This window comes from Genypterus blacodes, unplaced genomic scaffold, assembly GCF_046128005.1.
Source record: "Genypterus blacodes isolate CSIRO-AG114 ecotype Tasmania unplaced genomic scaffold, CSIRO-AGI_Gbla_v1 ptg000044l_1, whole genome shotgun sequence".
NCBI lineage: Eukaryota > Metazoa > Chordata > Actinopteri > Ophidiiformes > Ophidiidae > Genypterus > Genypterus blacodes.
In genome coordinates, this window is record NW_027466857.1 from 1,876,637 (window position 1) to 1,948,725 (window position 72,089).

Sequence of the window (72,089 nt, forward strand, 5' to 3'; positions counted from 1 at the left end):
AACGGAACGCAGTCAGTTTTCAGAAATTGCTATGGAATATTTCTATAACGTTCCTAAATATAGTATGTGAACTAAACTGTGTTTGGCACACTGAGTGTGTATTGACATTAATCTACTAAGGGGTGTTTTACTCCATGGCCACCAAAATAATGCTGTGGTGTAATGTACATGGTCAAACTTTGTGTATCCTGCTAAATTTCATGATAAAGAAGTGATACAGGAGTTCCTTCTCATAATTTTTGTGTCATTGTCCTTCCAGGTCTACGAGGGCCATCTACTGTTCTGCAACAATTGAATGTAAGATTGTTCCGATAAGGAAGGCAAGGAATTAAAAGCCATCATCATGAATTTCGTTATGAAGCAAGCTTTGGGCGGTAAGTTTGTCCCGTTGCATAGCGGCTTGTGAGTGTGTATGTGTGAGGGTAAAGAAAGACAGACAGGGAATTTGCATTCTTTGTGTTACACTGATAAGCTCATTGTCATTATTTCAGCTATTCTCAAAAAATTCTACACCATGGCTCGTTTCAGACCTAGCTGCAGTGGAGAGAAGCCAAATGTATCTACCTTTTGTCTCGTGTCTTTTTCCTTGCCGTGTGTGCTTTGGCAGGTTTTGTACCCTATGCTGGTTTGCTGCAACCCCTGGGGCATTCAGTGTACATCTTACCATAACAGGCTACTGATTTAAAACATAGAGTGAGACCTTATGGCCAGAGGGGCCATACTTTACCACTGACTGCAGCCTGTTCACCAAGAAGTGTTCCAAACAGGTTTTTGTCTTATCATTAATCATGCTGTGGTACATCTTGACTGGACGATTCAGTCCCTCTTATCTTGACATGCTGAGTTCACATATTCCACCTGAAAGGAAAAACAATCAAGGAAAAATCTTATCTTCCATAATTTCATTCCTGTATGCAGGCATGTGCCTGATTTTCTAATTGCCTGTGCTGCAAAGCCTGGCAGAACATGAGATTATCCTAACAGAGTAATGGATTTTGAAGGAATATTAACTTGTTATCATGTATGAATAAATAGATGGGTGCAGTGGAAGGTGAAGGACCAAAGTGGTTTTCACAGGGAGAGATACGGTTTGGTTATTTGTCTTGGGTACGCCCGTATAGGGAATGTTTGCATAATACAAATCTGATCCTGGTTAGACAGAACACTATGACTGGTGCACAGCCTGGTTTGTGCTGTAGTGAGCAACACTCAGCCCCTAAAATGGCTGAACCAAAACGCCTTTCATAGCCGGCAAGCATAGTGTATTTATAAATATTTAATACTTAGGTTCTGATATAGGTTTTGAAGAAATGTACACACTGTTGATTATCGTTGCCACAGTGAAATTCATTTTTCCTGTATACTCAAAAGGACAATTTAGTATCACCTTTGAAGGAAAATATCAAATCTAATAATCCTTGAGGTGTGCTTTGCATACACATAACCATCTGCAAGATTTTGAAATCACTAGGTTGATACTGTATTGATTCATGTTTGGCCATTAGGGGGCAGAAAGACTTGAATAGTAAGCTGACATACACATGGCCCTGACATAACCTTACCTTTCCTTGTTATTATGCCTTAGGGCTCAGACTAATAATCCCACTGTGGCACCTTTCACAGCTCGTGGAGTCTTCCTGCTCGCTATGGCAGGTTGGTCGGTTGCTGATACACATTTGTGGCTTCTACTCCATTCCTCTTATTCACTTTTGTGTGTTTTAGGGTAAAATGAAATTGTTAGATGGACGTCCCAGAGGCTCAAGCAGTCCTGTTCTGGATCAAAATTGCTGCATTCCTCACAACTGTTTTTTTTTTAGAGATTCTCAACTGTTTCCCACACATGTTGCACATAAGGCGACATAGCTTTCCAAAACTCTTGCTTTAATAACAGGAAAAGCAACTCTTCATGCACATACACTCGACAAGATATGTCCAGATGGGAGTTACTTTTTGGGAGGAGCAATGACTGAGTGGGGGTGATGGGTTAATCACACACATAATGAGCTCCGGATGGGATTGAAATCAGTATAATCAGTGCATGAAATATTCAAACCTCCGCTAGGGAAATGGATCCCATTTGAGCGAGGCAGTATCCTGTGGTCGAAATCCCACATGAATCTACAATGTCTGTATACATGCAAAGTAAAAACGACAAATTGTATTTGAAATGTCATGTAGGAGTCAGTTGTTAATCTGGATATCTATAATTTGGTGTCTTTCTTACGATCAACACATGAATACTACTACCTGGGGATGTTGTGTGATGTAGGAATCCCTCCAGTGTCTGTGTTTCATGCTGGTGCATTCATCATCTTTTTATTCAAATATAGATAAAATCCTCAAGATCTTCAGAGGTTAATATACATGTAATATACATGACCCTAACTCTAACCCCCTAGTGCTTATTCTTGTTTAAGCACTAGTTTTTAAAACATACAGTGAGTTGTTCATCTTCTCTATGCATTCACACACACATAATGGAGGCCACATATTTCATGTGTTAATCCAAAGCATTGATTGGCTGTGCATGACTTCAGTAAATGACAACACACATTTGTAAGATGAAATACCTACAAAATTTGTGGGGGTTTGATACAATACAATATTACAACAACATTAGTTTCTTATATGATATGTATTGGGTTTTTTCCCCCGAGAATTGCAAATCTGTAGGTACAGCAATTCAATAAAACAATATTTTACTGATGTTTTTCTTAAAAAAGAAGAAGAAAAGGAACGGGTAGGCAAATTGTGATTAAGAAAAAATTGCTTGTTGATTAAAATGAAAAAATATTAAGTCTGCACCATCAGCTCAATTTGCATTGATAATAATAATAGACAATTTGATGGGTCTTGTGCAGCTGCCAAACCTTATCCCCCTGAAGTGAAAACATTATAAATAAGGGGGAAAAGCCTCACTTTAAATTTCTTTCCCCGCTTTAAGCGCAATGGCCACATCCAACCAGAAGTTGACGCACGTCAAAGAAAGAGCCGCAACACTGAAACAAATTCCTGAATACAATGTGCCTAAAATGTGTTATTTACATAGCAAAGATCATCAGAATATTATTCTGAGACTTACATGAATGATCTGGGATCTCAACGTATCATTAGGAAATCTGAGTAGAGAATTAAATGTTATTAGAAGTCTCCTAGCATAATGCTAATGCAAGCAACTACACGATTACATCCACAGTAGTCGAGATACTTCTGAAAACTCTGCTTAGGTGTGAAAATGATCTTCATATACACTCACATATTTTTATGTTTATAATTTCCCTGCTGCTCTTGCGCAGGCAACATCCATGTACAGACTGTTGCCGCTGTTTGTGTGACTGATCTTGATCCACTGAGCTTGTCAATCTTCGCACCCCAGAAGGTGTGATTGTAGATAATTTTGCCTTTTGTGAAAATAGAATGTAAACAGCCCAACCTGTAACTTATGATGTCACTGGTTATTCATTGTCACTTATTATCCAGGTAACAAATAGACATCATGCTGTGAATGATTACAGGTTATATGGGAGGAGGAAAGAAGATACAGAAATGACTTCTTTAGGACAGAGAAATGAGAGAGATGACTAAAACTGTATTGCAGTGCACTCTTGATCCACAGTGGAGCGACACATGGAATGTTCTAGAAAACGTGGCTTGGTTATCCTTGTGCTTTGTTGTACACTGCTGTTGGTCCATGGCTTTGGGTGTGCTGTGGTGTGTTTACGTCTCATGTACAGGAGGCCTGTGTACTGTATTATGAGTAGATGTGTGTGTGGTTGTGTTAGGGGTGTCCTGGGGAGTCGTTAATGCCTACCACTGGGCTTGCACAAAGCCCCCCATCAATAAAGACAACAAGTAAAACCCACTGAACTGTGCATAAGAGGAATTTCACACATGAGGAATACTTGTGCTAAGGTCTTCACCTTAACCAGAGTATTTCCTCCCTCTCAGAGACCGACTTTTTTGTTTCCCTCTTGGCAGTAATGAGTTTTCAGTATGCACTGGATTAGCTTTGGGCTATTATCTCACTGTCTCACTCTGTGCACTACAAGGAGAGACGCACACCAAAATCATCCAGCAAGGATTTCTGTTCTATTTTACATAGTGACACAATTCCTTATAGAGACAATTGGTGGCAGTAATGAACTGTTAAAATGTGACTGTAAAGGAAGAGAAGATGGTCGCCAGCTGATGTTTATGAAGCAGCACATGCATTGACCAAGTTTGAAGTTAGATTTTCATCCTTAACACATCATTTAATGTTGCATGTTTACGAAACAAACGACCAATGTAAAAGCTTGTTGTGTGCTTCAGTATGGGCATGGGCTTTGTGGACATAATAGTTTAGCACAGAATGATTCCTCAAATTTGTAGTGAATGAGGCCAAAGTGAAATTGAACTATTTTTCATTTTGATGGGGACCCACATGGGGCAATTTCAAAGACTGCTGGAGTCCATGAACCCTAGTTTGGGAAATATTAGCCATAGCTTAGCAGTGACATGTAGGCAGGTAAGTCCCGGACAAATGAAGAATTGACTCAGTCTGCTGGACATTATGTGTGTGTGGTGCCAGTGTAGCAAAGTAGTAATGGAGTTATTGTAGGTGACATCATAAAAAGTGCTAGTAAATAGAAGTAAGCTTTCACCTCTGTCACGATGAAGCAGCAACTGGAGCTCCTCCCTCTTCTTTCTTCCGCCTCCATGCTTCTCCTCCTGCTCAGGCATCTCTGCCTCTTGGCTTTGGAGAAAGAGGAGTAGAAAGAGGTGTAGGAGGAGATGAGAAGTGACAAATTGATCTTTAAAACTGTGTGTTATATCATCAACGTCTGCCAGATTCAGCTGTAGCGGAGGTTGCGAAGATACACTGCCCTGTGGACCGGCACAGACTATCTAATCTGCGTTTAATGGGAGATTCTCTCTCCTCCATTAGCTTTTTACCCCACTTCAATTCATCGTTCATTGTTTCAGCTACTCTTTATTCCCTCAATCATTTCCTGACTCCTGTTGTAAGTTGTGGAGGAAGTATTCAGAAACGTACTATGATCAGGCTGTAAAATCATGTATTAACAATATTTGAAGAACAAAAGAATTGAGGAAGGGATGAAGGAGAGAAGGGAAACGACAAGAAAGAAGGAAAAAGGAAGGACATACTTAAAATTACAAAATTGAAACAATGTCTTGGACTGTATGTTGTCACTCTGCCCTCACATTCCTTCTGTTTTGTCTTCCATTCCTGATTGGCTCCAACCCTTTACTCCCTCATTTACTTCCTCCCTCACACTCTCCCTGCACCTCCCGTTTGCCATTACAGTAAATCTCAAAGGGCAAGGCAGAAAATCTCAATCAGTCTGCCTCCAGGGAGCGGGAGGTTTATGTGTGTGCGCTCATGTGTATGTGCGCATGTGTCTGTGTGGGTACATGTGTGCATGCGTATAAAGAAAGAACAGCAAAGGACCCCAGTAGTTTACTTTGACTGGTATTAGATGATACATGTATTGCTCTCTCTCTCTCCCTCAAACCCACACTCTTGATCAGATGCAAGTGAAACACACACGCTCAGAGCTGTAATCAGTGGGCTGTGACACAGACCTCCTGCTCGGTTGAAATGACAGCGGGAGCAAACCATTAAACACATCCATTGGATACACACATAAACATGCTCTAAGACAAACTCAAAATAATACTGGACATTGTGCGCAGCGTTTACACAGGATGAGTTTGGACACACAAAGTGACTGTGGATTCTCCATATCAAGTTGCTGCACAAACCACAATGTTTCAAGCATTTTGGATGGGAAATGGGAAATTGATCTATGATTGATTGAAAATGAGCCAAAACTCTCTCCTTCCCATCTTTCTTTTCCTACAACTGTATGCACCATGTTATGTACAATGTTTGCTTCAATAAAAACAAATTGCAAAAAAAAAGAAAACGAGTCAAAACAAGAACCATATTCAATAAACAATAATGTCAAATGGTCGAAACATGCCTGAGTTGCAAAGTGCATTGTGTTAAGATTAACTGGTAAAATGAAATTGTGAAAAATGTTACATGCTCTAGATACACTGTATCCCTGTGCTCAGATATTCCAGTCACAAAGGAAATGAAACATAATTATCCTGGAGGATTAATTAGGATTAAATGAACAACCCTGGAGGATACGTGAATATGAGGATATATAAATTCTGTGTGATCTATCAAACCTCCACAGTTCTTTTGTTGTTTGTTTGATGATGGAAGAAGGTAGTTTGTATGTTTTTTGTAGTTTGGGGATTCACAGTAGGCAGACACAATCACCTTGAACCTATTGACTCCTTTGATGCGGAACCCCGGTGCACAGTCAGTGAACACATTTGAATTCACCCTAAATACACTGTAAATTTAGTAAAATAATTGAAAGATCACTCAAAAATGAAGCTTTCAGGTGAATTCAGGACCTATGGGTTTGTCTAATAGGATGCATTTCTGGAGGTATCAACTTTGAGATTAATGGCTGCAGCGTTGTACAACACAAACTCCTTTTATGATACACAATAAACAGGTAGTGGAAAGCATCAACACATTATAAGTATGACTCAATTCATTTCCAGAGGCTGTGTTTTTTCCAAAATGAACAAATTGCACTCATTCATTAATATGCAGAATGGAATCATTTATAATCATAAAATAATAATAGCTGGATTTACGAAAATGCCTCACTGAGATCAATGTTTTAATGTAAAACTATATAACATATTTTAAAGAAATGGTACAATACATGAAATCTTCTGCAAATAATGTAAAGGCGAAAAGTCAAAATTAGGACACCGTCAAAGAATGCTATAAAATAACACCTTTGTGAAACCAAAGTTTAGTGGTTAATGTAAGATATGCCACGAAAACACAGTTTTTGATAACATTTTCTTTGAAAATATTTTATGCTTATTCATGTCAGTCCACCAACACACAACTTCATTTCACAAGATTTAATCATTTAACCACGGTAGATTTTCGTGATTGTATCCATGATGTGTATTATTGCTCACTTCTTACTGGATTTCCTCCTAATTCCTTTGTGAATTGTTGACTCAGACCACGTACGATTCAGATTATTTTCTTCACGCTTAACTGGATTTATCTGACTTGGCATCTACAAAAAATGTCTTGAGCTGAGAAATGAGCTGAGATGCGAGGTATCATAATATCAGAATCTGCCTTCTTTCTACACCTCTCCTGTATAGCACTGCATTTCTTATGCTTATGGTGCAAGGGTACAGTTTGAACAAAACAATCAGGATTAAACCCAATTAGATGTTTTTGAAGGAGATTCTGCACCTCCATCAGCATTTAAAAGTTTGACTATGAAGTGATAACTTAATACATTGGCAAATATTCATTATACTTCTCAAAGTGCATAATAAACCAATCCAGGGGCATATTGCTATCAATTGGGTTGTTTAAATGGGAGTCTCTGTGCAGGGGTACATACATAACTTCTAACACAATTTGATGTATTATTGTTATTGCTCTAATTACACATCTGTGCTGGCTGTGAGGAACCTTGCTGTACTGAATAATTCAATCTTACCAAGTAATTATTTTCTTGAATACATTTCTTAAAACAATGTATGAAGAAAAACTGCCATTGTTGTAAGATTGCTCCAATTAGTTTTCATACAATAAACTTTCTTGACTCAAGAGTCCTTCTCTTCATCATTTGGCAGTGACCTGTTTCAGATGTTGACTCACACCTGTAGACATTTGCTGAAACAAATTGTATTTTTGGAAAGAGGACACCTCCAGTACAGAAGGTGGATGGATGTTTAACTGTCAGTGTGAAGATGAGTGATGGTCTTACATTTCACCCTGAAGCTGTTTGTGTCAAATTGTTTGTGTTGAATGTGTTGTAATCATGGTGGACTGACATCAACCAACCTGGGGGGAATTCTCTCAAATTCAAATAACAGACCAGTGTCCAAAAAATAGCTGTGGTTAGGTATGACATTCCCTGAAGGTTGAACATTTGTACAAAGGAAAATTGTGACAATTAAAAAGCACAGTTTTTTTTTATTTATTTTTTTACCTTTGCTCAGGGACAACTAAGCAAACTCAAAGCCACTGATTGCCCACATTTGTTCAACCTTTAGTTCCAACCTGGAAATAGACTAATCAAATAAGTGAAAACCCCTGTGTGGGCCCACAGGCCCCAAGCCAGTAGAATGCTTCCATCTCCTGCAAAGCAATAGTGAGTGGGAAAGCGGATGATATCCATAAAAATGAACCATTATATCCAGAAGGATAGGATAAAACAAAAACTAAACTAACTAAGAAGATAACAAGACAACAGCATAAGGGAAAAACTGAGCTCAGAAGAAAGTCTCCTTTTCTTTTTATCTGCTTTCACACCAGGTCGTGTGATAGGCTGGGCTGAGGCCCTATTTTAGAAACAGAATCAGGGGAGCTTTGTTGCCAAGTAGGTTTTCACCTACAAGGAATTTGTTTTAGTAGATGGTGCTGTGGGTACTTCATTTACAACGGGTTACGAAAGCTGAATGCTCAGATCGTGCATATGCAAAATTCACCATTCACCTACTGAAATGTTAAAAAACAATCAAATAATGGAAATAAATACAATTTCAAATAAACTCAACATTCCTATGAACAATTTCTTTGACTTTGCGATGTCTTAATTAATGATAGGTTCTATGTTAACCTACATTTACTAACTGGACTATTCTCGGTATAAAAAGGTTCAAACTTGAATAATTGACTATTGGATCACCTTCTATTAACATTTCATTGTAACTCAAACTAATGTATCAACGTAGGATTAAACAGACTTAATCAGTGAAGATGGCAATGGAGAGCACATGGTATGACATGAAACGGCTATAAACGGAGATAAATTCTTTCAAGAATATGCCACAATTTATGGTGCCTGAGCTGGTGCTCTCTGCAGTGTTGAAAAGTCACCAATTGTGTGCAAGTGTACTGACAAAAGCTAGGAAAAGCAATCATATTTCTTCCATTTTATCTTCACTCTAACTTTACTTCATCCAGGGTGTTCTGTCCTCTCTCACCTCACAGGTTCTTGTGGAAGCCTGTCATGTAGAGATGAAGACCCTGTCCTGATATTAGTATCAATATCATTGGTCATATTAACATTTGAATACTTGAAAAATTAAACTGAATGTCATGATTCACCAATTACATTAAGTATGATAGCGAAATGTATAATGAGGTACATTAATCAAGTCAGAGCAAGTTCATAGCCTCATTCCCATATGCAGTCTTTCAATGAAATGTCCAGGGACGCTTCCTGCATGGGGCCATGTGTGAATGGGAACAGAGATCAATATGCAGGGAAATCTGTACTTACAGTGCCCCATTTCAAGACCAGGTATCATTCCAGGGAAAATAAGGCTGTTTTGGGAATATAAGCAGTAACATTGTAGGAAATGTGGCAAGAGTGAAAAGGCGCAAGAGGCCAATGTTCCTGAATGTAGCTGCATGTATAAATACTAAAAATCCATAACGGAGATTATCCCAGTAATTTAGCAGGAAGTATGTTTGAAAAGGGCTTAAGACTGTCTTTGGTCTTGACATGGTCTCAATCCCAGTCAAACAGAATATCATTCTCAATGCTGTCCTTTTCAAAACTAAAATAAGCACCAAGGATCACAAGAAATGGCTCAAAATGATCTTCAGTCTAATTGTGTTGTATGCTGTTGCCTGCGTCTCAGATCTGTGTGTCAATCCAATTTTTGGATACTAGAATAAATGTAAGGAGACTCCCTGTCAGCTCTGATCACATTCCATGAGTAAATGTGGTCTAAGAGCAGAGACGTGAGAGCGCAAAATGTAGTGCAAGAAAAATTGAAGTGTTCTTTGCTGATGTGAGAAACAAGTTGAAAGAAAGGTAGCTCAATCTGGAGGAGTATCATGCTGTTGACAGTGTGTGTGTTCTCTCTCTCTTTGGGTTGCCTTCATTTGGATTAGGTCAAGTTATCCACGAGTCTATTTCAGATGCTGTCCAACTGCTCTGAGCTCCTTTACGGCTCCATTTCTTTTTTCAGCCTGGTTCTTGTGCGTTGGTTTATATTCGGTCACAACACTTGGGACCTGTGGACCTCTAATACTCATCTAATTTCTGTATGTATAAGTGAAGAAAAAGGTAAGAAGAGTCACATCCAGTAGTGTCCAACACAGAAACAAGTCTGGTGCCCTGGTCACAAACGAAATTTAGGATAGAGAAATTTAAAGCAAATTCTATTCACTTCAATGGAACTGCTGCAATAAGACAATTCTCTCATTAAGGTAAAGCTGAATATCTTTGAGGTCAGGTTTAGCTTTGGAATCCTGACAAAGGAATTCATCCTCAACAACCAAGCATGTCAACAGAATTGACTTCTGAGAGCAATTGAGTTACAAATTATGGATGAATGCTCGTCCATAAAAAATCTCAACCACAGGATATTTCTTGATTTTGTTGACCTTCTGAAATTCCAACCCAAAACTTTCCATCCATAAATCTGCTTTTGTAACTTGGTTTCCCCAGCGTCCAGAAGCTCTTTTTTGTACTGTTGCAAAATATTTCTCTCATGTATAATGATGATAATAGACTGACAGTGTTCAACCTGTAGGGATTTTCTGCCCTGCGACAGCCTGCCCGGGTGTGGGAAATCCAGCGACCATTGACGCAATCCCCATGTGGCCTGAGTTGCTGTCAATCAAAAAAGCTTTCATTCTGAACATGAAAAGGCCCTGAGGTGTATTCAGCGTGAAGAAACATTTTCAAGGATGGGAGAGAAATATGCATAATAGTCATCTTAAAGAGCTGAATGCAGATATGGACTGAATATGTAATATCAATCAATGCATAACTCCAAACTGCAAAATCTCCATCATATTAATGTAATGTACCATACCATCCTGGAACGAGAGACAATTTGGTCACCACCCGAATATTCTTTATGCAATGCACAGCAAAGATGTCCCGCTCCATATTAGACACAGTGATGATGATGTCATTGGGTAAATATTGAGGAAGTGAGTAAAGCTTTATTTAATAAATAACACAAATGCCTAGGCTGCTGTCGTGCACAGTTACAGTTACAAAACACAAGCTTTATCACACTGATTGTAAAAGCACACAGCATTCATGCTCATTCGTCTGCAAAGACAAATGAGCCTCACCGCATCCATTATTTTGCTTCTCAGTGCTAATTACCCTTCCAAATACGATTTTTCTCATGTGTGAGGAAAGTCAACACACACCACCTGCATTGCTGAGCGACACCATGCCGTGTGAGCCACTGATGCTTATTACCGATTCAAGCCTTGACCTAGAAAGCATTTAACAGCGTACACTCAGGCTGCATGACACTTAACCATACACTGCGACGAGAGGGATGACTGCATTAGCACCGTTTATGTTATGGAGCATTTCATGGCTCACCAGAGGCATGTATACATTGTACAGTATACCCACCATTATTCTGCCAGATTATTGGTGCTCTCATTCAGCCTTTTCGTGAAGTCAGTAGACTCAATGCTGCTCCAGATTAATTTTTGTATAGGCAAGTTTTCAGTTCTGTCATTGCTTTACAGGTCAACAGGGAAATCATAACTGAAACCATCTTCAATATGCAAATATGATTTGTTTACCTGAAAGTAATGTTATATATTTTTGTTTTGTATTATAAATATATATGTGTATTGTTTTGGTTATTGGGTTAAATGTAATACATATTTTACACATTACTCTGTAAACAATGATACAAAAATCAGATACTCACACAGGTACATATAAATAAACAAACACAAATAAAAAACTAAGATAAATGCTTACATGCAGACCATACATTAAAATGCAACCATTGCACGGACACATGCAGGTATATAGAGAATAACCAGAATAACCTAAAACAGCCCTACATGTAAACAAAGCAGAGACTCATTAACACGTATAGTATATGAAAAAACAAACATGGCGACACTCATGAGATAAACCGAACACGTAATAGGAACACGGTAGTTGCACATCACAGATGGGTTCTGCAGTGAGTGTTCTGTGAGGAAGTGATTCATCTGTGTTGAGTATTTGCACCTAAATTATGCAATAGTGTTGTACCGATCTCCACGATGTGTTCATAAGAATTTTATATCAAAATCACCATTTATTTTGAGTCACAAAAGTGTTGTCTTAAACAGATAAAACCCAGAAAGAACTTTACAGCAATTACCAGAGCAAATTAAAACAGAAAGGTATTACAATATGCAGTGCAACCAACCAAGGCAGCCAACTATAAAAAATATGAAAAATGCTTTATAGTCTCCTGAAGACTCTTGCCAGCCATCACTGTCTGGATGACAATGTGTTCTAGGTACAAAACACAGAAGACACATAGAGTTTCAGTGATGTTTTGGGGGTTACTTTGCTGCCTCTGGCTCTGGGAGCATTGATTCTGAAAGCAGGCACAATTAAATCAGAAGACCATCAGGGCATCTTGGAGTGAAAAGTAACATGTCAGGAAGCAATGGCAGAGTTGCAGGTCATGTTTCCTCAGCAGTATAATGAGCCAAACATACTGTACCCCAGAGCACGTAAGGTTGTGAAGTTGCCCTAGTTGGTCTCCTGAATTAATCGTTAGCAATGCTACATACTGTATATAATGTAACGTATTTCCACTTTCAAATATATTTAGTTGAATGTCTCATAGAGAAAAATGGCAAACACCCAAGTTGATAAAAGCCATCACATTATTTCTATATGATCCTCTGTAGCTCTGCCTCTAGTAAATTAAAACTCATTTTCTGGGCTGTAAAATCCCTGAATTAGCATCAGTCTTTACTGCAGTGCTGTAAATTCCTCATAAATTTCCGTTGTGTCCACTTTGCAGTGCTTTGTAGAGCTGGCTCTCCAGGACATTTGCATGATATATTGCATTCCCTCTCCCACACAACAGCTTTAATTCTGTCCCCCAACTTCATATCCACAACATCTTTCAGGGAGAAATCCTGCGTGCTGTGAATACTTTTCTGCCTTTATTCAAGCATAAATATCAGTTATTGGTTTTAAAATGTGTTTGTTAGCTGTCTTTAGGACAAATATTTGGTAGGTGTCAGATTTCTTCAAGTCAACTGAAGTGATGTGGTTGTTGAAAATAACATCAAACAGTAAAAGCAGTAAAGTAGCTCAGTAGCAAGTTGGAGGGTGTGGTTGAACCTGGCAGTGTGGTTGAACCTGGCAGGAATGACAGATTGTAACAGATTGCAGAAACCTATTTTCCAAAGATGAATAAAGGTCAGTAAACAAGCTTTTACGGTGCTAAGCAATCTGTGACCTCTACTGACCTCTATCAGCTGCCGGTATGAGCTGAGAAGGGTTGTGTTGTTAATGGATTGTGTCTTGGGTGGGGTTGTGAGATGTGTTGTAGTTGTGTTCAGGTGTTGTATTGTTTAAAGATGAGTGTGAAAACTCTCTGGAAAATATGTAAATGTATGAGTAATGGTGTCCCTTTAATGCCGTCAATTACAAGTAGGAACCACTGATGCCTAAAATAATCCCTGTGACGCCCTGCTCTGTGTTGTGTACCTGCTAATTTTCCTCTTGGCCCTCTGATATCATACATCATGCTGCACTGTACTCCCCAATGAGAACATTATGTGATTCTCTGGCATGGCGTAAAGGTCCGTCTGCCTGGGAACAGCTGACCTTCACAGCACCTTCTCTACCAGCAGCCAAAATAGCCACCTTCTTCAGAAAATATCTTTCCTTTACAGCTTTAGTTACGTTATTATTATCAAGCACAATGACACCCTGTAATTTTCATATCCTCTCATCACCTTGACACACACGTATACACACTTATGTACACACATATACTTGCTCTCCCTCTCTCTCAGCCAAAACCAAGCAAATGCACTCATCAATTATGTCTGCTGCTGGTTGAGCTGCTGTAGGTCCATTAAACTGTGTTGCTCCATTTGGTCTGCTGGGTCATTAATCAGGAATGCTTGTACTGTTCGCGGAAAATACTCTCTAGGTTTGTGCATGCATACTGTATGTGTTTGCTGCAACACCATCAAATGGCTCAGCCTTAGTTGTGGACCACAGACCTTTATATCCTAACCCTAACCCTAACACCAGACAGACATGAGGTCTAAGGTTCTTAGGGTTACACAAAATCAGGGCTAAATGGCTATCCAGGTCTGTTATATTATCAGCAGCAGTCACATTTGCCGAAGATGCTGTTATATGTACACATAATGACATTCTGTATGATCTAATGTGTATAACTTTGTAACCATAATTATCCTAGATATGCCACTGTACTGTAGTTTTGGTCATCCATTCTAATGTTGCATGAGTTTGTGTGTGAGAGAGAGGGCAATGTTATTCTCATGAAACCTTACTAACAATTAAACATCAGCCAAAGGCATAGACAAAATTCCATTAGATTTCTTAAAAATCGCATTAAAGTCAAGACAAAAAACAAAAATAGTATCCATCGGAACAGGTTAAAATTTTCTAAAGAATGGACTGAATAATTTAGTAACGTCAATCAAGACAAATTATTGAAAACAGAATCTGTCAAATATGAAAAAAGATAGACATTACTTTTTTCAGCATGGTTATCATTCATGTAATCAAGGGTATTCATCAAAATCTGTTTATAACGTCGTGTTTTGTTGGGTTTGAAAGGGGAGGGGGAGGGTGTGGAGACTGGGGATTGTGGTGAATTTGTCTGAACTACAGTACAAGGTCGGGCATTTGGATCAAAGACAAAGAGCTCCAAATGCTCACTGGGTTTTCACTCAAGGTTACACCAAGCATCATGTTTTCATCCACTCTGTCACAAAAAGCCTCGGAAGGTTTCAGAAAATGTAGCTAGAGCATTTGTGTTGTTGCTAGATATCTACTGATTTACATTTTCATTTTCTCACAAGCAAGAATCTAGTCAGGAGAGAACAACAAGTGTAAGTGCCATAACTCTAAAATGTGCTTGTCGGACTGTGGTTTCATTGTCTCTCATTGTGAAAGCCGTCGCTCTGATGCACAATAAAGCTCCCACAGAATTACATTTCAGAATGTTGCAGACGAAAGGATATAGTAGTGAGAAGTGCAAGAAGATCTTATAAATATTGGTAATAAATCACATTATAAGTCTGCTGACAGGTTGCCTTTGGTTGGATTTGCAATGACACTAAATGACTGATCTAAATTCTAACAGTGACAGAATATCACAATTTGACCGCCATGACCTTCTTTCACAGGCCAAATTGATGGCTCATTTCTGCCTGGTTTCTGCAAGATATTGTGCAATTTTATACAGGTTCAAAATTACTGTACATATCCATCTTGCAAAGTATGTCACACAGGGAACTATAAGGTTGCTTTTATCGCACACATTTCCAGGAGGCCAAAGAACAAAGAAAGATAAGGCTGATTTTTTTTGTCTTACTAGGTTGTTAATGACTGTTAATTGCTCTCACCTGGCATCATAGGCATAAATGCATTCCTGACAATCTCCCAGTAATGATACCCAGCATGACTCTGGATCCAATGAAGGTAGACAATTACTGTATTAAAGAAGGTCTGTTGTCGTCGTCATGTATATAAATGAAATGGCACCTTGTGTAAAACAAACAGTAGAACAGTTAATAGGCTGAAATATTTCTGTATGCCTTTATTAATTGTTAATAAGTCTCTATTACAAGTGGTTGTGTTCTTTATGTTTGTCCAAATGGGTCACTGTACGCATACACTTTTGCCAGCTGAGTACAGGCAGAGTGTCATGTCCTGCTGGTTGTTCATATGTTGAGTGTACTGAAGAACTAAGGTTTCTGTGGTTTGATTCCTACTGGGACAAGCCATGCAGAAAATGTATGTACTCACGATACTGGAGATTTTTTTTTTAGGATTAATAGAGGGACATGTGGCTGAAGGCAGGGTGGCCAGGGTGGGGGGTTGAGAGCAAACAGTATTGGCCTGACATTGCTGATAAAATCAAAGCAACATCACCCACCATCTGTCTCAGGGTGATTCCTTTCTTTCACGTCTCTGCACTGAGCAACAGGGTCAGGCCATACAATCTCCACAATGGTACACAAGGGGAGGTGAGGGTGAAAGCAGAAAACACAGCTGCAAGGAAAATATTTGAGGTGACCTGTGCTAAAAACTGTTTCCCAAGTCACATTTAAGTCAAACGTATATGAGTAGCATAAGTAGCATGCAGGTTTCCATCCACCTAAATTATGTACGTTCTGAATTTATTATTTATTATTAAGTAAATACAGTTTAGATTTTGCAACTCTTACACAAGGTTGAAAAATGAGTGTATAAATATAAAGGAACAGTCAGTTCATATAATGACTCAACTCATAAATGTGACTTAGAATCCACTTTCACTCACCAATACATCAAGTTGCAAACAATTGTGACAGGGAAACACACACAGCAACACTATAAACCCACAGGACTTGTTTGCCTTTTGACCAGAAGAATAGACGCTCAATATTCAGTCTCCTATTAGCTCAGTTTTGTCTCACCAAATTCCTGACAATATCTGAATCTTTTGCTGCTGGCTAATTAGCAACCCATTGTTTACTTTGTCTTTCAGTCATTTAGTGCTGGCCAGGATGCATACATTCATTTGCTATAATAGCCACCTAAGGATATTCTATCTAGATTGGGTAAAGACCATTAAAGGCAGCCATGCAGTGCGTTTGTAGACATGAAACCAACAAGCATACAGGGTAAAAGAGAAATCAGTTAGCATGTATTTGAAACTTTCAGTTATTTTTATTTGATTACACAATCTGTTGTTGTTTTTTTCGCACAGTGGAATATCCCCAGGAAATGTATTATTGATGTGAGATGATAGTGTTCCACCACTACTGAGTCATAGTTTGGTTAATCCACCAGCAAGCTTTTGGGCACAGGTGATGACTCTGGGGAATCAACTCACCAATCCTGACACTGATCCTATGCTTTAAACTGCTAGACTTGCTGTCCACAGTTGGCTCAACTCAATGCTTTCACACATGTCTGGGCAAAAATACTCACATACTAAAGAACACACACATACTGTGCTAAAACACGCTTGCACAACCCAAACCCACACAAGCACCACCACCAGCATTTGCCTCTGTATCTTAAATTCTTTGTTCTCTTGAAGATATAGAAAGAACGAGAAAGTTTAACCTCATGAAAATGAACCATTGTAGTGTCACCAGCCACTTTTCTACATCTAATACAGCAGTTATAATTGCGGATGATTCTTAAGAGCTAGGTTAATAAGCAGAATAGAAGGGTTTACACTATGTAGTCTGGTATTATCACTGAACTGCAGGAGATCCACACTTCATGGACTGAGCTGAACTGAGCTGAACTGAAAACACAGTGTTTTTTCCACAACATGCAATTTAGAGGGATGCGTGTCATGGATCACAGTTATTTGGCCTTTCCCTATAAGTCCTCAGAAACACTGACCTGTTCTCTAACAAACTGGAATGGAAGCGCTCAGCTCTAACCCCCAATGTCCCAAAGCTGCATTGGTTATTCTGCTCACTGGGAACCTTTATCAAGGTGCACACGCTTGGGAAATGTGGGTGTTGTGAAAAGCCTACCAGGCTGCAGTGGGCGGGAGTGTGAACTCCTGCCAACTGATAAAATGCTTTATGAAATCTCCCAGAGATTTCCATCGAAGGAGCAGCAATAAGCAGCTGAGAAACCACGGCACCATTATGAGAGATCACTGATTGAGATTCTCTTGACTCTGATTCCATTTCTTTCTCTCCAGCACTTCTCAATTTCTTGTGCTATTCTTATACATAAGAGAAATGTGAAAAATTATTTTACCGTATAAAGAATTGTACATTTTTGATGTGTGAGTTAGATTGCATGTTATCACAATTATATCTTGCAAAGAGCATTTCAAACTTTTAACAGTGTGCACATGCTTTGAACACAATTATAAACAAATAAGAACGCTCAATCACTGAAGGCCAATTTAAGGAACCGAGCAAATGTGTCTTCAACAAACCACTGAAATGGGAACAACTCACCAAAAAAAAAAGGAAAACAGAGCCAAATGACACAATAGAGCCCTAATGAGTTTGCAGATGTGAATTGAATGGCAAGTGCCTCACTTTAGGGGATGGTTAAATGTGTCGCTGGCAAAGGAGGAGAAAGGCATAAAATTACTTGTTACTTGCAACCCATGTTGGTGGTATAATGAAGGGACCAACCGAAATGCAGTTATGGCATGAATTAAGGTGTTGCTTCCACATTTGTAAACTTCTCAACAATATTACAACAAAATCAATCATGAGACCAAACGGATTAGAATTACAAATTCAAATCAATCTGTTTACACTGTTGACATACGTGAAGAAAAGCCTGAAAAGTTGCAGGGAAGATATTATTTCAGCAAAAGTGATACATCTCAGCTTTCAACTTTTTTCCGGTGTAGGGCCTACACTATTAACATGAAGCTGCTGTATGTAGGGGAGGGCCTCCTTTCACCAGCGCATTTCAGCTGGGCCTTTTGGTTATTTTTGATGATGAGGGTCAGGCTTGAGGGTGATGTAGTTGACCTCTCGTCAGAAATCTAATAGAACCTTTCTGCCCTCAAGGTCTGTCAGGCATCCTCAAAAGATCCAGAGAGGAATAGGTTTCATTTCATTAAAATGGGATGGGAGACACACCCTTGCCTTAAAGGTCGGCCCTCTGATGGGCTTTTAGAATACCGCTGACTCACATACAATAACACTTGTCTTTACCAATGCCTCACTAACTACATGTCACCTCATTGGCGTGCTTGAAGCAAAAACAATATATGATAGAATCAATAAGAGAGATTAAGAGAAGGGCTTTTTTCCTTTGTCAGAGCGATTTTGAGGGTGAAGTCACAGCCTAGTTATCAGAGCAGTGCACACTGCAGACATCAATGTCAGTTTTTGTCCTCAAAGACAATGGCAGGAGAAATCTTTTCAATCCATATCTACAATGTTACAAAGGGACAAAGCGGCAACATAAAAGCCCATAGTGGGATTTGCAGATGTTAAACCACGGACAAGTGGATAGAAGCAGTGTTAAGAAATGGCTGCAGTGCCATAGATGAAAATTAAGTAATCTTCATTCTGAGGTACGATGCAGAACTCATCTGAGGCTCATCAAAGATTTACACAGGATTTTGACTGTATGCACACTTGTGTGTGTAATACACACACAAGTGTGCATAATACTCACATGATGTAATACTCACATGATAGCCTGAATACTTTATGTCAGGTATATACACTAAGGGGCAATGTGAGGGTTGAAACATAAGTGATCCCTGTTCAGACGATGTGCACACCCAGGGTCTGAAACACATTTACTTAAGGTGTATTCACATGTTCAGTTAACATTAAGTGTAAACTAATCCCTAAGCGTCTCTCATATGGGGACAGAGCCTTAGGAGAGTTTACCCTAAAACAGAGGTTTTCGTAGTAATGAGGTATCAGCGATTCATACGGTTTAGCTGCATAGACCTTCACTACACGAGGTAGACTTCAGGTGGGGGGTTTGAAACAGGGTTTGTAATTATAAACAAAAAGATTTTAGATATGTAGGATACATACATACATTTCTGGCAGTTCCATTTATATAAAACATCACAATAATTCAACATTTAACTGGACCCATCAGTATGTAGGTTCAATATGTCTAAGACCCTTATGATTGTCAGTCTTTTTCTATATTTCAACAATGGACAGAGCATGATCAACCTGAGCATGAAGTATGGATGAAAACACATGAACACAACACATGAAAACACATGAATGCAAGATGGCATGAAATTGAAATATTGATTTCCAATACTGCGACTTTCACCACAGCTGTGGTCCAGCAATATTAGTTATACTATGTATTAAGGTAGTATTGGTTGATATCCGATGGCTGACCTCAGAGTCGGAACCTCTGTTACAATATTTAACACACAGCGCCAGCAACTTACACAGATAACATTGTGGGACTGCACATTATCCAACTAACACAATCCAATTAACTAATAACAATCTCATATGAGGTTGATGCCTGGACAGATACATGATCTATTATTCTATTCCATCTCTCAAATTGGATCTAAAAATGTCATCTTCCTATAGTCTGCGTTTTACTTTTGCTACCTATTAATATTATCATTACTGTTATTACCTTGGATTGTACATCTGTTTGTAAGGGGGTTTTATGGGCAAATGCGTTGCTGCTGCTTTAAAGACAGAAGAAACAATGCACAGCTAAGCCAAGCCCAGATATAAGGTTTAGAAACTCCTCAAAGTAGAAAATCTAATGAGTGTGAGAAGTGATGAGGAGAATGCAAATGAGAAAGAATCTAATTTGCGATGCATAAGTGATGATATGCACATGGAAAAACTACTAATTACTGATGATTTCAGCTGGGGTGATACAGAGTCATGTGACAGACTGAGATGTGTTGATTAATTAGTTTCTTCTTTGTTCCCCTCTGGCGAGGTGTAATAAACTCAGCTTCAGCATGGCATCACATCAAAGCAGATAACTTTTAGTCAACAGGTCCAGAGCGATGACTATCTATCTGCTTTGTGCCTATCAACTGAAATCCCATCAATGAGTACCAATGTACATCTGAGGTTAGAATAAAGAACTAAAATGTGTTTGGCAAGTTGCCATTTAGTGGAAATCCCCAGATCCAATGTAAACAGCTTGTAACTTTCTGGAAAATATCCAAGCACTGTGTGTGTGCTTGGAGCTTGGCTTTAATATTCAGCACAGTAGGGATCAAGCATGAGTCCAACTGTGGGTTGGAAATGGAAATGTTTTTTCTCTCATGATGAAGCTCAAATCAGTGAAATAGCAATGTACTTTGTAAATCAGACCCTCTTTCTCCATATACTGATTCAAGAACCACATTTTGTCTCTATAATCTTAGGTGATTGCTTTGCAGTTTCTGCATTTCACACTTCAGCTTTTTCTGTTGGCGATAGTCTTTATCTGTATTAAATTCTAAGACAACTGGGTTTCCTGATTGTGCTGAAACCCACCATGGCTGATAGATAAATTCAAAAAAGTAAAAAAAAAAAGAACTAGTAGTGTAACCAAAAATAATGAAATTTGGTCTTTAGGTAGCATTTAGGAAAAAGTTGTGGTATTTATTATTCAAAGAGGTTACATTTTGTGAAGAGAAGTCAGGATCTTTGAAATGATTCAACTGTTCATAGCTGCACATAGTTCATTTTCAAAACTATGCTTTCAAGCTGTAGAGAATATGCGAAAACCTGGCACACACAAGCAACTCGTCGCAGGCTTAACACAGCAGCATTGCCCCGCAACCCAAAGGAAAAAGGTTAATTTTCCAAATGAATGACTTCTGTCACACGCATTAATGTAATGATTCAGACCCAGTGCAACAGCTCTTATGTACACTGCACTGGGTGGTGAATGTAGCCAGAATGAGTCAGATATGGTGGCTGACTCTCATACAATGATCATGTAGGATTGCCTGTTCTAGCATGACTGATGCTGCTGACCAGCACAGACCCAGAAGGCAAAGAGAAATAAATCCAATCATGACCAGGTATGTTTGTTGGTGTGTGTGTGTGTGTGCATTTGGTTTGTTGTCCTTATATGAATTTAACAGTTTCAGACAGTAGTTGTTTTGGACCGTCCTCCCTTCCAATTGACATATGAAACTCTTCACATTAGTACTTTCCCTTGCATAGAGGAACTGCTCCCCTTTTAACATCAAACTGAACTCAATTTAAGACCATTTGGATTTTGGACATTTTATGGGTCTTGTCACAGCACGAACACAAAGTAACCATGCAAAAGGTTTTTAAGTTAGAGTAAGCGATTGGACCGAATACATTTTTTTACAATATATTATTATATTGTAAATTATAAGATTTACAATTAGGCTAAAATACTTTTTTCCTTTATTATCCCAAATAAAGGCTAAGTTGAGGCAGTGGTTCTCAATTGGCCCTCAAGTAACACAGCCCTGCATATTTTCTCTCTCTCCCTTCTCTCACTTATTAAGGTGTTTACAACATATCAAGATCCTGGCAGTTGCCTTGATCAAATAAACACACCGGATTTAGTTAATAAGGAGAGTTGGGAGTTATGCAGTAGGCATATAAAAAACAGTATTGAGCACCACTGATGAGGTACATATATATTAGAGAAAATGGAAAATTAGAGCATTCAGACAGACTATGTGGAAATAAATGATTCATTATATATATTTCCTTGCCCTCTAACCTGCTTTTGCCAAATAATTTTTTGCATATTGATTTAACAACATATCCACCTTTTTATCACAAGCTCGTGAGCAAGACTAAGGTGGTTGTTTAATACACAATATCTCTTTTTTGTGAACAACCATCTTTGCAATATGCTACAGTGATAACCGTCTGTCAGAATCAGCCGCAGGTGCAAAGAGAAGTAAATAAACAGCTTTGTCTCATCTAAATCTTGCTATTCTTTTTATATTTCTGTCTGTTCTATTTTCATGAAACCTGGAAAATTACAGGGCATCAAAATTAAAACATCTGTCTTTGTTCTCTGTCTAATAATACCTCACAGTGTCCTGGCTTACTTTCTAAGAGCAGTAGTAGAAGCACTAGTCTAAGAGCTTTGAAATGTACTTTGATACAGTTGTTTCTACTGGTCAGATGCACCAAGTCTATCAGGTTTTGACTAAATTTGGTGTAATGGAACCAACAGAACTAAAATAGAAGACACAATTATGATATGAATACCTGGCACTCCTACAGTGTAAGATAACACATCAGTAAAGCAGCAGGGCATATGCTGCAGGCGGGGATTAAGTGTCTTTGTTGAAGGACACAGCTAGTAGGATACACACAGTAAATTGTCCTTGAATTGGAATATTTTGTACAGCGACACCAACCTACTGGCAGTGTCTGGACTCAATACGATCAGGCCAATTCAGAAACAAGCTAGAGAGACACAAACACACACAACTTTTTCCTCCTCCTCAGCCAGCCAATCTCATATGGATAAATTTGCTTTTTAAACCCTCAGTCACACTCTGCTTACTTCTCTCCTCAATCACATCCAACCCCCCCCCCCCCCCCCCCTTTTTTTTTCTCTTATGGCGTCCCACAGAGGAAACAGGAAGCATCAAACACATATGTCCCTTATTATAAAACCCTATCCTCAGCAGTAGTTTAACTTAATTCTTCATTCAGAAATCTATGTTTTGTTTGATTTAGTTTATATACATATACATTGCTGTTATTTTTAGTTCCCATTATTTTATTTAGTTCTTATTGTTAATGTGTAGCTGATTAGCAAGAGGTATCTAATGCAACCTAAATTAGCAAACATCTTCCTTCTGAGTTTTCTCCTCCTCATATAGGAATTATATTGATCTACAATGGTATCCTGAGCAGAGATTACTTTGCTGCCAGGGCAAACTGATATCGAATCCAACACTGACCTAAATTTCCAGCTCACTTCTTCCACTTTTCTGTCGCTCTTTTTGCCTGTGAAGTGCTTCAAAGAGCTGAGGGGGAGGTGTGGGTCCTGCTGCCTGGTGAACATCAGAGGACATTGAGGAATACTCAACATCAACACGACTTGAAAGTAGATCATGTGGTGTGACTGAGAATCAGTGACAGCATGACAGGATTTTTCTTCTGCGTCCAGTCACAGTTGTCCACCTAACCTGCTGAATGAGACATAGCAGTAGTTCTCTGAGTGGAGAATATAAATTTTAGGGGGCAAATAAGGTGCATTTCATGTAATTCATAAAAAAATAGGACTCAAACTGTGATTTCTTTGGTGTGAGATCTAAAATCAATGGAAGAAACAAATATGACAATATATAATGTGCTAATATGCGGAGAGGTAAAAGACCAAACATCACTCAACAAGAAAGCAACATACCTCATACTTCTCTCATGAGATTGAGAATAAATGGGGCCACAAGCTATGAAAAGATGGAAAAGTTTTATTTCACAGGAGCAAATCATTACAATGGAGGGTTTGATAGAGCTGAGAGGCAGCAAGAAAATGAGAGCAGCCACTATTATTCAGCAGAGTGACTCGCTGCATAAATCACACCAACTATATTTTATTACCAACTGTCATGGCGCAGAGAAGTCACAAGTGGAACTTCATATTAAAGTTTGTCTCTCTGCTCCAAGACAACACTTATATCCAGTTATATATTCAGTCATTTGGCTTTGAAGTGAACTGCTTTTACCGTCCTATCTATGATGTAACATCCAGGTGAAGAGAAATATAGTTGACTTTTGTAATCTACCTATGGTCCTTGAGTCCTTTCTATTTAGGAATATACATTATTGTTGGTTATCAGTTTTCAATATTTGTTCTGCCAATTATTTATATTTTGTTGTATATTTTTTATTGAAGAAAGCATTTGACACGACAGTGAGCATACAGTTATGGGACATTTTAGAGATAATTTTTTTAAGCCAAGGTTAGCTGGTTTCACATTTGTTTTAATTCACATGAAAATGTTACTATGATTGTAAGCAATTCAAGGCTTTGACAGACTTGTATGCACACCACCACCTCCAAAGTCACACTGCATTTGCTTCTGCATGACCAGTCATGCTGTAAGAGGGATTGCGATGAATTGCATTTTCATATTTCACATGCTCAAAAGCTCCAAAGCCACACAAGTCTAAGCCATGGGTGACAGTGTGGATCGCATCACAATCTCATGTTTGAGTAATGGTGTCATCTCTCATCTTTGAAACCAGATTTCCCCCATGTGATCGATGAGTATTCTCAGAGTGGCAGGGGAGGATGGGGCAAGGGTGATTATGCAAAGGGGGAAACCATGGATCTGTTGGGCTAATTCACAGTAAAGCTCTCCAAAGCCATCAGGAGGCACCAAGGATTGAATCATAGGTCCTGATATTAGCTTACAGACAGGGGCCAAAATTGGAGTTAAAAGAATCACTGGGTTGAGAGGGAAGCAGAGTCTGAGGGCTTAGGGATAAATGTGCAAGCTTTATGTTGAGAAATTAATTTCTGAGAAGGGTCATCACGTTTTCATGGTAATCACTGTTTCTGAAGGTGACAGAAACATTGCAGTGTTCAAAGCCCTAAGGAAAGAAAATGTTGTTGTTGAAAATTGTTCAAAGTTATTTGAGCTTTTGAATTTAATGTAGACTTTGGTTACCGTGGTAAATACAATGTTTCCCATTGAATTTATATTTGTAGCAGGCCTGGTTTATGGCGTTTAGATTTTAAATTTCCTGGCAAATATAGTTTAGAATGTGACACATGCTTTAAAAAGTTAAATAAATGCATCCGATTTGGTGCAGTGTTGCAGCACAATACTATAAATTTGAAATTTCAAACGTGTGGCGTCACCCTTTGAACTGGTTTATTAATTTGGTAAAATAGGATAAAATCCATGTGTTCTGACACAGTGTCTTTTTGAGGCAGTTGGACGCAAACCGTGAGTGGTGGAGTACAACCATGCACTTAAGGTTTGCATTGTCAAGTGATACCTTTCTGTGCGTGTTGGTTCCTCTTGAGTCAGTGTCTCTGAGTGTCTCCAAACACAACAGTGATTTTTGGTTTAATTGGCAGCATTTTCAAAAACAAATCTCTTTAAGCAGTCAAACTAACTGTGAGATCCCACAGATGAATGTGAGGCTCGCAGCATTCCAGAAGAAACAATGTCAGAAACACCTGGCACCTTCCGAGTGCTATCAAATTGTATAGGGCCGTAGTATCAACTTGACCAAATTGGCACTGCTCCCATTTGCTGGGTTGTCTGCTTTCCATAATGAAGAGTAATTTTCTGGCTCAGTAGTGTACCCTGATGGCCCAAGGACTGCCGGCAACTATTAAGTAGATGAGGAGAGTCTTATATTTCATTTTACAATGGTTATAAGTCCGTTGATCATTGTCAGTTTTCTTCTTTTCACTGCTCAGTAAGGAGGGCACTCTAGATTCTTAAAATCTCTTACTGCATAGGCGAAGATTGAGGAATAAAGGGTTGTCTATGAATGAAACACTTGAATAAGAATTATAAGCAAGCAAAGTATCTCACCCAGATTAACAGTATCATACTATATTACTCTATATTATCATTGTTTACACCAAATATATAAGGTACGATTAAGGATTATAAAGTTAAGGCAAATCAAATCACTGAGCATAAACATCTGATCTCATCTGGTGTGGATAGGATAAAGTAGAAGTTTTATTTGAACAGTTTGGTGTTTATTTTTAGGTTAATTTACATGTAACAGGAGAGATGAGATAATTGTTTAACCTGTTAATTAGCTCGGGTATGTTTGCATGTCGAGGTGAAGACACAGCTCAGATAAGTGACAAGTGTAAAAATAGGACATGAAAATAAGAATGTAGACAGGTACGATTTTCAGGTAAAGTGTGAAAACCAACAAAATTAATAATGGATCAGTAAATAGCCTTGAAACTCAATCTTCATGTGAGGTAAAGTGCATGAGCCAGGCAACTCAGGCACGCCTGCAATATTACATCAAAAGTTATAACACTAATTCATGACATGTGAACAGGAATTTAGTATTGGTCTGCAGCTTGTTTGACTCATATAATAAATGGTAACTGAACTGAAAGCCTAGTTTTGTTTTTCAAAATGTCAATCAAATTCTAGTATATATTTGGTTCTGAATGAGTGTTTCCTTTTAGATAAGACCAAACAAAGAACCTAAAAGTCTTATGAATGTGGATTAAACCTAATTATTTCTTCTTGGAGGTGCAAAGATTCTTCAGGGGTGTTAGTTGTGTTCCAAAAATAGAAATTTATACCGTTTGTCCCTCACAGATGCATTTAATGTGCTGGGTGGTTGAATAGCCAGTCAGACAGTCTTTAACATAAATGCACAAAGAGATGACAAAAAACAGACAAACTGTCATGGTTTGCAGAACAGAGGACCCAAACGCAGATTCACAGATACACAGATACACAGTATTTATTAACAACGGGCAGAAGTATCCAGAGGAGCAGGCAAGTGGCGGCGTCGGGGACAGGCAGGGTAGAGCCGTGGGCTGGCGGTGAGAGACGTGGTCAGGTACAGGCGTGGGTCAATGCACATGGGCGGGAGACAGAAGAAACCAGGAAACCAGGAAACAGGAACGGGAACAGGAACAGTAACATAGGTAACGATTGGACAAGGAACACATGGAACACTGGGGTGTATATACACAACAGACAGGGGAGGAGACAAAGAGACACAGGTGAATCACATTAGGGACAACAGGTAATCACACTGATGGGAAGCACAGGAGGATAGGAAGTAAATACACCAGAACATAGAGTAATCAGTGTTTTGGAAACATTCAGTAATTCAAGGCAAATGTATTTGTACAGACTAATATCACATCCAGCATCTCATAGGGTCTTACAACACACAAAGTTACAGTTCCAAAGGGAAAAAATAAAACAAACATCAGGGAATTATGTCAATACATCTTTTTACATAATCTATCAAGTATCACTTTTTTTTGCTTTCTCTGCACACATTACTAAAATACAGGAGGACAACCTGAAATAAATCGTAGTGTGGTGACCTACATTGCATTGTGTGTGTGTGTGTGTGTGTGTGTGTGTGTGTGTGTGTGTGTGTGTGTGTGTGTGTGTGTGTGTGTGTGTGTGTGTGTATGGATGGATGGATGGATGCATGGATGGCTTGCCTGGTCCTTGATGCCAACCTCAGAGGAGATAAATATGGCCTGTCCCTGCTTGCCCATCGTCAAGGCCAGACTCTGTGAGGCTGCTTTCCACTGATAGTGGCTGTGAACGGGTGATAAAGCACAGAAATGCTCTCTTTCCTCCATTTTCCATGCTCCTTGGAGATTTGCTGAGATATGTAGGGGAGGGGGACACAGTCTCTCCATTTCACTTACAACACGAGCAAAAGCTTTCCATAATTTTTGGCCTGTCTGTAGCCCAAATCTTCAAACCACTGATGCCCACATTTTTTTTAAATTTCAATGTGTACAACAAGTTCAGTACAGTTTAGAGACAAAATTAATTTACAACTTAGCTTGCAAGCAAGTATGGAGTGGTCAGAGCACCCTGATGCAATCCATAAACCATGACATGTTGGCATGGGGCCAGTTGAAACGGAACAGTATTTCAGATGAGCAGGAAAATCTGTTGTTGCATGTACTGTAGTCACTGTGAAGCGAATAAGTAAGGCAATCTTGAATACTTGCTTTTAGAGAGACTTTTATAGAGACATAGTTGTCTTCAGTAGTCATATTTTCCAAAATGACAAGTTCATTCAGAATATTTTATTTGTATGGCCTAATCTTTGAGTATACTTGTTCATATCAAATACACCTGTAAATAAAACCTATTTTACACTGAGCTTGTACTATGTAAGGTGTACTATGATTCTCACACACAGGCATTGCAATCCAAACAAGGTGCTAAATCCACCTCTATCAATAACACAAATCAACAGATAAACCTATACAGTTGTGACCACAGATACACTTTCTAAAGGTATTCACAAGTTAGGAACATCAATGCTGTTTTCCACTAAACAGTCTTTGACATAACATTTTTACAAGGACAATGTGTTAGTGATTGGATGTTACAGATGATAAGGCAACTATAAAATAGTATGACCATACATATAAAGTCTAACATTTAAGGATATGAGTTCATGGTCTCTCACTGGGAATCTTAGATTTAGAAAACATGTCAACTGCACTTGTTAAATAAAACAATCTTGTTAAAAAGGCGGCATAACTGTTGAAAAGAAAGGAGCAGAGAACTTGGTTATCTGAAGTTGTCAGAAATAGACAAGAAGATACAGTGCTGTTTCCTATTTACGTATTTGTGAAAGGCTGGAAAAAGCTTTGTGCTGAAACTATGGCTGCTGGGCCCATAGAAATTCCTGAGCTAAAGCTGTATGGAGCAAAAATCTGTAAATACAGCTCGGTTGCTTGTTGAAAATTGTTGGAAACCTAGAAAGTTGGTTCTGGTGAAAGTCTATATTGCAGTGCCAGAATCCATTTGTTTGGAAACCTGTGTTAATAAGGCACTCATGTGACCTGTATAAAGTTAAGCACTCGCAGCCCACACCTCCCAACTGAAAAAAACAAAACATGAGACGAGGTTGAGGTCAAAGAGGAGTGTGTGGCCTGTGGTCCTGTGTGGCCCTGCATCTTGAGTCCCCCTCCCTTGCTGAGAGGCAGTGTCGTGTGTATGACAGTTTCGTACCAATAATGTCTTACACCGCAACTCACCGCACGGTTACCCGGTCTAAGAAAGAGATGGGACCAGGGGAGACACTCACTGAACAAAATGTACAATCATGCAGGATAATTCTGCTGCTCACCTGTGTAGCGGGACAGAGTGCTGATCAGATGAATAGAAACATCTGGAAATCCACTGAAGGTACTTTTATATATCAGTGCCGTTGTGCTTTCCAAGCCGAATACTCTAAACTTTGTCAAAAGAAATTAAGTCTTCAAAAGGTTTTGTCCCACCTACTTCTTCAGCGCCATTGAAGATTTTAGAGACACAATCCTAAAACTAACTATTTAGTTTGAGACATTACATGCATGATTTTAAGAGCAGAATGCCTCCAATCTGTTCCCCAAAGCAGCAGAGGTTTAAGAGTTACAAAAAGACTGAACATTGGTCTTACAGAATTCATTCTCAGCCGCTTCTAGAGCCTCCATTCTTCAGTAAAAACAAGCAAAAATACCATCCCACCATGGAATAGGTTAATTTGCACTAGATTGCTGTAACCTGATGTTATTTTTACCAGGCATTCCTGAAGGCAGAAGGTAGTCTAACAATGTTGGACCTCAATATCACATCATCCACATTGTTATGTGTAAAATGTCAAGTGTGCAAATGGAAGAAGTAAGTTTGTTGTTTTTTAAGTTGTTTTTTTGTACGATATGGTCATAGTTACCAAGACTGGACTAAGACTAAGAGGATGGACCTTGAAATGTTTTCCGCACTTTCCTTGGTGTTACCTCCTCTGGGTTTCTGCAGTAGGTTGATGATGATGGCTGAGGACAGTGGGTGTGGGCTGGTGGGTGGGGGTTGTGGTGGCTCGCACAGGGACCCGTCGGTCAGCAGCAACAGGAGCGATGAGGACGGGTGACAGATGGGAGAGCAGGAACACAGAGTCCCTGAGCTTGTCCTGCTGTTTTCTCTCTCCGTCTTTTTTTGTGCTTGAGTACCTTTCCTGTCTCTTCGTCCTCTTTACCTTTCATCCACTTCAATGAATTCTCCGTTTCTGCTTTGTCCTCAACGTCTTCCTCGTTTCTTTCTAGTGTTATTTTCATGCTTGCTCTTCTGCAGATTTTTGTCAACTTTACAACACAATACAAAACGATGGGTAGATGGGACACATGTTTAATAAGGATAAAAGCGTCTGCCAAATCATAATGTAATGTACTATGTTGCAGTCCATAAAGCTATAGCTTTAAAATTCTCTTGTGTTTTTCTCTGAATTGCTCACTAACTTATTCTATAAATCTCTTAAATGTTCTCTCTTGTGGAGGATATAATCACACTCTTGTTGAGGATGACCTGTTTCATCTGTTCTTGTTTCTCTCCTCTCTCACTTTCACTTACCATCCCTCTGTTTGTGACTTTGGCTTCATGGGGGACACACTTCATGTTGTTCCGCCTTTCCTGTCAATCAGCGCAAAACATGCAAGCTTAACAACACTACACAAACACAAATTTGCATCTGGAGGACACATCACATTCTCTGCTGTCTCGCCGTAATAAATGAAACACATACTGCAAACATCTCCATAGTAGTGACAAGTTTTCTTCTACAGTTGGCCCCCCTGATTTCTAAATCAAATCAAGTTGCCCAAGAGTGTTATTCTTTCTAATGTAGGGATCTGACTTTTCTGTCGAAATCTAACACCAGCCTTCAGGCAAGTCGGCACAGCACAATTCTGTTGCGTGACTCTGCTATCCGTAACTTGCCAACTTGCCCTCATCCTTTTGAATTCCAACTCTTTTTGATGCTAAGCACAGTGAGCTGTCTCTTACTTTGAAATTGGCCTCAGGCGTCAGCTGACCTAAAAATTCCCTTTACAGCTCTGACAAATTAGCATGGTCAGACTCTGCCTCCAGCTCTGTGCACTCATTGCAGTGGTGTAACAGAGCAGGTTTGTGCTGTGGATGTAAGTGAGTGGCTTCATTTCAAAACCCCTGCAGCCCACAATGTGGTGCTACACTTTAAGTCAAGGTTCAATGCTGTTTTGTCTTTGTTACTACTGATGAAGGCTGGAGCATGCATTCATTCTACAAAAATTGACCTTTTGCTGCTAACATGCATATTAAGTTTTCCTGTGTAACTCTCAAACCCTGGCATTGTGTATGACTTGTTATACTCTCTAATGAAGTACTTTAAGTATTACCATAGCAGAGGCCCTCAGCTCTTCTTCTGGAGCACTGTTGTTTTGCTTAGATTTCCCAGATCCCACAGCTGGCAGCGTTTGATGACACCAAGGCTTCTGGGAACACCGACTGTCTTGTGCTGCTGCACAGCAACTTTGTCACAATCAGATGAGCTAATTAGGCTTGAGAAGCAAGATTAAGAAGGTTTGAATGGCATTGTGTGGAATGTGTTGCATCAGTTATAAATAGATAACAGATTTGACACTTCTCCATAGATGAGGGGTGTATCTGTTGATCCTGAAGTTGTTTGACAGTGGAAAATTTCGAAACAAACACTTTTTATCTAGTATTTTAGTATTTTCAGGCCTTGACTTCTTCAAAGTTATGGCAACACATATGGTCTTAAACCAACCACAGGGTACGAGTCACACTGCTTTCCATCTCTCTCTGCGTGCTTACCCACAAAGTAATGGCCAGAAATGCTCCCACCTAACTGAGTCATTCAGGTGTAGCGTCACTATGCTCTGCTAATGAATGATGACTCCTGTGGCCTGCATGGCAGCTTAAAGTGTCAAGCCAAACTAGTTTCCTGTCTAGTTCATTTGAGCTGCTGATGATACACTCGAAAGGCTCATCATCAACACCTTGTAAAAGCCTCCCGTGCAATGGAATTCCAACTTTATAACAATTATTCCTGATTTGCCATATGCTCACTGTTTGTGTTATAACTCAGTTGTGTGTCACTTTGGATATAAGCCTCTGCCAAATGGATAAATTAAATTAAATAAAACAAGACAGGATGAAACAGATCAATGAAAGTTGAAATCTGTATTTTGAAACATGTTGAAAATAACCCTGCTGGGACAAATATTACATTCTAAAACAGAATAATAGGCAGAAATGGGTTCATCATTTTCAAGATTTTTGCAGTACAAGTACGTGGTAGAGACTGTAATCCCCATTTGTCAGCAAAAAGCTTAAAATAAAAGATGGACTACCTATGTTTTTATTTTCTGTTTTGAATGTAATTTGTAAATTGTAGCTTAATTAGACAAATTCCAATAAAATATACATTTTGAAACAGGTGGTGGTGTTAGTCTCAGCAGGCCCAGTCGTCCCAAATTTTGATAGTGAGAATCATAAATATGTAAGTGAGCATAAAACTCCCTTGCCTTTATTTGGATGTATTATTATAGTGATTGACAATGCATTAGTTTGAGACATTATTCAACTGGGGGTGGAGATAACATTAAATCCACAATGTGAGCCAGCAGAGGAATTATTTAGCCTTTACTGGCATTTCAGTATCAGTGTCAGTGCTAATGAGAAGGTGGAAATAGGTCATGATGACAGGGATGGAGGAAGCTCTGTCTAATGAAGAATAACTTAAAACTAGTTGTTGGACACATTTCACTATATTTTGATTCATAGCTACAGACTCAGATGTTAAACAGAGTTTCCTATGAGCACAACTGTACAAAAAAGTTTAATAGTAGTTTTGCATAGATAGGCAATGATGCAGATTCTATCACAGAGGCTGTCACAGAGGTGAGCTTTTTAACCCTCACCTATTGCGCTGAATTCTGGTTGATGACAAAGAGTGAGAATGATTGCAAGTGGCTCAAATGCAGGGACATGCAGAGTGAGTATTTCGAAAGGAATTTGGTGTAGAAATGCTGCTCCCCTGAGCATGTGTGGTTTGGGCTTCTACTCAGTCTACCCTTGGTGATGTACTTTCAAGTGGGAGGAGAACAGCATCAGACAAGTATTATTTAAAATATTATTATATTTATTCACTCTCTATTGTGTCTATACTAACATGTCTTTAATTCATTGATATGACAGGTTCTCATATGAATTTGCATTTTTGGAGTTGGGGTAACTCTGGATTTCAGGTCACAGATTCTACCTTTCAACATCTGCTGGTGTTTCTTTTGTATTTTGATAGCAGACCCTAAACTTGTTGGCATTTTACAAATGCATTTCATGAATCGTCCTGAGGCATTACGTGTCAGTGATAACATGTCTTTTCAGTGTTTATTATTAATTAGCAGTCACCCTGCACAGCATGACTGAGAACTGAGGCTTCTCCTGGCTGGGCAACAGGGAAAATTCTGACTGCAAGGAAGAACCTCAAGGTCACTGCTGTCTCATCAATTTTCCAGTTGAAGCAGATGGCTGTCTTTGAATTTATCCCCTAGAGAGCCTGGAGAACTACTCTGTGTGGCACCGACTGGGGCTCAGGCAGAGGCGTTTATAGTGAAAGGACGTGTGCTGGACTTGGGGCAGACAAGTCAAAAGTGCCTTTCGTGGTCTGGGAGGTCCACTGCTCATTAAAATCAATTTCCTTCTGGAGTTAGAAGTGAGCAAAATGTCACGGGTTCAGGATCTTCCAGGCTACTGGCTTGTTTCCAGCCAGTGAGCTGGAAAGGCAAACCAATGCTTCTGGAGTGAGAACAAACTGACTAATGCACAGACCTTCTGCACAGCCACAACCCTGCGTAATATCAGTGTGGCAAAGCATTAATGTGTGCAATTTAATGATTTGAACTTTGGCCCATCAAGTTGGTGTCATTTACAGCATAATTCCAGCATTGGCTTTTAATAGGCAGCAGAACCCAATGCATTCATTGTAAATCATTTGAAACATGAAAATATGCAGCCCTGTTCACCCCCACTAACCACCTACATGCATTTCAACTCCTAATCTGTTCAGAACTGATATGTGGTTTGAAGTGGAAGACTCATCAACAGCCCAGACAACTGTTGCTACAGTGGTTCCTATTGCTAACCCCTTGTGAGACGGATGAGTCTTGATGGATAAATTCTGAAGGTGAAGCATACCCAAGTACGCAAAGACTTTAATGTAATTTTGTGAAATAAATATAATTATCTCTTAAAAGTACCAGGCCTGTGCAGGTTGTATAATTTGCACAAAATGTATTAACTTGGCCAGTATGGAGTGATTAAGTTCTTACTTGCTTCTAACCAAGGTTGTTTCTTTTGATTAAAGTTGGGGTGAAATCATGTCCTAATTTAAGAACTTGGAAAAAATGTGGACGGTATAAATTTACAAACTACCCAGGTACTGACAGTAAGCAGAGTGTAATTTAAAGCTGCTCACTCATTCATTGTAGACAACAAATCCTACAACCACCAGCAGTCACAAGCATGGAAAATGGAAAGGCCAGACATGTCCAAGATCGACCACACCAACTGAATTATGGTGGACGCATAATCGGGTTAAAGACTTGTGCTGGGCCTGGAATGGTTTCTCTTTCAATTTCAGCTGTCATAGAGGGGTGTGTATATAAATATGTCTTTGCAAAATCCAAAATCAGTTTCATACTGCTTAGATCATTGCTGTCATAATTATTTACCTTCCTTCTGTCTCCACGGTGTTGATGATACGAAGATAGCAAATTTTAGTCCATACTTTTAGCACCACACAACCACGAAAAAACAACAGTAACAACACTGTGCACACTGAGTGAGAGCAGGTGGATTTAAAAAAAATGGGTTTAACGGGATGCATTTCTAGAGGCATCGATCTGGCATTTTCTTCATCTTTTGCTGCTTTTTTACTGTTTGTTTAGGAAAGATAGGGGATGAGCCATAGCAGGGTGGACTCTGTTTATTATGGTTCTTACAACAGCACTCAAAGCCTTTCCTTCTTGACCCCAGTCTGAGTGGATTGTTCCTATTAGTCTGCCAATTCCCTTGAAATGGCAAAGTCCAAAGTGAGCAGTCTAAAGGCAATCAAGAGAATTACTTATTTATTGCAGTGTGTTTCATGTCAGCCTCTTGTTCATGACACTGCCATATTGTTCTCTGTGTTTTGCCTATGCACTATTCAGCGATACACAGAGCTGCTCTTTTACCAGCCTGAAAAAGTACGAAGCGCAAAGTGATTTAATTATCCAAATCCTAGATGTGCATTGTGTGCTTGGCAACAGCGACTGATAACCGGGGTCCATTATGTGCAATTACATTGAATTGCCAGGTAATTAATAGATTTCGGCTGACAATTGTTTCATTATCACTTCTGTCTCTCTGTCTTTTATCAAAAACAGGGGCCACCAAAGACATGGGCAAGATGCTTGGTGGTGAGGAAGAAAAGGATCCTGATGCGCAGAAAAAAGAAGAAGAAAGGCAAGAGGCACTGAGGCAACAAGAGGAGGAGAGGAAGGCGAAATATGCAAAAATGGAAGCAGAGAGAGAAAACCTCCGACAGGGCATCAGGGATAAGGTAAAATACCTATAATGCTTGAAGAGAATTATCCAATTTAGTCACTTAGAAATGCTTTGGAGATACGCCGATTAATCAAGGTTGCACTCTTGTTCACATGTCCCCTTTGACCATTCCCTGGAGGTGTATATGCGGTGAAGCTAAACACAAATATTTCTTGTTATAATGTGTCTGTTTTAAGATTTACATTATACCAAGGAATCCTAACTGAGAATTTTCTTGAGGAAGTTATCAGTATTTTGTCTCATTATAGGAAGACCCTAGCTGACATTACTGAATTGTTAATGCAAACACACTCTATTAAATAAATAATTTTAATCTTTGTTTTAAGGAGTGGCTGAATACAAATATGCCAATATGTTTTGTTGTCTACTTTAATTTAAACTCCCAAGACCATCTTGTCCTTACTAATACTAAATAATCATTTAGACTGAACAAAGTTTGCTGTCTGCTCTGGAAATACCTTATATAGCAGTTATGAAACCTGACAAGCAAGACTCATACAGTTGATAACCTAAACTGAGCTGGCAGGACGTTCTGGAAAGATTTGTAAACGGCTAATATGTATACTGAATGTCTAATCAGGGGAATAGGGAACAGTTGAGCAGCTGCAATCTGATAAATGTGACTGATTGGCTGATGATAAACATGTGACAGACCAAGATGGAAACTGGAACAAAGGAAGAGTCACATCCGCTAGACGAGTGACACAGGAAACAAAGACAATCATGACAGAGGAGAAAGGAGGCCGATGAGGCAATCTATCTATCTTAAAATGTTTCATGAAAGCAAGTGGGAATGAGCTGACAAAGTATGTTCGTCTTCACTTCAACAGATACAGGTAGCCAGATTAGAAACATTTAAATCAAAGTAATATACCATAAATTAACACATCAGACATGTGTCATCATAGAGACACTACAAAATACTGCTCAGGTGTGGTGAAAAGATTTATCATACACAGAAGTGCTTGCTAACCCCAAAGTCTCCCAAACTTCAAAAGGATGTTTAGATGCAATTTTTTTGTATTTGCACTTGGGAAATTTAGGGGGAATTAAATGCCACCAAGAATCAGTTTTCAAAGTATCACACACAGACACTTTTACGGTCTGACACTCCCATTTAAAGTAACAGAATACAATCATTTCAAAGTGATTTCATTTGCGAGTAAATTTGACTACAGACTCAAACCACCCCTTCAACATAATTCACTTCTCTATTGCCCATTATGTTCCAAATAGCAAAGCAAAGAAAATGTTGTCCCACAACTTTAGTTTAAAAACTGTGTAAGAGTGGAAATACTACATTTTCATACATTTGATATTGTTAGCATTGGAAGGAGTCAGTCAGATCCAGAACAGAGGAAAACACAACATATGATCCCTAAAACCAGGCCTGCATCAACTAAAAAGACTTCATCTGTTAGAATCACCATAGACTTTTGTAAATTCTGCAGAGAAACACACTGCCCACATCTTCACAACTGGTATAAACATATTGTATCTGCCTTCAAAAAAGATATGAAAGAATGGTTTCTGATTAGTCCCTTGTGAGAGGTTGATGTCTTCATGTAACACACAAGCTTTTGACCAGAATCTGTCCTTCACAGTAGAGGCCAGCACTTCTGTAGGACCCCTGCAGGTCCAAATCAAATTTTCCATTCTTGTGCGTGGGGGCCCTCAAAGAGACCACTCACTGAATCCAGAAAGAATTGGTATTGGTCACTCTTTTTCCATTTTAGCACAGACTGATATTTCAGAGCCTCTAAAGTGAGATTGGCAAAAAATACAATTGATATAGTTGACATTCAATGTATTTATTACCAGCCTATCATGCTGCTGATATTGGAGAACATAATGACTCCATGTTTACAGGAGAAGATCAGGATTTTAAGTAGATGAAACAGCTCTGCTCACTGCTGTGCGCAAAGCAGCAGATATACCTTTTACATTGCCAATGAAGATTTTATTAGTCCTTGGTCACCAGTTTTTCTCGTTATGGGGGACATGCAGGTCAGGGAATGTTTTTATGAGGAATATTACTGCAGAATATTTACATATTATGAACATTATAGCACTTTGTATGAGGGAAGCATCATCATCAACAATGTTTCCCACTGGGCCTGAGATCGGCCTTGGGGGACGTCTGCTCATATACCCTTCTTACGCTGGCTACGGGATGGAGCATCTTTCTAGCGTATCCTCCTGCCACCATCTTCCTTGAGAATCCATTCCAGACACTTTCAATCTTTTGGAGATCTGAAGCCAACAAATCACAAGCTTGAATTCCATACAGCAAACGAGAGGGGTTCCCTGACATTCTTGATGTTCACATTGTTCACGGATATTAAGGATTCCTGAGCCATGATTGATTTGTCGAAATTAAACGCCATGGTCTCTGTCTTACTATAAGACATCTGTAGCTCAAATGTAGTAAAGGTATTGTCATATATGGCTTGATCTGACTTAGCTCTTCCTTACAATTCGAGAATATAATCACATCATCGGCATATTTAATAACTCTGTTACTCTTCCTGACCTGCTGCAGGGGCTCTTCTTTGGAGTTCACGAGGTGATACCTCATTTGGTAATTGGAACTCGACCTGAACACCGCTGTCGGGAATTTTTTCTGCTGAAGACCTTGCGCACCTCATGACAAAGTGGACTCTCGAAACCCCCTTGTCGACATCCTGAAAATGTCTCAAAATATTGACGAGCACCCTTTATGCATGCTTTTGTGTACACTGCCCTCAATATTGAGACAAGTTTGGGGCATCAGAGTCGAATCTCTAGCACACAGAACATAGCATCGCGTGGCACCCAATCAAATGCTGCTTTCAGGTTGATGAAGCAGATGTACAACGGTCCTTTCTCTTTCTCCAGTATGTGTCTCGTGATGTAGATGGCGTCGCAGGTCAAACGTTTTTTTCGAAAACCAAATTGTGTTCCCATTAGAATCAGTTCGTAGATCGGCTGTATCCTCCCAACAACAATTACCGAGACAATTTTGGACAGTGTCCCGATTATTGATAGACCATGGTAGTGGACAGGTTATTGCCGATAGTAGCCAGGCACTTGGAACCTAGAGACACGACCATTCCAGTCCGTGTAGGAACACAAGATACTGGAGGAGCTGTGTGGATTGGGAGTATTTCAGCTGCTCACCGTAGATGCCATCCGTACCCTAGCATTTCCCATTATTGAACTTCTTACATTGCTCTAGCTTGGGAGCTTCCGGAGGGCTCTCATCAACTGATTCTAGATCCTCTGGTTGGAATTCACGCGGTCCAAGGTCCTGAGAGAAGTGCTCCTCTAATATCTTATGTATCAGGGTCTCTCTGTGCACTAGCCATATTAGTACTCTCTGCCTTCTCCTTGAAATATTCGCCCTTGAGAGCCAAGTGTAGTTTTTGAAATATGTTTAGACAACTCCTTTTTCTCATCAAGGTCAGATGAAACACAGCATTTTCAAGGAGACTTAGAAACGCCTCATTTGCCCACGGCTTACTATCGCACTCTATTTTCCTCTCAGGGATGGTTTCTGATGACGCTGTAACTATAGTGTCAATAATGTGTCGATTAATGTCAATTAATTAATGTTAATGTCAGCAGGCCTTTAAGGTCTTCAACTAGCTCATCAAGCCGTTTGCTATATAAGCTTCAGGTAGTTTCGGAATCCCTCAGGGACCGTATGTTAGGAAAGTGATGTACTTTTGCACGTCTATTCTCCTAAACATGTCCCTACGTCTCCTACTGGATGGGAACATGGAATACATGACAACCACACAGTGGTCTGACTCAAAAGGTCCACTAACACTTGGGTATGTTCTACAATTTGTTGTGGCTCTTCTAATGTACCGCTCTCCTAAAATGTAATCTAGACGACGCTTATACCCCAGGTTTGATTCAAAGGACCACCTGTGCTCATCCGTTCTGGTGGCAAACATGGTGTTGAGAATAAACAGACCGTTGTTCTCAGATAATTCTATGGGCTGTGTCCCATTGAAACCTGTTGGTTCTACGTGGTTGTACTCTCCAACACCTTGCCAGATATTATGTTGGCCATTGTCGATAGTTGCATTAAAATCACCACATGTGAGTATCTTGAAGGAGTAATGGGACTTTTTGATGTCCTTCATAGCTCTAGGAAGGCTATCATAGAAGGCTTCTTTGGTTGAGCTTGCATATTCTTCTGTAGGAGAATAACAAGAGAATGCTCCCTGGACAACAACTCTAGCCCTCAATATTCTGGCCTCTAACCAGTGCTCCACATCTACAACTTTCACATGGGGGGCAGTTACTATTGCAACACCTGCCATCGCCTTCCTCTGCATACCATTGTACAGTATCTTCCATCCACTGAGTGCACGGTCGTTAAACTTGATTTCAACCTGGCCGATGATGCGGGTTTCTTGCATACAGCAGATGTCATGCTGTAGTGCTTTGGCGTGAAGCACACACTCCGCTAACTTGCTCTCGCACTTTGCCGTTCTTACATTTACTGTGCCAACACGAATATGGTGGTAATTTGTGGGCTCAACTTTATGTTGCCTACTCTTCATAGCTACGAGCAGACAGGAGCAAAACTATATATATGACCCAAACAGGTCGCACACAGAAACAATGATGTAATAATACACGTTTATCACAAAACGAGTCTCAGAATTTATCTGCATTTGAAAATGTTCTTACCAAACCCAGAGTGAAAGAGGCTACTTTACATTCCAGGCGGCTCATTTGATGCATTTAATGCTAAATGCCTATCACACGCATGTTTCACAGAACATGTTTCAGAGTGTGCCAGTTTGCTATTGTTAGAGGGGCTGAGAGTACAGCTTTACCTACCTGGTGACCTGCTCTCTCTCTCTTCCTCCTACTCATACAGTATATTCACATATGGAGGACATACAAAACAAATACATGCTCATAATATTATGTTGAAGGATTTTAAAATGAAAAAAATATTGAAACCTGTTAAATACAGTATGTCCCCTTTAAGATATTTATTACTCCACAATCACATTGGCAGATGCTGTAAAGAGCAGCTAAAAGGTCATTCTCTGCTGTCCTCCACAATTATACAGCCATGTGTTGTGGAGAACAGACTATTCACCCTCCTCTGCTCTGCAACACTCAGCTGCTGTGCTCATGTGGTTCAACTGTAAAACACAAAATCTGCTTTAGATGACATTGCAAATAATTCAGAATTTAAACACCAGAACATAGTCAATATTGTCTGCTTTGAAATCATGGAATAACATCCACTGTCCATCTGTTTAGACTCATCAATGCTTCAGGTCTGATAAAGGAATTAGTGTTAGTGTGACATGCAGCATTAGTGGTACATTGTGTAGGCCTGTCAAGAGTAATTTTTTTAACATTGTCCCTGCTGAGAGGAAACCTTTCATCTAAAAATTCTCATCTACCGCTATGTCAGCCTAATTCTTAAGATAACAATGTCACTTTGAGTTTATTTTAGCTCAAGAGTTCAGAGTACATCTTCAACAGAGGAGAGGATGTCATAAAGGATATGAACAAGTGGCCCCACGATTGATATGTAATAAATCTATTTATATTCAAATTTTCCGAATGAACTGCAGCTACATTTGACATACATGACACCAGCATGTCGTTCTAGAATTGAGCTCAGGTGAATCCCATCTACACTGATTACTTCTGAGATGTTTCTACAATTTGCTCCAGCTGTGGAAAATGTTGTCGATTGGCCTTGAACAGGCACACGTGTGTAGAGCCCCACAGGCGACAGTGTGTGTCAGAGCATTGTCCAATCAACCAGGACAGAGAAAATGTCCTTACCTCTCTGTGTAAGAGAGCAGCCAGTGCTCCATCCATTTTATTTGAATAGCGGTTTTCAGGGTACTCAGACGCTTTTAACTTTACAAATACTTTGACTCTTAACTCTAAGAAGTATACTTAAATTAATTAATGAAATATTTTACATTCAAAACAATTGAGTTGATGTCTGAATCAAACAATTCTGAAGAATTAATAGATTAAACATAAGCTTTAAAGCACATTTGGAAGCAAAGAGTTGACATCCTGTTGTGTTAAAATAATGTATGGCCACAAATCATTATTTCTTTTAATGCATGGCCACAAAATTGTAGAGCCAACTGGAAAAGCATAAAACAGGACACTGCCATTTTTGGTTGGATTTTTGGTTTAAACAAAAAGAGAGAAGAAAAATGACTAGTTCAAGCAGAGGACCCACTATATTTGACAGCTGTTTTAGTTCTTCCTTTTAATGATTTAAATGGATTTTTTTGGGGAAATTTCCCCTTTTTCCTGTACTGTCCATGTTCTTGTTTTAATAGTTGCTGCAAAAGGTCTGTTTGAAGGCTTATTGTCTTCTGAGACTTGCTGAGTGCCTCCACCATTTAAAAGAGATATTAACCATCCTGGCAGGTTAGAGCTAGAAGCAGTACAAAGTATAAAAAACCTAATTTTTGTATGTACAGTAAGTATTGAAATCTACTCAGGAGTAGAAACAGTAATTTACAGTGGTAAGAAGCTGCTGACAAATGATTATCAGTAAATATGCACTATTTAAGGTGTGCATTTACACGCACGATGTGCTACCCTGATATAAACACAGTTTGTGGTACTTTTGATAGATTCAAATGATCATTTAATAAGACAACTATCTTGAAGTCTGACACAGGTGCTTCTCTCTGAAATTGACGTGTCTTGGACCTTACACTGAAGAAACAAATACAAAAAATTCTCAATCATTTTACATTACTTTTTTCGGCTTCTACTTTTTTTGGCTTGATTTTAGTTTTTAACCTCTGAATTCACTGTCCATGTTTTCTGTCACTGTTTTTATGTAGTATGGCATCAAGAAGAAAGAGGAAAAGGAAGCTGAGGCAGCAGCTGCCATGGAGCAGGCCTCCGAGGGCAGCCTCACCCGTCCTAAAAAGGCAGTTCCAACAGGCTGTGGCGATGAGGAGGAAGAGGAGAGCATTGTGGACACGGTCATGAAATTCATCCCGGCTCCACTCATGGATATGTTCAATAAAAAGTAATTGTGTTCTAAGTGGAATATGATTAATGACTTACATCTTTTATCTAACCACTAATGACTAAAGTCATCTGCCCAAAACCACCCAACCAACCACCCACACACACACACAAACACACACCAACATAACATCCAAGCATTACCTTTGCTGGACCTAAGTTGTCTTCATCTGGCCGAATGTTTTTCAAACCCACCCAACTGTATTTTATGTTTCAGTTTTCATCCCAAATTCCCCCAAAAAACACCAAACTTTGAGGAAATGTTTAGTATCTTTGGGAAATCCTTAAATCTCTAATATAACCGAAAATGAATTTCCCTGGGTTTGACCAAAGCTTGTCCAATGATGAACAGCTGCGTCCAGCAGAATTGAGATGAGATTATGTGATCTATGACAGTGGCATGTACTGCTATTACCTTATTTTCCATAATTGATAAACACTTGCATAGATCCAGTACCTTCATCATAAAAACTAACCTGATCCCATGTTTCACAAATGTCCAGGTCGTAGAATAAAAGTAGATCTCACCCATCATCCACCCTTTTTGTTTGTAAATAGCCTCGGGTTATACAAAAGAGAACTATATATATATATATATATATATATATGAGTGAAATATGACATATAACAAGATGACTAGAGTCATGAGTATAAGCCATATTTTTAACTTTTAGGAAATTATCCAAATCATATCAAAATTTGATTGAATTTTCCTGTTATGTTATTGCAAATATTTGATACATATAGTGTATATAAATACATTTTTATTGGTTCTTTGTTGTGAGGATTCACCCCATACACTGTCCCTCATGTTCTCATTGGTTTTCTGCGAAATGTGTAATCTGACCACTGGAGCAGCAACTGTAAACCAGAAATTTGAAATTTGCATTGAAACAAAACATTTTTGTTGGATTTTGTTTTTCAAGCATGCAGTAAACTTGTGAAGTGAAGTATACATATGGAAACCATTTGATTTGTTATAACCAAGTGAAATACATTGATATTTGAGGCAATAACTGGTTTTCCATTTTTATTTAATTGACATATTGTCCAAGAGTAGGTGATCTGTGACTTTGTGTATTTATGTCCTGTGCAGGTGTCGGCACTGCTTTTGCAATAGGACATGTAAACATGTGACCAAGCTTATTAATTTGGATAAGGACAGTTATTTGCTAACACTTTCATCCCTTTTGTCAAAACTAAAAATATAATATTATTTGTTTGATTTCACAAACATGACGATGTTGTGAACACAATATGTGGTCAGACAGTGACAATAGTGCAATATATTGTTGAAAATGAAGTTGTCCTGTGTCTGTTGGTTAACTGAAAGGAGTGAAATCCCAAATCAGCAATAACAGACAATCTTCATTGTTATGTGTTATAACTTATTCTGTAGTGTTAGTTGATGTTAAAGACACATCCATCTCTGCATAGTAACAGTGACGCCTCTGTCAATCAGACATGTTCAAAATCCAGAAAACCAGGGGAAGGTGGGACAATTTGTATTTGTCATAAAATGTTGAATCACACATTCCAGAACGATGAGAACATCCAGGATTTATGTTTAAAACAAAACATGAACCATGAGGGCATATCAAACTAGCTGTACTAAGCACAATGATGGTACAGAGGAATCACTAATATGTAGTGGACTGTGATGCAGGTTGAGTAGTGTAATGGCACAAGTTTAAAGGTGTCAAGGTGTAAAAGTATAATATTCTTGTCTATTTGCCATTTTAATTTTTCATTCATTCCTTGTCTTGTTAAAACATTCCAGATATTCCAGACAGTGATTTCCATTCAGTCCTTGTCTTGTTAAAACATTCCAGATATTCCAGACAGCGATATCCGTTCATTCCTTGTCTTGTTGAAACATTCCAGATATTCCAGACATTCCACTGGCTTGTGCTAGTAACACACAAACGTGGTTAGTTAGACGTCAGTCGATGCCTTTGTTGCAAATTTGTTATATGAGTAGCTAGTATCTAGAATCTGAAAAGTTTAATGAAACAGATTCAAAACATCAGTGAGTTAAAACAGATAGCTATTTTACCTGCCATGTACATAAACACACTATGGTTTAATGATTGGGCATACTTTTAAAGCTTATCTAATGGCTTTAATCATGGTTAATAATTTCTTAACACTTTATAGATCAGTAATAAGAAATTTGTTCAAAGATTCCTGGTTCATATCCACCTCCTGAAGAATTTGCTATGTCTTTGTAGCTCATTAATTCTTTAGTTGGATCACTGAGACCACGGATTTGATTATTTAAAAAATGTAGTAACAACTGCAGATTTGAAGAAATATTTTTTGCAAGAACCCTTTATTAATGACATACTAACATCTGTGGACTTGAGGGCTGATTAAAAACACAGAAACTGAGGGTCTTTTAAACGTACATTTATTACAACCTGGCAACCCCAATTTTCTTTTACAGATCTATAAAGATTTAATGAATTATTTATTTGCCGTAGAACTTTGAAAGTGTTAGTTATGTCTTACAAACTTTGCTTAATATGCCTTACTACAAAGATGTTAAATGATAAATGTGGTAAATTTAGGTAGAAACACACTATTATTGACTGTTTGCCACAATGTTATCATTTATATCAAGATAGCATCAATGTTAGAGAACTATAATAAACAGTTGTTCTGAACTTGTGTATTCCTCTTGCATAGATGAGGAAAAATGATCAGCCTTTAGTTAGCAATGTAGCCATGACTATGTTAAATGATGGGCACAATTCTATAGGAGACACTGATGAAGCTCCTGTTAACTGCCTCTTCTAGCCTTCGCATGAGCAGTGTCTCAATCAGATAATCACAATCTATGGTTGCTAAATTGATCTCTCTCCATGCATTTGAATCGCATAATTCCTTATATAGAAAGAGTTAGCCAATCAAACCAAAGAATCATGCTGGCAAGAGTAGACTCGGACAAGAGGTTTGATACTCATTGATTTACTCCATGTCTAGTGTATTTAGAAATTCTCAGGTATAGTACCTTTACATTTTAAACATCCAACCTACTGATATGTTCTGGCTTTTTATCTTCACCTTCTGTGCTATAATTCAACAATTCTACTTTTATGGAAGCACCCATTCTACACCACCTTTCATTTATTTATGAAATATCACAAATTTTGCCTGAGAACATTCTAGAAAGCTATGATTACTGCCTGGTCAACCCCTGTTTAAGACCTTTCCAGCAACATCATCATTGTGTGAAGTTTTTCATGGCACTAGTGAGTATTTTCCTAACTGGTGCACTCATCATAAATACATTCATCATCTCCTTGAATTTGCCAATTGATTGCGCTATAAATGGCTGATAGACCACTGCCCAAACAAACTGCCCAAGTCATGCGTAATCAGTATTTTGTCATCCAGTAGAGGCCATGTCAGAAAACTATTGATCAACATAAGTATTGTTCTTCAGTTGGAAGTCACTCATTTGTGCCGCTCATATGATTAAAAACTGCCTGAAAAGTACACCACAAAATACTCCTTTGATGTGACTTGAATGTAACTGTCTGATGTTTCTCTCTTTGCATCTGTCTTTCTCTGTTTTGTATGTATTGGGAAGATGCTTAATCTGGTGCAGTATTTTGTTTTCTTGTCCGTAGCAGTCCTGTTTCTGTCCGCTGGTGGTTGGTATTTTGCGAAAATGTGTTTATTTTGTGCATTCTTTTGTACTGCGAAATCTCTTTTCAGCCTTCTCCCTTTTTCTCTATTTCCCTATTTGTTGACAAAATGTATGCATGCTAACAGTATGGTGTGTGACGTAGGCAAGGTTGTTGATGTAATTGTTTGTGTCCTGTACGTTTCAAAGTTCCACCTGTTAGCCTCACTGCATGCCATTTTAGACAAATATTTCAGTCTGTAACTTTCCTGCAAAAATTGAATCACTGCACACTCTAAGAATAAAGTGATTTCATATAATTTTTCATTGTCCTGTGTTTCTGCATTCAGCACTTGCTGCAGCAGGTCATTGGCAGTGGCTTCCTGTGTGTAAAGGAAAGCAATTTCACATGAATTTCCAGTCAGTGGTGGTAGTACATACAGTGTATTTCTGATCCCTAAGGAAAGACATGGGCTACAGTCATGGCTCATACTCCATTGCGTGTCAACCTTCAATGTATATCACATGTTACTGTTTCTGTCAGTCTCTAGAGTGAAAATCCTGTTTTTCATCTCAACATGGCTATTGTGTTTTTTTCCCCAAAGAAGTTTAACCTCTATTCAATAAAAGCAAAAAGGGCTGTAAACAGAATGCACTTTGTCGATCAAATCGTGATTGGAGACAGACTTAGAGCATCAAAGCAATGCAAACAGCTTCTCTCTCAGTCTGGTTTCCTTAAATTGCTCTGTGATAAGAGTATCAGAGGAAAGGGATAATGGAAGGATGCCAAGCAGGGATTAAGAATGCCAAAGATGTCTTCAGTTTCGATTGATGCCAGAGCAACAGGGAGGCTGAAATGATATGGAAACGAAGGCAATGATGCGTTGACATTTTCAGGCACATAGACCATTTTATTTGCATCTTAATGTCACGTGACCATCGTGAACATCTGTGGCAGTCAGATGGCAGTGCTTAGTCTATTGTTACTAAAGGTTATTTATTTATTTTGATCCCTGAGGGGAACTATATATGTGTGTATATATATATATATATATATATATTTGACTATAACACATGTCACTTATTTCAGTTTGTGTGAAACTGTGTTTTACTGGTGTGATGAGTAATTTGTATACAATCATACCCTTATCTTAGGTCTGTTAGGTGCTGATTACCCGTGACATCACATGGAAAAGATCAGTTGCGTCCATTCCCACTTGGATACGACCCTTTGGAGTCAAATATCATTGAACTTGTACAACAACAAAGAAGCTGCCCGGGAGGAAAAAAATCAATTACGAGACTAAATCCTAGGTTGTGAAAACTTGACAGTTCTGCCAAACTTAAAAACAACAACTGAAAATCAATTTTCACCATGTTCGGGGCCTTGTTTGTTGTTTCCAGAGAAGCGATGGAACACTTAAAATACTTCAATCACAAACAAGGTGCCAAGTTGAATTGTGGAATACTTATCTAGGATCAAGCATTACTTCTTTTAAGCTGATGGAATTTTTTTAACTTTCTTATTTCAAGAATTGAAAAGACAAGTGGAAAGTCCAGAATTTTCATAAATATTTAATTTAATTTAATTTAATTTATTAAATTTTTTTTCCTTTTTCTAGCATTTCATACCTCACTTTTGCTTTCTACAATTTTTGATACTTGTATATTTTTATTGAAGCAAGCATTTGACATGACTCTTTTTTCTGTCCTGTCTAGTAAATTGTCTCTCCCAAGTATAGCTCTTTATTTGAAAAATAAACACCAAATACAGTGAAAAAGAAAAATGTCTTCTGGTACCACTTTTCATCTTAATATGTAATGACTTATATAGGTTTAAATAGATTCCACATCAAAAAGCTAAGTCTCACTACATTCTTATTTTCAGTCCAATTGTGTATATATTCAAGGCAGAATTATTGGCATAATAATGGAAATAAAGAGTTTATTTATAAATGTAGACATGTTAAGATGTCGGTTGGGTGCTTCAGTGTTTCATTTTAATTATTTCACACTATCTGTTGCACCAGATGTTCACTGATTTGTGCTGTCAGTTACTGAACACAGACACACCATCTCAGAGACAGATTGCTGCTATACTGTAGTTATAAGTAGCAGTAACAGCAGGAACAATAGCAAGACGCAATGCAATATTGAAATCACATAAGCTTTTATAGACATTTAAATGCCATTTTAAATGTGTGTAAGTTGACCAAAAAGGTTGGAGTAACAATGTAAATTCTTGAACACATTTTTCAAACAAACAGACACTTCCCTATTTCCAACTCTGATTTGTATAGCACAAACGTACAGTACCATCCGCTTTAGTGTCTTCTGTGTTATGGAGAGGCAATACTGCACAGTGTTCTATGATGTGTTTTTCACCAGCCTGTTCTTTCATATAGCTTTTATACTGAAAAGATATGCAAAGTATACTGGCACCCTAAGGGTAAAGCATGGCTTGTAGTGCCACATGACAACATTAGGAAACAAATCTCCCTTATTAGATATCTTTTTCCAGCCCGCTTATTTACAGCCAGTTCACTCCACTTGATCTCCATAATGACAGCCGACACACAGCACTTGCTTGAGGGTTTGTGGCAGAAGTATAAACCCTCTGTTGGTTTCACAGTGAAGCTACATTTCCACCATTTCAGGCTCGAGCCTTCTGTTGAGCACACACAGGGGTTTTGGTTCCTCCTCTGCAATAAAAATCCTCAGGTTTCCCTGCAGCAAATTGAGGTATAAATCAATTCCATTACTATTCGTGCTCAGAGGTAGCCTTTTCAGAGCCAGCTGCCTCTGAGCTCTTTGAGCAGCACTCAGGCTGCAGGGGAGCCTGTTGGGTCCTTTGGTGTCCTATAGACATTGAACAATCAATGTCAATTAACTGCTCTCCACCCAGCACTGACCACAGAAGTCAGCCACTACACACTATATTTTGATGGTGATGTAACAATGAGGAGGCTTGCCTAGGAGCTCAAAAGACGAGCTCCATGGATGTACAGTATCTAGTGCTGGGTCACAGGGGGCTGGAGAAACACATTCAGGGCCATGCCACAAGGCAATTTCACTGTATTGTAACCATTTCACTGTATTGTTTAACCATGATGCAGGAAAAAGCATTACACAAAATAATAGCTTCCTCCATTTTAGACTCCCACCTACCTCAGAGGACATATTTGTTAAGATAGAACTTCCCCTCCTTCAGAAACTGTCTGTCTGTCTGTCTGTCTGTCTGTCTGTCTGTCTATCATACCAATGTGAGAAATGATGTGGGAACTTGGCCTGACCATAGTTTGACATTTCAGCTTCCCCACTTTTTAAAAAAAATATTGCATGTCTACAATAAGCATGTCGAACCCTCAATTGCTCCCCCCTCTGCGAAGGGTGGTAATGTAATGTAAGTCGCTTTGGATAAAAGCGTCTGCCAAATGATCGTAATGTAATGTAAGGTAATGTAATGTTCCTTGTGACCAATAGAGCATGACCAAGTCCTGAATTTCCTTATTGCTTGACTAACACTCAGAGACAGTCAGCCACCCAGAAAAAGCTTTGTTTATTTTCTGTTGAAACTACATCCAATGTGCAAGTACATACCATATGCTCAGCACAGATAGGTGCAGACATTCTCTTCTGTTTTGTACATTTTGAATATATGCAGATTAACGTGAGAGGGAAATGTGATTCATTTCAAATGCATCAGACTGCCATTTGACTGTCATCAAGCTGGGTCTTTTCCAAGTCCAGAGGTGTTTGATGGGTATCACAGCATACTGTGGAGACCTAGATTGACATGTACAATGACACCAGATGAGAGCAGCCGTGGTGGCTCAGATGATGCTATAATAGGCTCAGATAATATTAAAAGGCATTTAATTTCAGCAAATAACCCAGAGGGGACATTCCTCCATATCACTGTGTTGAAATAAGTGAACAAATGTGCTGGGAAGCATTAGAAAAGTTCTGTAAAGGGGCTGCTTGACCTCAATTAGTGAGCGTCTCTCCTCTGAGTCTGATGTGCTAGAATATGATGGTGGTAAGTCTGTGCCACCTGACCTCAAATCTGTCGTATCTTGTGCAGAGACCTGATTTAGATATAAAATCAGAAAAAGAAGAAGGATAGAATGGTTCTCAATCTGGATTTCAGGAAAATAAACAGGATACTTTTCCGATATCTTTAAGAAGTGTTGAGATTCAAAAACTTAATAATAACCATTCCTCATTCCTCCCACCTTCAAATCAATACCTGCTTTCAATTGAAGTAGAAAACTTGGGTGACTCCCCCCTTCTCTTCTTACAGCCTGCACCTCAGTCATGCTCAACATTAGGACAACTACTTCCACTGAGAACATGAGACATGACTGACTATTGAGGTTAGGATTTACCTTGTGATAACAGAGGCAGGGAGCAGAGAGACAACAAACCATGGACTTTATGGATTTCTATGAGGGTGTAATGAGGCTTTACGCTGGGGTAGCAGTCCCATTGTATATTGGGCTATACAAATAAATTTGGCAGGACTTGACTAGACTGCTTAAGATATCAGTATCACATGTCCTGTGACTTCACATTGGGGAAGGTTCATTTTAATTTATTTTTTTTATTTGATCATGTTTTAGACATATGCAGAATGAACATACCCCTAATAAATGTTAGCTATGTGCATTTCACACATTTTTGTGAAGCAAAATGGCTTCATGGGAACATATTTCTCTGGAGAACATGCTGAATAAAGAGGGTCATTTGTGGTATGGAATTGCAAGCATGGCTTGAGTCTTTTCCTGTGGTTGTATTACTTTTAAACACATGTATTAGAGCACATTTTGCTGGAACAAATCTGCAGCAGTACTTCCCAGAAAGTGTTGCTTCGGATTAAGCTCTGCTGAGCTGCAAAATTGAACTGTCAGCCATCTATGGAAATTTGATAACTGAGGGTAATGCTCTGAACCTGACATCTGAATTCCCACCGAAGCAGTGTTGGTGGAGAGCAGTATGAGGTAAATCACACTCCTCCATGGCTATCAAGGCTCAAAGTCTGTAAAGAGAGTAAAATACAAGTAGCTAGTTCAAGAATAAGATAAAGCACACATTGGTTCCAACAGAAACCTGTTTGGTATAATGATAGCTAATAGTTTGAGGAAACATCTGGGACTCCGTTCTCTAATTCAACCTCTTAGTAGGCCAACTCACTCATCAAGGTCTGAGATGTGACCGTTTGAACCAATCCAGAATACTAATTATAAAATGAGGGGACCATATGGTCTAGTATTCAATTAAAGATAGACTCTACTGCTTCAAGCAAATGGTCAGCTTTGAAATGTAAATGCGGGCTTGTTGCTTTAAAGTGCTGGGTGACTCCATAATAATTCTATCTAAAGTCATAGGCCTAAAGAGGCGTAAAGACTTTAAGAAGCCTAAAGAAAGAGAGTTTCCCGCATTGTACACCACATACACATTTTTTCTATAACTGAGTCTAACTTAATATTTTTCCCTGATACTAGTTCAGTTTCATCCAACACCAATTTGTAGAGAATTCCTGAGATAAATTGATATATACTATATACTATACTATACTTTATTTCAATGACATAGCTTGATTATATGTTTATTATTATTAGAAGTTTTGTATTGAAGTGTGGTATACACTGAAGTCAGATATAATCAATTTAAAGGCTGTGTCATGCTGATGACCAATAAAACTTAAGAGGTAGGACAAAAATACCATTTTACAATGGACAGCTCAATTCCAAAAACCTTCATAACCTTTACGGGGCCACAATTCAATTTCAGCTGCTAAAAAGTTATTTTGCTGTTTTTACTCATCAGATCAATGCAACAGGAGTCACCAGAAGAACTACACAAAAAGATGTCATCACATAAAGTGAGGCTCCTTTTCCACTGCACAAAAGAAAATGCTGATTCCTCTAACAGCAAAGGTAGCTGAGCTCTGTTTCCCTTGGTGCCAGGGTGAGAAAATACCTTTTTTTCTTGTAATGAGAGAGTTGTACACAAAAGATGCCCCCCAGGTGTTTTTTTCTCTTTAGTGCTGCTGTTTTAATTAGATTTCTTTGAAAGTTCAGATTAACCTCAAGGGGGATTCTTCCTTGGTTTTCGCCCAATACCCGGTTTGAGCCTACATATCTGAGGGTTATTACATTGCTGTTCAGCGTTTCTTGGGGCTGCTATTCAACGTGTCTAGACTTGCTTTTGATTGATTCTTCTTTCACAAACATGAAATGTTGCTGGGTCGCATGGGATCAAACCAAGCATCTCAGTGCACATTTCCACATGCAGTGGAAATGCACATAATGTCCTTTTTATTTGACAAATATTTGATTGATATGTTCTGAGCTGCGATGTTTTGCACATCAATTGTGTGTAAGCTGATCATAGTGTACAAGTTGCATAGACAAACAAGCATTCAACCTACGCAACTGATTTTCATCTGACTTTCATGTCTTTCCAACGATGTAAAAGGCTTTATCCTGAATCTGTTTGGCCGTCCTGAAAAGGACAAAAAAAACCTACACTGTCTTTGGCGAAGATATGTTGAATTGGAGGAAGAATATGTTAAGAATTAAAGCTTTAATTTGTATGCTCAGAACTTCTCAATCAACCTCTGTACCATCATAATTGAATAAATGGGAAATAACTTTAAAACTTGCAGTCCAGCTGCATGGAAGACTCATATTTGTTGCACTTCAGTACATTATATATACTTAATACCCCAGATTATATCATTTTAAATAGACCTGCTAAATACAATCTGAATAAATCACATCCGTCTAGTTTTGCCCTCATGCAAAGAATGAAGACAGCCCTCTTCAATATTTAATTAACAGCCCTCATTTAAATCAAATTCGCTCTGTGATTAGCACCGGTATATTTGGTGATAGGCTATTCTTAGAACATATAAATATTCAGTCCATAATTAACTTGATTATAATCAAGTCTTTAATAATCATGTAATAACATGGTGTGTTGATGAAATCCATCCTTCTTTTTGCAAGTACAGTATACAACCAGGCAACTTAGAATAAAAGGAACAAAAGAGACGGCCAAGGGTTAGCTCAACTCATGGAGTGTAGTTTAAAAGGTTAGAAGCTTTAAATGAAATGTTTTGGTTAAATTATCATTAACCCTATGCTAAAGTGCTCTAAAATATTTGTACACTGCATAAACAATACAACCTATTCCTGTGTGCACTGCCCCTGTACATAAAGAGAGATACTCAAGTAGATTGCTCCAAGTCTCTTCACAGCAGCTTTGTTTTCTTGAGGCCTGAAGCAAGGAGGACTTGACACACATCCCACAAGCCTTGGTGGAACCTATGAAGTGGATGCATCTTCAAACATTATGTGTGAAATGACATGTATAAGACAGCACCATCACGCTGGAAATGCCATAGCTCTGTATTTACAATTTATTTGTAAAAGAAGATTTACAGCTGGATGTTGCTGACTCAAACTACATTATTACACAGTCAAATGCAGGACTACTATGAATCTGCAGCTCACCAAAGCACAACTTTATAGTCATGTGCTGTGGTATTAAGCCAAAAATGGGAAAACAAGATTTGAGAATTGTAGTGAAACATCCAGAGCAAGAGCACTGAACTGCTCAGAGTCCAGCTGTGACAAAAGTGTGAAATATATGCAGAAGATCTCATTAATTTTCCATCAGAGACCCTCAATAGGTCTGCTTTTCCTCATGATGGTGTGTGACAGCTGCCAAGTTTGTTTGTTTTTAATCTTGTGACATACTGATTGAAGAAATATTTGTGTGCATGAGAACAGCACAGCTTTGGGCAGTAAAAAGCTAAGGGGGAAATGTCGCATATTGGTCCAAGGGTAAAACTGTACCATGTGTTCCCAAAGGGAAACTCTCTGAAATGTCAAGTAAGGCATCATTTTTAAAACACCAGACAGGAATGGTTGTTTTGCAGACTGTTATATAGGCCTGCCCCACCTCTGATGTATTATATAAATGTGCAAATGCAAAAGAGCAAAGGTTAACTCTAATATTATTGCTTTGCTGATATTGCTCTTTTCTAAAATATCACTGACCACAAGTACAAAAAACAGCATTCTCGATGTTAATTCGTTTTTTTTCCCATTTGTTATCTTTTATGATCATTGTCAAATGGCTTACAAGAAATCGGCCCATAGGTTCTTAAGGCTTTTAGCCCTCATATTCAAACATGATGGCAGTAACACCAGCATGTGGTCATTTCTGAAGCATTTAGCAAAATAGATAGATTCTTATTTTGACATAACCTGCCATAGCCAGATTGCAATATTTGTACAACATCTACAGGTATTAAATCAGAATAATCTTGCAAAACTAGCATGACGTGGTAGTGTTGGATGTGACAATATCCTGTGTCATATTCATTTCATAACTTTGTGGGTTATTTTAAAAATAATAATTGAATAAGAACAATTTTAACTCTGAAATTACATAATATCTCTAACAGCAGAACTCCCCATTACTTGGATTACTACTATATAACAAGCAGGGAAGACTCTGCAACTGTTGGTTTTTCTGCATCTTTACATCAGGTCTTTTTTTTTCTATCAACCACGTGATCTGCACTGAACCACACTGTCAAACTATGCGATGGCTTTCAGCAGACTTTTATGTTCTGAGATCATAATGTTGAGCCTATCTTCATCAAAGCCTTGACCGTGAAGCCAAATGAGAGCTAGTAAATATCTAATGTGATAAAACTCACTAGCAGGCAAAGAGCTCCTTTGTCATGCAGTCAGACATGTTGACCTACTTCTGCTTGAGATCCCACAGGAAAGATATCAATAATTTATTTACCAGACCACTGGATGAGTGGAAAGGCTACATATGCTACTGTCTATGTAGAACAACAAATCTTTGCTTTGCTCTTTAATCTTACTTCTCAAGCACTTTTTGCCCATATATCACCCAGTGCGTTGATATGTGGTGGGTGTGGGAGACATCTGGAGACCAAAAAGATGGATTGCTGCAGTGTGGCTGGTGACTCCCTCATTGACAAACGCCTACTGCGGCTCTGTGAAACTGATCTGGGGCTGCACTATGAAGAAACCTAACAGACCTCAGTTTTGTTAGCATTAGCTGGCTTGACAAAATCTTCACTGTCATTACTGATTAGATTAGATTAGATTAGATTCAACTTTATTGTCAGTGAGCAAGTACAGGTACAAGCCAATGAAATGCAGTAGCATCCAACCAGAAAGTGCAAAAGTGTACTTTTATATATACAGAATACAGAATATATACAGAATATATACAGAATAAACTATATACATTATATATACATTAACTATAAATATAAATTAATAAATATGTAAATAAATAGTGCAAGGAGTCTTAGTGCAAAACAGAAGTGAAATGGAAATGATCAGTGCAAACAGAAAGTTGTGCAAATTGCAGTGGAGTGCAAGATACTGAGTCTTGTTGATTGAATATCATCTGATCAATACCAAAGACTAAGTATTATTCTCATCATTATTGTTTGGGTTGCAATCCTGGCAGCATGATATGCATGGCAAAGCAAGAAAAAAGCGAACATAATAACTGTCTGCCTTCCACCGAAAATCTGAAGCATTAGTAAGGCATATCCTCTGGGAAATCGATTGGATTTTGTCAGTATCTAAATATTCTTGCCCAACACAACGAAGAGACCACCTAACATTAATTAGTTTACTGTGATCTTGAAGGAACAATTGCTCAATTTTCTAAAGTAGTTAATTGTCATCAGGCGATGCTTAATATTTCAGCCCGACCAAGCTTGAACATAATCTGCTCCATACCAGACTAGCCGTGGAACACAAGTTTCCATGATGACAGAGGGCAATCAGAAATGAGGCAGCTTAATGACATTGAAAAATCAGACAAGAGTCTGATTTAATCTCACTTTGTAGTAGAACCCCCAGCTCCTGTTTTACCAGCAGCCTCTTAAGAGCAATGGCTAGCTATCATCAAGGTCCAGGATTCTGCTTGACATTAACGTCACAAACATGCATGCATGGTGATGTCATGTGTATTTGTTCAAACCATGTTGTGCATGTCCTCAAGATATAATGTTACAACAGCAAACAAGGGGATAGCAGTGTCAGCGTTTGTGAAGTAACGTAAGCAGCATCGCAAACAACAACCAGACATTTGGATAATCTTCTCCCCGCTGTAGCTGTTTTTTTCACTCCTCGTGGATAAAGTAGTCATTAATCAAGATTGATGTAATTCTGGCCATAGACCATCAGAATGTTTCAGAGATCCTGGTCCATGTGTTATTATCTTGTGATGTTTGTTCATTGTTGGATTTCAATTACCTGTTACAACATTGATATTTTTCATAGTCTGAAACTATTGTCACGGAAATGGACTTGTGGATTAATTTATATCTTATCCTGACTATCATAATTGGAGTGTGCATGCGTGCGTGCGCGTATTGAGTTGCAATGAGCACCATTCCTACAATAGCCTCCAAATGTGCCAAAATCATTAGTTCAGCGATCCGGCATAAACTTTGGATGCTTTTCATTTGATTTACATAAAATTAGCAGTTTTCTTTTTTATTTGAATTTCTAAATTATAGCGGTATACTACAAAGTTGGAATTTCCGGGTTCCCATTAAAAAATTATTGCAATTTCCATCTCTCTTGGAAGAGACCTTCAATATCAACCATCCACTTTTCTATCTGCCCTCTTGCCCTGATTGGCCCGCGGGCAGGACTTTGGACATGTCTGGCATAGATTTAAAAATACATGTTGGCTTATTTCTGTTATTGTAACATAAATCCTTTTAATTTATCAGGTTAAGAAACCCACATTACTCCATCAATCAAAGATCAAACCTTTCAAATAAATAAAGAGCAATATCACATAGGTTATTAATTATTATTCGTAAAATTAACTTTGTTCAAAACTTTTTTATCACAGTCAAGGGAAACAATTATGGGCTGCTAAGAACATGCGTGACAGCTGTGCATTTTACAAAAATAAAAAAATAACAGTAAGGGTTGTATCAGTTCAGCACTATATTGGTCAAGTTTTGGACGAAGTTGATGAGGTGATGCTGCTTGTCCTTGAGGTAGATCCCTCCTCATCCTGAGGCACCATATCACACACCATCCTCATCCATTGATCATGTTCTGAAAATAACAAAGACATAACAAAAGGCAAGCACAACCATCAATTGCACACACATTAAACTGTTGTTAAACATACATTTTATTATATTTTTAATATTGGTTTTCTGGCCGGATGTCTGACACCGTTATCCCGTGGTCAGTGTGTCTGGTATGTCTGGTTTCAGGTCCTGTGCTGTAGCAATCCGTAAAACAGCGTGAAGGTTGTCATCCGTGATACCTATCTGTGCTTGGTCTTGTTTGGAGTCATTATTCAAAACATCTGCTTGCACAGATATGTGCTCCCAAACATGGACAGAACACAAGCAGTATGAAGTCGGAGCTATGGCATCGAAGCAGGGGGCAGTTGACAGTAAAAGTCCTCGATGACAGCATCCTGGAACTTTGCTCTCAGCCCACTGTCTGAAGCTCTATCAACTCAATCTGAAGGTGATGGGGCATACTGTCAGAAGTCCCTGTGTACAAGAGGTGTGTACACAGGCAGGAGAGGAGATAAATTATATGTCTCCTTGGTGTTGCCATACATCATGTCCAGTGTTTTATTGTCTCTGGTGCAGCATGAAACATACTGGGTGAATGTGGGCAAAGTTGAGGAAATGATTGAAGTCTCCAGAGATGAGAAGGAGGGCACGACATCCCTGTCTCCTTTTCCTCTCCTCTCCTCTTTCAAGCTCATCTGGTCCACCGTTGGAACATCGAGTCCACCGTTGTTTAGCATCGACATGCTACAGGATGCTAACAGCTGATCCCTGGTGTAAACAATGCCTCCATGGTTACCACAGGATCTTTGGACACGATCGTCAGCAGAAGTAGAAAAAACGCCAGTGCGAACATTAGCGTTACGGGAGTCCATTGTTGAAACTAATTTACTAGTCTACACAGTATATACAATTCAAGAAAAGTTATTTTCATTAAAATAAGTTTAAGTAAGAAAAGCTCAGACAGGAGCTGCTGCAACAGGCTACAGTATGTTATGGCTCATGTTTTAATTTAGTAAGCAATAACTTGAAGTTTCATTTTGCGTGTTGAGTGTTACAACTAAATAACATAAAATAAAAATAAGTTGGTGCCATCTGCAGCACAGAGCTTGATCAATGCCAACTTTCAATATCCCTTCTGAGATATCACCTGAGTTCTGCTCTCAGGAACCATGTCAAATGCCAGGTCAGTGGAGAAAATCCACTGAAATCTACAGAAGTGATCTAAAAGGTGGTGTCCCTTGCTCTGATTAAGAGGAAATTCAGACCACTTGATAATTTCATAACCGCATTCAAGTATTTCTCTGATTTATTAATCTCTATCCATTCCATCCTTTAACATTTCTCCTTTATAACTTAAATGTATCCTAAATTCTGTTTCCATTGTGTTTCCTCATGTGAACAATGGCCTATTACAACAAAACAAAAATTATTCTCAAACATGTATAACCATATGCTCGTTTTTACGTTATCATATATTACATTACATTACATTACGATCATTTGGCAGACGCTTTTATCCAAAGCGACTTACAGTACATTACCGCCCTTCGCAGAGGGGGGAGCAATTGAGGGTTTGGTGCCTTGCTCAGGGGCACCTCGGCAGGGGCTCGAACCGGCGACCCTCCGGTTCCCAAGCGGAAGCACTACCCACTGAGCCACTGCCTCCCTTTATATATATATACATTGTTTTTAAGAAAAAAAAGTGGACTACAGGAAATGCCAGGAGGAGCACGCCCCTATTCACATCAATCGGGCAGAGGTGGAGAGAGTTTCCCATTTTAAATTTTTTCGATGTGCACATCAGCGACAATCTCACCTGGACTAGACATTCATCCTCTCCGGCCCCTCTCGGAGAGGATGCTTGACAAATAAACTTGAATCTGAATCTGAATCTTTTTCACTCAGTGCGCAGCCGGCAAAGACAACAGTGCTGCAAAAGCCTGTAAAAGTGGATCAACTGTTTCACTTTAAAACAGATTCACTTGATTTGATAAAAAACATGGTAACCTGTATGTGTCACCCTTATGACTGAATGTTTTTCTATTGAATTACAGTTTTAAAATTGCATTTTGAGTTTTTCAAGCTATTGCTTTGCAGTGGGTGTGCACCACGTGGAAACTCTAAATAGAATTGTGTTGCTTGTTAACATTGAAAACATTGGCTTGGGTAACCTCCACACTTAAAGACACACACACACACACACACAAACAAAGGAGAAAATTATATTTATTAGTAGGTCTCCTCTCTGACTAACTTTTCAATGAGGCAGGATGAAGAAACATGGACCAAGCAATGAGAAATGACAATATAATGAGGATCTGGCTGATCAAATTGAACTGAGGCATTCCAAAACCTCCCGAAAATTGAATTTAAACTTTTCTTAGCAGTATACTCAATAGTACACTGCGGCAGCTACCAGAGAAAGTGAAATTACTTCCACTTTAGTCTATAGGTGCCAGTATGTCACCACATACAGTTTTAAAATATATTTTCATGTAGTGCCTCATTTTGTTATAGCCTCACCCGTAAACAGTATTAAGAATAACCACCTCAGATCAGTAGATTGCCGCAGGGCTTTAAAAGCATCTTTTAAAGGGCCACTGCCCTGTATAGAATCATGACGTTTCAGATGAAATCCTCTGCAGTTAGACTGCAGAAATTTGTGCTGTTTATATTGGCCCTAAATAAATTCTGATGTTTGTCTTTTTTGTATCTTAGCATAAAAGGGAACCAAAACTCTAGGTATTTCTTGCACTATTTCTTGCACAATTTATTCAACTTGGATTTGTAGGTGGGATGTAACCATTGATCGACTTGTGAATAATTAGTGATCATCTGTGACTTACTGTGACCTTTTTATATCCTTTTTGGGCAAGAGGTAAGTTATAGCATTATCTTATAATTATATTATATAATATATTATATAATATATAATATAATAGGTATTTGAAGGTTGGTGTGTGCAGTATTGTGCTGGTTTCCTCTACGTCAAGCTATGGAATGTATTTAAGTTGAGTTTTACTTTAGTGAGTTTCATGAGTCACATGACACCAGAAGTTAAGTTTGAATGCTTGTCAGATACATGTGGTGCTAGTGCACTGGGGGACTCAAGTTAGAACATTAAAGGTCCTTGCTACGTTCAGTATGGCCTCTACATTGATTCTCCAGTGTACAACTAGATAAGTTCCTGCTCACACTGTATACTGTATTGCAGAGTTATTAATTTGTGCAATAAAGATACATTTCTCCACAACCTGATCGAGCGTGATCGACAGACCCAGGTTCCCGTGAAGACTAAGCTACTGTCAGAGTGCACAGAACAGAAGACCCAAGCGCACATTCAGCTAACAAAACTTTAATGAGGCAGGCGAAAGTGTCCAGTGGAGAAGGCAAGAGGCGGCGTCGGGAACAGGCGTGGGTCAGGGGCAGGAGATGGGCGGCGAGGTCGGGTTCAGGCATAGGTCGGTTAAAAAGGGCTAGAGAAACATATGTAATTAGTTCAGGCAGGGGTCGGTACACGGGTAGCTCTGGATCACAAGAGGAGTACTGTCAGGGGGAATACGGAACACTGGGAAGCCACGAACGATAACGAACTGACAAAGGGCACATGAAACACAGGTGTAAAAATACCAGACAGGGGAGGGGACAACGAGACACAGGTGAACGACATTAGGGAAGGCAGGTAATCACACTGAAGGAGAAGCACAGGAGGGTAGGGAGTGAAGACACCTGAAACAGAGACAAGACAGTGAGTTTCAAAATAAGACACGAAGTGGCACATGAGGTGACAGAATGTGACAGTATCCCCCTCTCAACAGGCGTCTCCAGACGTCCTAGGAATTTCGGGGTGCTCCTCCCGGAAGTCCTGGATCAGGGATGGATCCAGGATATCCCGGGGCAGAACCCAGGCACGCTCCTCAGGGCTGTAGCCCTCCCAGTCCACCAGATACTGCCAGCCCCGTCCCCGACCAAGAGCAGCCAGGATTTTCTTAACGGTGTAGATTGGTTCACCGTCCAGAAGTCGGGGGGGAGGTGGGGGTCGAGAGGCGGGAACTAAGGAGGACTCCATGGCGGGTTTAACCTGAGACACATGGAAGGTAGGGTGAACACGCATAGTTCTGGGAAGTTTGAGGCGGACAACCGGGTTGACCACCCTGGAGATGGGGAAAGGTCCAATGAACTGGGGAGCCAGCTTCCGGCAGGTACCCTGGAGGTTCAGGTTCTTTGTGGAGAGCCAGACCTTCTGCCCCGATTGGTACCGAGGAGCCTGTGACTGTCGTCTGTCCGGTGCCTCTTTGTAGGAAAAACTGGAGTGCAGCAACGTGCGACGAGCCTTGGCCCATGTTTGACGGCACCGTCGAATCAGGGCAAGGGCTGAGGGAACTTGAACCTCTCCCTCCAGGGCAGGAAACATAGAGGCTGGAACCCGTAGTTACAGTGAAAAGGTGAGAGACCGGTGGAGGCGCTGGGTAATGAGTTGTGCTCGTATTCAATCCATGCTAGAGACTTGATTCAGGCTATTGGATTTTGGGTTGTAAGACAGCGGAGCCCTGTCTCCAACTCTTGATTCATTCGCTCGGTCTGGCCATTGGATTGGGGGTGATATCCGGAGGTGAGACTGGGTCTGGCCCGAGAAGGAGCAAAACTCTACCCAGAAGCGGGAGACAAACTGGGGCCCCCTGTCTGACACTATGTCCCTTGGCATCCCGTGCAGACGGAAAACGTGGTGGTGGTGGAGGACCGCTTCAGCCGTTTCCTTGGCGCTGGGGAGTTTGGGTAGAGGGACAAAATGTACCGTCTTTGAAAAACATTCCACCACCGTGAGGATGACAGTAATGCCCTCAGATGGTGGCAGCCTAGAGACGAAGTCCAGGGATATGTGGGACCATGAGCGAGAAGGAACAGGCAGGGGTTGGACGACGTTTTCCGGATGCTCTTCATCATCCCAGGCCACCAGACGCTGCCTGACCACTATTGCTGTACGGTTCACTCCAGGGTGGCAGGCCCACTTGGCCGTGTGGCACCAGTGTATGACCTGTGAGCGAAGGGAAAGCGGAACATACAGTTTATTGGTGGGGCAGCAGAGCGGAATTCGGGTGTTCCTGAGAGCTCCTCGGACCCGGTCTTCAATCTCCCAGGAAATGGAGCCGACCACCCGTGACTGGGACAGCACCGGGTCTGGGTATTTGCCAATGACCTCCGGGTCGAACACACGTGACAGGGCGTCAGCCTTTATATCCTTGGAACTGGGTCTGTAGGTCACTAAGAAATGGAATCGAGTGAAGAACAGGCTCCATCTTGAGCCTCCGAGCTGAGCGCAGGTACTCGAGATTCTTGTGGTCAGTCCAGACCAGAAACGGGTGTTCCGACCCCTCCAGCCAGTGCCTCCATTCCTCCAGTGCCACCTTGATTGCCAACAACTCGCGGTAACCAACATTGTAGTTCCGCTCAGTGCTGACAGGACGGCTCCAATCCCGGTATCGGAAGCATCTACTTCCACAGTGAACTGAAGCTGAGGGTCAGGCAGATGAAGGATGGGAGCCGTGGTGAAGCGGGTCTTGAGGTTTAGGAAGGCTGCCTCGGCCTGAGTACCCCAACTGAAGCGTTCCTTGGTTGAGGTGAGTGCGTGTAGGGGAGCCGCTAAAGTTGCAGATGAACCTCCTGTAGAAATTCGAGAAACCAAGGAACCTCTGCAACAACTGACGATTGGTAGGTGGCGGCCACTCCAGCACCACTCTCACTTTACCAGGGTCCATCTTAATCTCTCCTGGTGAGATGATGAAGCCCAGGAAGGAGATGGGGCTAGCGTGGAATTCGCACTTCTCTGCCTTGACATACAGCTGATGACTCTGGAGGACCTTCCAGACGTGTTGCCTATGGGTGTGCTCATCGGGAGAGAAGATTAGGATATCATCTAGGTAGACAAAAATAAAAATGTTGAGCATATCTCGTAGAACATCATTCACCAAGGCCTGTAAAATGGCAGGAGCATTAGTGAGACCAAAGGGCATGACAAGGTATTCATAATGACCGGAGGGTGTGTTGAAAGCGGTTTTCCATTCATCACCCTCACTGATGCGGACAAGGTGGTAGGCGTTGCGGAGATTCAGCTTACTAAATACCGTGGCCCCCTTTAATAGTTCAAAAGCTGATGACATCAGTGGTAAAGGGTATCTGTTTTTGACTGTGATGTTGTTCAAACCTCGGTAATCGATGCAGGGGCGTAGTGAACCATCTTTCTTCCCCACAAAGAAAAACCCAGCTCCATATGGGGAGGAAGATGGGCGAATGATGCCTGCCGCGAATGAGTCTGTGATGTACTCCGTCATCACCTGGGTCTCAGGGCGGGACAGTGAAAAGAGCTCCTTGGGAGGAGTGGTGTCTGGGAGAAGATTGATGGCGCAATTGTATGGGCAGTGGTGGTAGTGATGTGGCTCAGGCTTTGCTAAACACCTCCCAGAGATAGTGGTAGCACTGGGGTACACGGGTGAGGTCCGCTGCTCTGGGAGCACCGTCGCAGCCACCAGTTTAGGCTTGAAAGAGGTACACAAAGAGGAAAAACAAGTGACCGAACTGTTACCTCCCCACTGCACAATAGTACCCCTGGACCAGTCAAGCTGTGGATTGTGTTTCTGCAGCCAAGGGAACCCCAGGACGAGGGGGTGTTGAGGGGACGGAAACAAACAGAACTCCAGTTCCTCTGTGTGCTGGTCGGGGAAGGTAATGCAGACCGGCTGAGTGCGGTGAGTAATCCGCCTCAATAAGTGACCATCCAGGGCGCGGGCCTCCATGGGAACTGCCAACGGCGTTAGCGAGAGCTTAAGCTGTTCTGTGAAGCTGTCGTCCATCAGGTTGGCGTCAGAACCAGAGTCCACCAGAACCTCCTGTAACAAGGAATGGCACTGTGAGGAGAGTGTAACAGTTATGAGTGGACGAAAGGGACTTAGTTGGGTCTGGATTGGGCTCACCAAGGCCCTCACTACTGGTGAGCCCTGTCTTTTCCCGGACAAGAGGCCAGTCGATGTCCCTTCTGCCCACAGTAGAGACACAGGCCCTCTCTGAATCTTCGTTGTCTCTCCTCCGGGCTGAGTTGAGAGCGTCCCAACTGCATGGGTTCCTCTGCAGTGACAGGGGGCGGCAAGTGGTGTGTAACTGACTAAGACTTGGAAAAACTGCTCCGCGGCAGGTTTGATCTGTGCGAGGCTCCGGCTTCCTCTCCCGGATCCTCCGATCAGTTCTGGTTGCAAGAGCGACGAGGGAATCCAGATCCTCCGGCAGATCAACAGGCACAAAATAATCCTTTATCTGTGGGAAAAGGCCCTGTGGAAGTGGACATAGAGAACGTCATCGGGCCAGCCGCTGTCCGCGGCAAGTGTCCGGAAGTGAATGGCATAATCAGCCACTGAACGAGCCCCCTGCTGCAGGTTTGTCAGTGCTATTGCCGCTTCTCGGCCCGAAGAGACGCTTTGAAAGGTTGCTTGGAAGGATTCGGAGAATCGGTCTAAGGAGTCGCACACAGGCGATCGCCGCTTCCACTCAGCGGTGGCCCAAGCCTCTGCTCTCCGCGTGAGATGGGAGATGAGGAATGCCACTTAAGCTCGGTCAGAGGGTAAAGCGGCGGCTTGGAGCTTGAAATGCAACTCGCACTGCGTTAGGAATGGGCGACAATCTCCAGAATCGAAACGCTCGGGGCGAGCGAGTTGGATCGAGGAAGCGGACAAAGGAAGCGGACAAAGGAAGCGGAGCGGTGTGTACCTGGGCCGGCTGTGGATGTGCCGAAGGCGGTGTTCTGAGCTCCTGGACCTGAGAGGAAAGTACATGAAGCTGTTCACCGAAGTTTTGGAACAGGTCCGATTGACCCATGGTCATTTCCTTTATTTCTCTTCTGAGATGTTGAGGGTGGGCCTCAGTCTGAAGAGTCCTGTCCCGCTGATCCTGGAGAGCGGACAGGAGTGATGCTGAATCTGCTGGATTCAGGGGACAACGAGACACAGGTGAACAACATTAGGGGAGGCAGGTAATCACACTGACGGAGAAGCACAGGAGGTAGGGAGTGAAGACACCTGAAACAGAGACAAGACAGTGAGTTTCAAAATAAGACACAAAGTGGCACATGAGGTGACAGAATGTGACAGCTACTGTATTAAGAAGTTAGATAATTTCTGGTATACAGTGCGTGAATGAAATTTTAAGAAATTAAATCAGAATAGGTCACAAAAGTATAGATTGTTGACAAAATGGCGCTCAGAAGCCCTGTTCCGCACTCTGTGCCGACCTCAGACCAGGACCCGGCATGCACGATTTCCAAAGAAAAGTAGCACAGTAGCAGAAAGCTCTATTTCCAAAAAATGTTGTCTTGTTTTGGGGATAGTGTACAGGCCTGCCTGCTGAGGGTGCAGCGCAGGGTGCAGCGCACTAGACAGTGATGGAGGAGGTGAGGATGGACTCAATGATGGCAGAGTGGAAGCGTACCATCATTGTCTTTGGTAGGCTGAACCTCTTCAGCTGCCGCAGGAAGAACATCCTCTGCTGGGCCTTTTTGGTGAGGGAGCTGATGTTGAGCTCCCACTGACTCCACAGTGTCAACTGGGGAGTCACACAGATGGATGGGGCGGGTGGGGCTGCGTTCAATCGGAAATCCACAACCATCTCCTTTGTTTTCAGAGCATTAGCTTGATTTGCTAAGATTGTTCTGCCTGCACCAATTCAACAGACGGTCAATCTCCCGCCTGTAGGCGGACTAATCCCCATCAGAGTCCAATGAGGGTGGTGTCGTCCACGAACTTCAGGAGCTGGAATGACTGATGACTGGAGGTGCAGTCATTGATATACAGGGAGAAGAGCAGAGGGGAAAGAACGCAGCCCTGAGGGGAACCAGTGCTGATGGTGCATGAATCAGAGACGTGTTTCCCCAGCTTCAGGTGCTGCTTCCTGTCAGTAAGGAAATCTGTGATCTGCCTGCAGGTGGAGTCAGGCACGTGAAGCTGGGAGAGCTTGTCCTGCAACAGTGACAGGATGATCGTATTGAAGGCAGAGTTGAAGTCCACAAACAGGATCCAGCGTAGGTTCCTGCGGAGTCCGGGTGCTGGAGGATGAAGTGAAGACGCCATGTTGAAAGCATCGTCTAGAGACCTGTTGGCTCTCTAGGCGAACTGCAGGGGATCCAGGAGGGAGTCGGTGAGGGATTTCAGGTGGGGTAGCACCAGGCGCTCAAAGGACTTCATGACTACAGAGGTCAGAGCGACAGGTCTGTGTGAACACCGGAGACAACTGATCATCGCAGTGCTTCAGCTTGGAGGGTGAGAAAGAGTCCGGGCCGGCAGCTTTGCAGGGGTTCTGTCTCCTGAATAGCCTGTTAATGTCCCTCTCTAGAAGTGAGAGGGTCGTTGATGAGGTGGGTGCTTGTCATCCTTATGATTTTGAATTAGATTTTTGAATCAAATATGTTTTCCTAGAATTTTCCTAAGGGAACCTCTATTTATTGTTAAAGGTGTGTAAATAACCCTTCATGTGTGCAATTCCCAAGGTGTTCTTTGGCTTTTTTAGCCAAGAGAGAAAGACATAAACAATGAGTAATCAATCTCCAACAATAAACAAATCATAAACTAAACCCACCAAATCCAATATACAACATTCACTAGTCCAGGGGTGGCTAACCAGTCAGAGACTAAGAGCCACATTTTTTACTGTGTTACCGTAAAGAGCCACATCATACAAATGGGCACACATGAACATCACCCCATCCCTTCCTCTCTCTCTCTCACACACACACACACACACACACACACACACACACACACACACATACACACACACACACCTCTGCTCAGCCAGATTTATTGTAAATGTCACACACTAACATGATAATGACAGAAATTGACTCCTACAGAACTAAGACCACAGGCCAGTCATTTTCAACAATGAACATTGTGTGCACTGTCTCACACACACAAACTCGATCATCTCCAACTCAGCCGCAGCCTCATCTGTGACTAGCGAGGCTTTCAAACAGTCCGTCTCCGCATTAAATGGGTCGACGAGGAACGTAATCTGTGGCCTTTTTAGTTGTAGATCACGGAACTGGGTCACAAAGCTTTCGTGCAGGTTTTCAACCATTGTTGCATATCTGGCTCTTTGCTTATTCAGGGCGGCGCTGGTGACTTTCCCGCTGGCTTTTGGCAGAGTGGGAAAATGCGTTAAATCTCCCTTTTGAATATGCGCCTTGAACAGCTTCAGTTTGTTGACAAACGCAAACACACTTTGCACCAGGTCAGGCAGCATTTTTAACTTACCCGGCAGGGTCAGTTTCAGTCTGTCCAAGTGACACAGCATGTCGACCAAAAAGGCCAGATCCATAATCCACTAGAGGTCCGATAGCTGGGGATAGTCCTTGCTCTTCTCTTCCATGAACAGTTTCACGGCATCCAAAAGCTCAAAGAAGCGAGAGAGTACCTGGCCTTTTGACAGCCACCTCACAGTGCAGTGCAGCGGCAGGTCACCTGCAAGCCCTTGGTCCAGCTCAGCGATGAGATTCTTGAATTGCCTGTGGTTAAGCGCATGTGTGCGGATGTAGTTGACGATTTCCATCACAGGCTTCATGACGTTGTCTAAATGCAATGATTTAGACACGAGTTGCTCCCTGTGGATGATGCAGTGGAAATTCCAAAACTCGGGAAATGTTTGGTCAGCTTTGCACAGCCCCACAAGCCCGTTCACAGATCCGATTGGTATGGGCAGATTTACTTTCGCAAATGCAGCCATCATTGTTTCTTTCACATCTATGCCACGGGTTCTGTATTTTAATGGCACAATATCAAGGAGTTCTTCTTTGATCACACAATCGTTTGACACAGACCGTGCAAATATTGCCAACTGAGGCTTGTCTTGGATGTCACAACTCTCATCCAATGCGACACTAAAACACTCACATGCTTGAAGGTCAGAGTGCAACTGTGATTCAATAGCCGTGTTAATGTCCGATATTCTGTGTTCAACAGTGTGGCGGGACAGTTCGACGTCTGATACCATCCGTTTTAGTTTGTCGTTTTCAGGAGACAAGATTTCAACAACGTCACTGAGGCATTTTTTAACGAACTCCCCTTCATCAAAGTCAAAGTCAAAGTCAGGTTTATAGTCAATTTCTTCATATATACAAGACATACAAAGAGATTGAAATTACGTTCCTAACTATCCCACGGTGAAGACAGGACAAGACATTTACCAACACAAGTAACAAGTAACAAGTAACAGTAAACAGTTAAGTGCACAGGCAACAGTAAAGTGCACAGGCAACAGTAAAGTGCACAGGCAACAGCAAATGAGGACAGACGTATCCCCCCATAATAAAAGTGACGAAGTACTTTAGTGCAAGTGAAGAGACAAAGACAAAGACAAAGTGCAAAGACAGACGTAGTAGCAGCAGGGTTGTAGGGTTCAGAGTCCATAGTGTGAGTGTGTGTGTGTGTGTTTGTGTGTGTGTGTCTATGCGTGTGTGCGTGTGTGTATGTGTGTGGGTGGGGGGGGGGCTGGGGGTAGAGAGGGGAGAGAGTTTAGCATCCTAAAAGCCTGGTGGATAAAGCTGTTGGTGAGCCTGGTGGTGCGGGAGCGGAGGCTCCTGTACCTTCTCCCAGAGGGCAGGAGGCTGAACAGGTTGTGTGCGGGGTGGCTGGCATCGCTCACAATTGTGTTCGCCTTGCGGGTGGAGCGGGTGGTGTAAATGTCTTGCAGGGAGGGGAGTGGGGCACCAATGATCCTTCCAGCTGTATTCACTATGCGCTGCAGGGCTTTCCTGTTGTAGGCAGTGCAGCTCCCGCCCCACACAGTGATGCAACTGGAGAGGATGCTCTCAATGGTGCCTCTGTAAAATGTGCACATGATGGGTGGTGGTGCACTCGCTCGCTTCAGTTTACGCAGGAAGTAGAGGCGCCGCTGGGCTGTCTTTGCCAGTGATGCGGTGTTGGTGGTCCAGGAGAGGTCCTCACTGATGTGAACCCCCAGGAATTTGGTGCTGCTCACTCTCTCCACAGCAGCACCATCGATGGTCAGTGGCAGGTGTTGGGTGTGGCCTCTCTGGAAGTTGACAACAATCTCCTTGGTCTTGCTGCCATTCAGTAGGAGATTGTTGTTCCTACACCACGTGGTCAGAAGGTTGACCTCCTTCCTGTAGTGAGTCTTGTCGTCCTTGGTGATGAGACCCACCAGAGTTGTATCGTCCGCAAACTATACTATGTGATTGGTGCTGAAGGTTGTTGAGCAGTCGTGTGTCAGCAGGGTGAAGAGCAGGGGGCTGAGCACACAGCCTTGGGGGGCCCCTGTGTTCAGTGTGATGCTGCTTGAGGTGTTGTTGCCGACACGTACTGCTTGCGGCCTCTGAGTGAGGAAGTCCAGCAGCCAGTTGCATAGTGAGGTGCTGAGCCACAGATTGTCATTGTATGGCTTTTTAGCCCGTGCAATGTTCCAAGCCAGTTGATACGATGCAAGCGTTACGGTCTCTGAGTGCTTCGTAAATATTTGGAAAAACTGTATCTGCTTTACTGCCTGACTTTTCAAATGACCAACTTGTGCTTGCAAAGTTCAGTCCCTTTTGGAAATTCCTAGTTGATGTTAGCATGGAGTGAGCTGAAGTGGCGCTGAAGATTTGAAGCTTTGAAATGCGCTAATGACGCCTGACATATAAGGCAGAATGGCTTGCCATTACGTTCAACAAAAAAATATAAACTCCCCCACACTAAAATGTCCTGTGCTCATTTTCATATTTTCGTTTTGCTGTGCATTTTTCCCCGGCCATTTTGAGAGCGAACTTGACACAAATTGTTTATTCAAATGATCTTGCCCCTACTGGGAAACTTTGCGGTATTTTCATCTCACGCACATGCGCGTTTGACGAAAATACCGTATTGAACTCAAGCGAAGCAAACACGCACATTAAAAAAAAAAAAAACACAAAAAACAAACTTCGATATGAACGTAAGTGCAGCATGAAACCAGGCAAAGAGCCGCATGCGGCTCGGGAGCCGCGGGTTGGCCAGGCCTGCACTAGTCAGATAAATGTCCACAATAACAATCAATTGCTAGTGAACAAATCAGTATAAAACTATTTCCATGGCCTGTGGCACATGTCCGGAAACAAAGGGCATTAGCCAGTTAACAGCAACATGTTAATTGTTATTTTGCTAGTGTCGGCCTTCCTCCAAGTGACACAAATAACAATGCTAACTGTAACTCACGTTAACGCCCACAGGAGACACAGGACTCGGGTATGCCACATTTGAAGTTGAACAAAGGAGTGGCAAATGGGTGAACAAACAATTAGAAGTCCCCAGTCCTGCTACAGGGTTTCCTAGGCAGGTTGGCAAGGGTGAAGTGGCGTGGTTTGGTGAGGTGACAGGGAAAGTAGCTTGCTGTCTGGAGTCTGTTGGAGTCTTTTCACAGCCGCCTGGAATTGGGATCAATTCCTCCCCGAAAAAAGACTCATTCATCCGCCAGATCAGGAAGTACCATCAGACGTGACACCGGTCTGATGTAGGTCTACCAGCCAACTTGGACTTCAACGGAACGGACACGTCCATCCCTCCCGGTCACGACAGCTGTGACACGTCCTGTTGGCCAGGAGGCCCGAGGCAGCTGGGGGTCTAGGATCAGGACAGCCTTCCCTACTTCCAGGTTTTGGACTTCCTTCCACCATTTCCCCCTTGGTTGCAGGTTTGGCAGATAGTCCCAAATGAATCGTGGTCAGCTAACATCTGGCTGTGGCGCCACTTACGTCACCCAAGTAGCTGGCTGCTGGCGAACATGGCCTGAGGCAGGGAGGCGTCACGCTGCCCCATCAGCAGCAAGTTGGGAGTGACAGGATCTGGATCAGCAGCATTGGCGGAAAGGTAGCCCAAAGGTTTTGAGTTTAGGATGCCTTCTACCTCTATAAGGACAGTCTGTAGAATGGCCGCAGAAGTGATCTGATTGCCAAGAATAACTCGCAAGACATTTTTGACTGCCCGGATTTCTCACTCCCAGACTCCGTCAAAGTGTGGAGCACCTGGCGGATTAAATTTGAATGAGATCTGCTGGTCGGCCAACAGCCCTTGAAGTTTAGGCTTCAAGGCCTGGAAGCACTCATTCAGTTCTCGGTCCCCTGCACAGAAGCTTGTGCCCCTGTCCGCCAGAATCTCAAAGGGCTTTCCACACCGTGATATGAAACGACAGAGGGCTATAAAAAAAGGCATCAGTATCCAGGCTTTCCCACAAATCCAGATGCACGCAATGGGTAGTCAAGCACTTAAGGATGGTTCCCCCATCGCTTCTCTGCTCTGCGGCCATGGCGGATGGTATAGGGTCCAAAGCAGTCTACCCCGGTGGACCAGAAAGGTGGCTTGAAGAGACGCAGTCTCGCTGGGGGCAGATCAGCTATTTTTGGAATTTCAGGAGACGCTTTCCACCACTCCCTGCAGCTGTGCTGATGCTTGCGGATTGCTGGTCTTCCTCCCAAAATCCAGTACTTGCGCCCTAATACTCCAAACACCCTCTCAGGACCAGGATGCAGCAGATACTCGTCATAGTGCTTGATGAGGAGTTGGGTAATGGGATGCCTCGGATCCAGAATGATCGGGTGGATGACATCGGGGTCTAGATCTTGGGTTTGGCTCAATCTTC

The 72,089-nt window shown here is 40.7% G+C and overlaps 1 protein-coding gene across 1 annotated transcript; it reads left to right on the forward strand.

Moving 5' to 3' along the window:
- The first annotated feature begins 290 nt into the window (after positions 1-290).
- On the forward strand, positions 291-43,253 carry LOC142999544 (complexin-2-like). Its single transcript, XM_076149147.1, has 3 exons — positions 291-374; positions 35,469-35,644; positions 42,495-43,253. The coding sequence occupies exons 1-3, from the start codon at positions 344-346 to the stop codon at positions 42,687-42,689; spliced, it is 402 nt and encodes a 133-aa protein (XP_076005262.1). The 5' UTR covers positions 291-343; the 3' UTR covers positions 42,690-43,253.
- The last annotated feature ends 28,836 nt before the right edge of the window (positions 43,254-72,089 follow it).

What these genes read in the sequence shown, in the direction of transcription:
- LOC142999544 (XM_076149147.1), top strand. Translation starts at nt 344, where the DNA reads ATGAATTTCGTTATGAAGCAAGCTTTGGGCG. An exon ending in TATGAAGCAAGCTTTGGGCG is followed by an intron (nt 375 to 35,468) that starts GTAAGTTTGTCC and finishes TATCAAAAACAG; the next exon opens with GGGCCACCAAAGACATGGGC. An exon ending in GACAGGGCATCAGGGATAAG is followed by an intron (nt 35,645 to 42,494) that starts GTAAAATACCTA and finishes GTTTTTATGTAG; the next exon opens with TATGGCATCAAGAAGAAAGA.